Source organism: Archocentrus centrarchus, unplaced genomic scaffold (assembly GCF_007364275.1).
Source record: "Archocentrus centrarchus isolate MPI-CPG fArcCen1 unplaced genomic scaffold, fArcCen1 scaffold_33_ctg1, whole genome shotgun sequence".
NCBI lineage: Eukaryota > Metazoa > Chordata > Actinopteri > Cichliformes > Cichlidae > Archocentrus > Archocentrus centrarchus.
In genome coordinates, this window is record NW_022060261.1 from 2,988,058 (window position 1) to 3,059,847 (window position 71,790).

The following is a 71,790-nucleotide window of genomic DNA, read 5'->3' on the forward strand; positions in this document are numbered from 1 at the left end:
CCATTAAATCTGAACATCAGGTAAACCTCACCTGCTGAGACAATCACAAAGACAGCACAGCCAAGCAGAGTGACTCAGCTACAGCTGCCATTTCCGTGTTCTCGAGTTCTGCTGATTAAAGACTAAGATTGTTCTAAATGTCTGAGTCTGTTGGTGTTTTTAGTAAATAAGAACCTCAGTTTAAACTTGACTGCATGAGATTAGTTAAGGATTAAATAACGATGAAAGATTCATTTTTCAGCCGCTCGATCAAACTCTACTTACAATTGTTTGTCTGTTAACGAAGTCACATGACGGTGATGTTGGTATGCTGCGCTGTAGGACGATCACAAATAAGTGCGTCATAACTAAAGTGGAGACTCTGCAGCAGCTCTGAGAGTTTAGTTTTGGCCACAGCAGCTTTCGTGACAGTGGAGGGAGACAAGAAGTGGGTGTGAAAGATACAGGGGAGGACACGCGGGCAAATTGGCGAGGGTCGTGACGTGAACGCGCGGCATATGTATGTGGTTGCTGGCTTCACCACTAAGCCACTCAGGCGCCCAACAGGTCAGTTCTTGAATGATCTCCACAGAACAACACCAACATAACCTCTCTGATCATCATCATCAGCTACATACTAAAGAGCATCATCATCATCATCATCAAAGCACTTCAGAATGATTCCTGTATAAAAATGTAGATTGTACTATGGAGGAGGCAGCATTTAGCTGTAGCCTCCATCAAACCACAGCTATTCTGGAGAACTTTGTCCTCCTTTCAGGGGCGCAGCTATATACTTTCTGAGTGTATGCGGAACATTTAACCCCCCCCCCCCCCAAGGGGCGGGGGTGGTAATGCTAATTAGCAAGCTAATACTAACCGCTAAAAGCTGCTCCTGCTTGTTAATGAGTGACGGGGCCTACACATGTAACCAGAAAGCATCATTGCTCAGGTTCATGTCATTTTTTTTAAAGGCCTCCACAGCTCCACTGGTGCTGAAAATAATGTTTGACTATGGCTTTCTGAATACAAGTGGGGGCTGCAACTATCAATTATTTATTAATTGAGTTGTATCAATTATTCCATCAATTAATCAAGTAATCGGATAAGAAATCATTTTTCGTACTAACAATCATCTGCACATTTTAACTTCCGTACTGCAGTTTTTCTCTATGTCACGTGTGTCAGGCCACTTCCGGCCCACGATCTAATTTTATACGGCCAGCATGATGATTTCATATAGTTATTAATAATAGCCCGCGGGTAAATGGCGCTCCCACCACTTATATACAAATCCCACAATGCACTGCAACAGCTGCAGGCAGGCCAAGAACTGTGCGCTAACCCGTTTTCCGTGTTGCCGATTGATCAGTGATCAGCTGATAAAAACATCGGTCAGCACTTTTTACAGCAACATTTAAGCTGCCTGACCCCAAAAATGACCAAACGAAAAGTGGAAAACAGGGATTTTCCAATAGGTGGGAGGCAAAAGACCTGAACGCTGACATCGGATGTAAATCATCTGTCTCTTTTCCTCACTTGTGCTGCGGGGAAAAGAGCGGATTGGTGGGACAGATACGGAGAGAGAAGATGAAGAGGGAGACCTGCACAGGTGAGCTGACAGTGCGTCACTGCGTCACACAGCAGGAACGCTGCAGCAAAGTCCTGAAGACAGAACACGTCATAAACACTGAAACACAGGACAGCGAACTTTCTAAGAGGCAAAGCTTTAAGTCACCGGCAGTTTCAGTCTTTTCTGAGTAAATAGCTTCTTTGGTGACGCGCCTTATTACACAGGTGCGATGAGCTGCCTGAGGAAATCTGTCAGTTCATAGAAAGTGAAAGAAAACGGCACCAAACATCGCACAAACCAAACCACAATAGTGTGATTGCCACCAGATTGTGGTTATAGTGATGTTCTGGTGGCTACAGCTGATTGTAAGGAAAAAGTAACAGCTGACTTCTCTGCACAGCCAGTAAAACCACACAGACTGGAGGCGTTGGAAAAAACTGTCAGCCATGATCCACTCGTGTTAAATCATGCCTGGAACTTTAATTTGATCTTCGTTTTTCTTTTTACTTCTTCTCATTCATGCGGGTTGTCATTCGATTTCTGTAGCCGCGAAATCAAGTGCGCGCATGACCTTAGGGACATCAAACGTGCACACTGTGAATTTCCCTGCTGTGGTTAGATTGTAAATTGCAGTGAAATAATAGAGGCGCAAGCAGCAATAAAAGCGCCTCCTGTTTGCTAAATGCGGTGACAGCAGAGCTCCGAAAGTGAAGGTGAAATCCTCAGCCCGACTAGAGGGCGTCTCAGACCTACGGCGCCTTGCGATCAACCGCTAGCTAGAACACTACACACACCACACACACACACACACACACACACACACACACACACACACACACACACACCGCACCATCCGCATCCTCTGTACACTGTCTCAGTGTGCAGATCACGTATTCATGGACTTACAAAATACAAGACTTCTGTGACATCACTTACTGACTGTCTTTAAACGGGGACAGGAGGAGGGGAGGTGAAGGAGCGCAGGGGCGCCTAATCAGCGCCGCGCCTCTGTTATTGATCATGTCATATGCACAGTTAAATACAGAAAATGCAACTACAGAAATATTTTCCTACATCGTTTTGGCGCCCCCCCCCCACCCCCCCCCCCCCCCCCCCCCCCCCCCCCCCCCCCCCCCCCCCCCCCACCCCCCCCCCCCCCCCCCCCCCCCCCCCCCCCCCCCCCCCCCCCCCCCCTCTTATGAGGTGCCCCTATGCACTGCATATGGTGCATACTCCCTTTTTGTGCCACTGCCTCCTTTGATTCTCTTTAAGTCGTGTTGGAGCGACAGAGAGCAGATCTTTGTTCTTCATGGAGAACCAGTGAGGCTGTTTGGACTTTGCTCTGAAACATCAGAGAATCTCAGTACATTTACCTAAGAGACACCATAAGCTTCATGTGTAACAGAAAGCAGTAAAGTGAAGCTTCATTAACATGAACAATCTGTTAATCCACTGAAGCTCACAGACCTCAGTCAGATCAGCTAAGAGGCTGAAAGAGGTCATTTTAAACACTTACTGTTGATGTGAAGGAGCTCTGAGAGCCTCAAACTCTCTGCTGATCATCAGGAGGAAAATGATCCACTGACAGGAAAGTTTAAATCCATTTCTGAACTGTTGTCCTGCTGCAAATCAAAACGATGGCAGCAGTGAGGTGTAGAAGTGTCCTGGTGCTGTGTCTGATGACCCTTCTTCTTCATATGTCTGTGATAACATCACTTTTTTTTTGCTGTATCTGGCATCGTTCTATCTGCTCTGATCATACCTTGTGTGTGATTGCACAGCAACAGTGTTCCAAGATGAATCCATATTTAATGTTATAGTACTTTTATTACTGGGAGGGAACAGCATTCACAGTGTTGTGTAGCTGTGGACTGTGAGATGCACCAAACCAAGAGTGTCAAAGAGGTGGTGTGTTTGTTTTTCCCCTGAAGGTGGGTAATGTTAGGGAAACTATTTCAAACTGAAACACATCCATGCTGTCTCTTTAAGCCTACCTGCTTTAAGATCAGCTGACAGTAGCATCAGGTGATCTTATGAGAGAAGACCATCATACCTTCTCTGATAAAGATCAGAGAAGGTCTGGCGTCAGATAGGGCTGCATAAATCGATTATTTTAGTAATTGGGTATTCTATCGATTAATTGAGTAATCGGCTAAGAAATACTTTTTTTATTAACAGTTTATCTGCATACTTTAACTTCCGTACTGCAGTTTTTCGCCCGTGAACAAACAGCGGTGGATGGAGCAGCTACAAAGTTCTCGTCTTCAAGAAACAAAAAGAAGTCCAGTCGCCTTTTTCAAGCTCCAGAGACTACAAAGTTCTCTTTTCTTCACCTTAACACTTGCTGATCAGGTGCTTGATGAAGGACCTCCAGCTGTTTCCCAGTAAAGATTTTAATGGTGGTTACTAAAAGAAAAGCTGCTGTTTTGGACGCTGGAAAAACGTTTTCTTTTGCACTACTTGAGCTCACCGTCACAGCTTCGCCTCTTTGTTTGTTTTGTTCTGAAAAACTAGTGGCTGTGGGAGCCATGGTGAATGTGTGAGTAATGTTGTAACGCTTGTATTCACAAGCATTCTCGAAAATACGTTTGTACTGCAGGTCAATATTTAGTCACTAATAAGGGATTAAAGTATAAAAAATATTTTGACGGAGCCCCTCGGTCCCGGGGGGCGGGCCTTCCGGTACCGAACCATCGCTAGTGCTAATGGCCCGCACTCGCCAGTAGTGATGGGAATTCAGGCTCTTTTCAGAGAGCCGGCTCTTTAGGCTCGGCTCCCAAAGAAGAGCCGGCTCTTTAGGCTCCCAAATGGCTCCTTAGATTTTAATTAAAAAAAAAAAAGTGTAAATGAATTACTAATGTAAAAATATACTTTAGGCCTCTAGCAAACGTTTCTTTATGTACTCAACATATAATAGAGTGCTCCAAATAAAATTATAAAACAAAAGATTGGGAATCAGAAAAAACAAGGGCCTTTGAGGAGTTGATCCTGTTCCTCCTGTCGTTTGTTCTTCTAATTGCACTGAGGGATGAAAAATTTGTATATGCCTGTGTAGGTTGTTTTTGCATCCTGCTTGATATTAAATTTTAAATTTGCAGCGTACACTCTGTCTATCACATTAATCCTTTAATGTCATGCGATCGCTGCTGAATCGTAGGTTTCCTGACCTTACAAGCCACGAACAGTTGATTAAGACATGTCTCACTGCAGAGTCAGCTGGTCAAGGAACTTGATCAGCTGGCTTTTCACCATAACTCCGAGACCATTCGTGCTACTGAAAAAATTCAAACGGCTCCTGAAAGATCAGAAATTGCACTTCACAGTCATGTAGTGGTATTAAGGTATTCTTGAAGTACGCTGTGTCTCCTTCCACATGTTTGGAGGTATAAGGTTAAAATGTTTCCACTCTTTACTACGTTTTTCATCACTCATTTCCTCACCGTTCCAGCTAAACTTCCTTTAGCTCCTGTCTCAAAGCGAATTTTGCAGGAACCCCTCCCTCTCTGGTGTTTGTTCACTCACTGCACAGTGTGTCCACGGGCCCTCTCCTCCTGCTCAGTGTAGATGATCATATGCTACCATTAATCTTAACCAATCACGTGTGGCTTCCACCAAAAAAAAAAAACGAACGAACGACAAGAAAAAGAAAGGGCTCACTACCAGGAGCCGGCTCCCGTCGTTCACTTCAAAGAGCCGGCTCTTAGAACCGGATCGTTTGCCGACCGACCCATCAGTACTCGCTAGCAAACCAGTTCTGGTAGCTACAGCTGAAGTAAAGAGAAAAATAACAGCTGAAATTCTCAGCAAGCACAACACACACAGACACACAGAGATCAGTGGAGGCGTGGAAATGCAGGTCAGCGATAGTTTCCACCTGTCCCATAAAGTACGGAACCCCGCATGTTACAGAGCCATATCCACGGAGTCCCGTAACATACGGGGTTCTGGTGGCAACTCTCTGTGTTAAAGAATCCATCGCAGCGATGGAGAGCTTTTTAGAATCTGTGTGTGTGTGTGTGTGTGTGTGTGTGTGTGTGTGTGTGTGTGTGTGTGTGTGTGTGTGTGCGCGTTGCCTGATTCACACTCCAGTCCAGTAGGTGGCGGGTATGTAATGCAGTTTCTATGTTGGTTTGCCAGCCACCAATAAACCCACAAAAAGACGATGGAACACTAATGCTGCTAATGCTAGTGAGGAGCGCTGGTTACACCGAGACAGCTGAGCGCTGCGGAGTTTAAACGAAGCATCGACACAGTAAATTTGTGTCGATAATTTTTTAGAATCGATTTAATCGAGTTAATCGATGAATCGTTGAAGCCCTAGCTTCAGAGACGCTGTACTCCGACACAACAGAGTTGATATGAGGAGGAATGTGACTAACTACATTTCCTCATATTAAATCCTTCAAGTATTCTTTTATTTTAGTTGTGTTTTGTTTCATTTTACACTATAGTGACTTCACAAAATATTATTTTTTACAAAATAAACGTTGAAGAGCTCATAAATCATGATTTGTTCTAAACTTTGAAACTAAAGTCACAGACTTAAAATTCATCAGCAGCTACTTTGATTATAAAGTTATATGTTGGAGGTTTCTTCCTGTTAAAGGGAGTTTTTCCTTCCCACTGTCACCAAGTGCTGCTCATAGGGGGTCGTTTTGACTGCTGGGTTTTCTCTGTATTATTGTAGGGTCTTTACCCACAATACAAAGCGCCTTGAGGCGACTGTTGTTGTGATTTGGTGCTATATAAATAAAACTGAACTGAGTTGAAGAGACACCATTTGAGGTCAACAGGAATCATTTTCGAAAACTGAACAGAGTGAGGTAGGAAGAGTGTTGGATTCAGCTCTGAATTCCAGAAATTATGATCGTTATAAACAACAGTACCACATGAGACCAAACTGCCTCACAGACTCTTAACATAAAACCTCTAGAAAACAAGGATTTGACTGATTTTTTGAGATTATGTTTTTAATGCCAGAAAAATTTGTTACAGAAAAAAGAAAGTGGCGAAAAAGTCTGGATGAATTTCACAGCAACGGTACCTGAAGTGTATATGAGCAGGGAGTGCTGTTTTACAGCCAATGAGAGACAGAGATCATCAACCCACACAGAGATTGTGACTCTTTTGAGCTCCTTTTTTTAATATACCAAACAGTATGTGTCCCAGTGGCCTTTTTATAAGGAAAAACAAAGTTAAATGCAGTTCTAGAATATGATTTATGTGTTTCTTATTTTAATCCATAGTTGTAGTAAGATTGTTGTTTTAAATTAATCCAACCATTTTTTTCCCAGCCCACTGTCAGTGGGATAAAGTTGAATTGAATTGAATTTGTTTCTCTGTTAAATTAATGGGGGTCACACCTTTTAATAATACTGCCTGAGGGAAGCATGTATAATGTAAATTGAATGGGTCCAAGCATGGAACCCTGTGGAACTCCATAATAAACCCTAATTTGTGAAGAACCAGCCAACAATTTAAGGAGAACCTGTGGAAAATGGTCTGATTGTGGAGGAGAAGAAACTTCAGAATCCAACGTTACACACAGATTCAATATTAACGTGGTCTCTCTTTCTAGTCCCTGCAGCTAGAGTACTGACAGGGACTAGAAAGAGAGAGCAGATTTCTCCCATATTGGCTTCTCTTCATTGGCTCCCTGTTAAATCTAGAATAGAATTTAAAATTCTTCTCCTCACATACAAGGTCTTGAATAATCAGGCACCATCTTATCTCAAAGACCTCATAGTACCATATCACCCCAACAGAGCACTTCGCTCTCAGACTGCTGGCTTACTTGTGGTTCCTCGGATACTTAAGAGTAGAATGGGAGGCAGAGCCTTCAGCTTTCAGGCGCCTCTTCTGTGGAACCAGCTTCCAGCTTGGATTCGGGAGACAGACACCCTCTCTATTTTAAGATTAGGCTTAGAAGTATGGCGCTGGTGAGGTCAGCAGCCGTCGTACCTGCTCCTACGCTTTGTTTGTATATATTAGGTTTAGCTCTAATTTTGGACTTTATAATTCCGCCTGCTCTGTGTCATATCACGTATGACAGACAGACTCTTTTTAATATCAGAATACAGCACTCTGGCTGTATTCTGACACCTTTTTCTTCCGACCCGACTTGGCCTCGGCAGATCCAGCGTTTCCAGTGGGCCAGCTCAAACAAAGGACCCAGGTCACGGACAAGGCCCCGAGGGAAAAGAGCCGGCGTAAGAGAGAGGCTGAGGCGCAGAGCGCACCAAACGCCACTGCCGAGCATCCTGTTGGCTAATGTCCAGTCACTGGATAACAAGCTGGACGAACTCAGGGCCAGGATACAGTTTCAGAGGGACATAAGGGACTGCAACATCATCTGTCTCACGGAGACATGGCTGACTCCCCTCATACCGGACCACGCCGTACAGCCGTCGGAGTTCTTCAGTGTTCATCGCACGGACAGAACGAGTGAGTCTGGAAAATCAAGAGGAGGAGGTGTGTGCCTAATGATTAATAACAACTGGTGTGACAGTAGGAATGTTGTCCTTCTGAAACAATCATGTTCACCTAACCTGGAGCTCCTAACCCTGAAATGCCGTCCCCACTACCTGCCCCGCGAGTTCACTTCGGTCATCTTCAGCGCCGTCTATATTCCACCTCAGGCGGACACAAACACTGCACTATCCGAGCTACATGAGGCGATTTCCACCTATCAGGCTAACCAGCGTGATGCGGCTCTCATCGTAGCCGGGGACTTTAACAGTGCAAACTTGAAAAAGCTGATACCGGAATTGATTTCAACACATCGACTGCCCCACCAGAGGAGAGAGGACCCTAGACCACTGCTACTCTCCATTCAAAGATGGCTACAAAGCAAAGCCTCTTCCGCCTTTTGGGAAGTCTGACCACACCTCTGTGCTTCTCATGCCGAAATACAAACAACGGCTCAGGCAGGAACCCCCTGCTGTGAGAGAAGTGACACGGTGGTCTGATCAAACAGAGGCCGCTCTGCAGGGTGCGTTGGATTCAACCGACTGGGACATGTTTCGCAGCAGCGCGGGCGGAGACATCGAGGAGTTTACGGAAACTGTCGTGGGATTTATTGGGAAAGTTGTTGAAGACACTTCACTTAGGAGGACCATCAGGACTTTTCCCAACCAGAAGCCGTGGGTGGATAAATCTGTCCGCGCCGCCCTGAGGTCCCGCACCGTTGCCTACAACTCCGGCCTCGCCTCTGGGAACATGGAGGACTACAAGGTTGCATCATACAACGTCCGCAGAGCGGTGATGAAAGAAGTTAAACATCGCTACGGCCGCAGACTGGAACAGCAACTACAACAGTCTGACTCCAGGGGACTGTGGCAGGGACTACGCACCATCACGGACTACAAAGCACCACACACACACCCGGTGAGTGCCGACGCTTCTTGGCTGATGAACTCAACATCTTCTTTGCGCGCTTTGAGTCGGGAAGCCGACAGCCCGCTGCGCTCCCGGCCGGAGGGGCGGAGACACTCACTGTGACGGAGCGCGACGTGAGGAGGGCGTTTTAGACGTGTAAACACCAGGAAAGCGGCTGGACCAGACGGTATTAGCGGACGTGTCCTTAAGACCTGCGCTGACCAGCTGGCACCTGTGTTTACACTGATATTCAACCTCTCACTGAAACTGTGTGTGATTCCCACCTGCTTTAAAAAGTCCATCATAGTCCCTGTCCCAAAGAAACCACACCCCAGCAGCCCCAATGACTTCAGGCCCATAGCACTCACCTCTGTGGTGATGAAATGTTTTGAGAGACTCATCAAGACATTCATCACCTCCTCACTGCCCACCACCCTCGACCCACTACAGTTTGCCTACCGGCCAGACAGATCCACAGATGACGCCATATCCTTCCTCCTCCACAAGACCCTTTCACACATAGACACTGGTAAGGGGAACTATGTGAGAGTGCTGTTTGTAGATTACAGCTCAGCATTCAACACCATAGTTCCCTCCAGGCTGGTCTCTAAGCTGCTGGACCTGGGCCTGGGCCCATCACTGTGCAGGTGTGTCCACAGCTTCCTGACCAGCAGACCACAGGTGGTACGAGTGGGTCACCTCACCTCATCCTCCCTCACCCTCAACACTGGATCCCCCCAAGGCTGTGTGCTCAGCCCTCTGCTGTACTCACTGTACACCCATGACTGCGAGGCCACGTCAGAGGCCAACATCATCATCAAGTTTGCTGATGACACTGCTGTTGTGGGACTAATCTCTCACAATGAGGAGACAGCCTACAGGAGAGAGGTCTCCCGCCTGGAGAACTGGTGCCAGGAGAACCACCTCCTGCTCAACGTCAGCAAAACAAAGGAACTGATTGTGGACTTCAGCAGGAAGCAGCAGAGGGACTACCATCCACTTGTCATCAGTGGTGCTGAGGTGGAAAGAGTGGACACTTTCAAATACCTGGGAGTGACCATCTCACAGGACCTGTCCTGGACTCATCACATAAACATCACTGTGAAGAAGGCCAGACAGCGTCTCTACCTCCTCAGGCGGCTGAGAGACTTCAAGCTCCCACTCAAGGTGCTCAGGAACTTTTACACCTGCACCATCGAGAGCATCATGCGTGGGAGCATCACCACCTGGATGGGAAACCGCACCAAGCAGGACTTCATGGCCCTAAAAAGGGTGGTTCGTTCAGCTGAACGGACCATCAGAACCACCCTCCCCAACCTGCAGGACATTTACGCCAAGCAGTGCAGGCTGAGGGCCATGAAGATCCTAAAACAGCCCAGCCACCCCGGACACTCTCTCTTCTCCCTGCTCCCATCAGGCCGGCGTTACCGCTGCCTGAGGATTTAGACTGAAAGGTTGAAGAAGAGTTTTTACCCACAAGCCATCCGTCTGCTCAACTCTGAGCCCTAACTGGACCATTATTGCACAATGTAAATATTATAATTTAAAAAGTGTGTATAGTGTATAGTATATAGAGTATAGTGTATAGTGTGAATTACTTTTTTTTATTTTTATTCTTCTTATTTATATGTGTGTGTATATATGGTTGCAGGTACAAAATACATTTCACTGTGCATTGTACTGTGTATAACTGTGCATGTGACAAATAAACACTATCTTATCTTATCTTATCTTATCTTAAAACTTTCCTTTATGATAAAGCTTATAGTTAGAGCTGGATCAGGTGACCCTGAACCCTCCCTTAGTTATGCTGCTATAGGCCTAGGCTGCTGGGGGGTTCACATAATGCACTGTTTCTCATTCACCTTATTTACTTTGTTTATACTCCACTCTGCATTTAATCATTAATTGATATTAATCTCTGGCTCTCTTCCACAGCATGTCTTTCTCTCCCCTCAGCCCAACCGGTCGCGGCAGATGACTGCCGCTCCCTGAGCCTGGTTCTGCTGGAGGTTTCTTCCTGTTAAAAGGGAGTTTTTCCTTTCCACTGTCGCCAAGTGCTGCTCATAGGGGGTCGTTTTGACTGTTGGGTTTTCTCTGTATTATTGTAGGGTCTTTACCCACAATACAAAGCGCCTTGAGGCGACAATTTGTTGTGATTTGGCGCTATATAAATAAAATTTAATTGAATTGAATTGAATTGAATTAATCAGGTGTCATTACTGCCAATGTGATTTATTACTTTATGGTGTCTGTTTAGCCTCAGCCAGCTGTTTCAGGGTTCCTTCTGTCACCTGCTCTGGCCCCTGGAAGGCAACCATCAATGGTTTCAGTTTGAAATGTTAAAGGGTTGGTGGTGTAGAGGTGGTTTAGAGCTACGCCTCTTCCTCAACTGATAAAGAACTCTTCTAGAAGCAGTTTATGGTCTCATGTGATCCCAGATGATCAAATATCAACCTTTATGGCTTTAATGAGGGGCAGGCATACAATAAAAGCACAGATTATGAAGTTTTAAAAGCTGGTTCCAAGGTTCAAACTGTGCCTTTTCCTGCACTGTGTCTGAAACAGAGCCTGCTGTCCGCTCTGCTTGAACACATTCGCTGCTGTTGAATGTGAAATGGCTGTGAGAGAAAATGAGCAGGATCTGAAAGAGTTCTCTTGTTCCCTGTGTTTGGATCTACTGAAGGATCCGGTCACTATTCCCTGTGGACACAGCTACTGCATGAACTGTATTAAAGTCTTCTGGGCTGAAGACGAGGAGAAGAAGAGGAAAGTCCACAGCTGCTACCATTGCAGGAAAGCTTTCATACCGAAGCCTGTGCTGGAGACAAACACCAGGCTGGCAGAGTCAGTGGAGCAGCTGAAGAAGACTGGACTCCAAGCTGCTCCAGCTGATCACCGCTACGCTGCACCTGAAGATGTGGCCTGTGACATCTGCACTGGGAGGAAGCTGAAAGCCGCCAAGTCCTGTTTGGTGTGTTTAGTCTCTTACTGTGAGAAACACCTCCAACCTCACTATGTTGCAGCTCCATTACAAAAACACAAGCTGGTGGAGCCCTCCAAGAAGCTCCAGGAGAACATCTGCCCTCGTCACGATGAGGTGATGAAGATTTTCTGTCGCACTGATCAGCAGAGTATCTGTTACCTCTGTTTAATGGATGAACACAAGGGCCATGAAACAGTCTCAGCTGCAGCAGAAAGGACCGAGAGGCAGAGAGAGCTCGAGGGGAGTCGACTAGACATCCAGCAGAGAATCCAGGACAGAGAGAAAGATGTGAAGCTGCTTCAGCAGGAGGTGGAGGCCATCGATCAGTCTGCTGATCAGACAGTGGAGCACAGTGAGGAGATCTTCACTGAGCTGATCCATCTGATCCAGAAAAGAAGCTCTGATGTGAAGCAGCAGGTCAGATCCCAGCAGGAAGCCGAAGTGAGTCGAGTCAAAGAGCTTCAGGAGAAGCTGGAGCAGGAGATCACTGAGCTGAAGAGGAAAGACGCTGAGCTGAAGCAGCTCTCACACACAGAGGATCACATCCCGTTTCTACACAGCTACCCCTCACTGTCAGCACTCAGTGAGTCTACACACTCATCCAGCATCAGCATCCGTCCTCTGAGGTACTTCGAGGACGTGCCAGCAGCTGTGTCAGAGCTCAGAGAGAGACTGCAGGACGTCCTGGGAGAGGAATGGACAAAGATCATACAGGTGGTGAAGAAGGTGGATGTTCTACTGTCACAGCCGCAGCCCAAGACCAGAGCTGATCCCTCAAAGTATTCATGTGAACTCACACTGGATCCAAACACAGCCAATGAGCATCTGTTATTATCTGAGAAGAACAGAAAGGCAACGTTCATGAAACAGCAGCAGCCGTATTCCCGTCATCCACACAGATTCACTTCCTGTTGGCAGGTCCTGAGCAGGGAGAGCCTGAGTGGACGCTGTTACTGGGAGGTGGAGTGGAGGGGCCGGGGGGTTTATGTAGCTGTGGCATACAAGAACATCAGCAGAGCAGGGCCTCTGAGTCAGTGTGTTTTTGGGTTAAATGATCAGTCTTGGGCACTGAGCTGTGACAGCAGCAGTTATAAGTTTTTCCACAACAACAAAGTCCACCCCGTGCTCTCGGGTCCACGCTCCTCCAGAGTGGGAGTGTACCTGGATTACAGAGCAGGTATCCTGTCCTTCTACAGCGTCTCCAAAACCAGGACCCTCCTCCACAGAGTCCAGACCACATTCACCGAGCCGCTGTGCGCTGGACTGATGCTGTTTGAGCACGGAGACGCTGCAGAGATCATTAAACTGAAACAGAGACGAGGCTCTGCTGCTCCTCCTCCTCCTCTTTAAAGCAGCTCCTGGAGTTCAGAGGTTCCAGCATTTATTGTTGGAAGAACGTTTGAAGAACGCTGCAGATCAGAAGCAGTCGATGTAACGTGAGAGCAGAGTCCTGCATCATTATACTGCAGTAACTACCATACAATACCAACCTTTATTTATCAAGCACTTTGAAAGAGCCACAGCAAATACAGAGGGCTGTAATAATATGAATTTGTTATTATGGCCAAGAACTGTAGGGCTTTATGAAGCATCGTTTGGAGCTATATTAATAAAACTGAATAGAATATAATTCAACTGTGAGGTTAAATTATACTTTTATCCATGTTCAGCTTGTTTGATCAGTCATAAATGAATCAAATATACAAACACGCTGAAGCTTTATTGATTTTACATCCTGACATCATCTTCCATATCAGTTATTGTTTCTGTGTGATGTCATTTATTCTCTCAATCAATCACACATCAAGTTATTGTAATAAAGTGATAGAGGCCAATAATCAATGTTTATCACCACACTGTTTGAACACTTTCATCTGTTTATGATCAGAGTCGTGAACTTTGACCTCACCTGCTGCTGTAAATGACTTGTGTTTGTTGTATTGTAATTGAACACGATGTTAAATCAATAAACAATGTTATTATGGAATAAGTTCAGTGATACCAGAAGAATCATTTCCGTCTGAGGCACACATCATTATTACAGCCATTAATATAAAGCCAGGCTGAGAGGTTAAAGGTCAGTGGAAAAGGTTTCTGGGCTGCCTGGGTTCACTGACCTGTAAAATCTGGCTTTCTTCAAAACAATTTTAATTTCACTTTCAGTTTCTGAGCTTTTTCTGGGACTGAATCTTTCAGGTGCTGAAATGAGCTCGTTAGGAAGTACGAGGCCTCTGATCTGATCTGCAGAGTCGTGAACACCTCATCATCATTTCCCCTCATGAGTGGACACAGATGAGTGAACAAAGCACAGTCAGTCTATCTATGAGATAATAAAAGTCTTCTGCTGGGACAGCCTGTTTGTCACCAGCCCTTTGTCTTAATGACCTGCAGCCCTGAACCTGGTGGATCTGGATGTCAGGAGGTCAGCCTCTCCTGGGTTGGACTAACCTGCCCTCTCCCTCACACAAAGTTATCTCCAGTTGAGCTCTTGTGTTTCTGATTTCATGGAATATTTTTATTTTAGGCGCTTTTCAAATCACTCGAGGTCACCTTACACAGAAGAGTTACAAACAAAAATGTCTGAGAAGTCAGCAAAGTAAGTTTAGAACATGTAAAATCATTAATGAGGACTCGTGTGAGGGGTGGAAGACAATCAGAGGGAGTGTGCCACATTAAGGAGGCAGGATCTGACAGCAGAGTCTCAGTGTTACAGAGTTTATAAAAGATGAGGAGAAACTAAATCACTGCAGCGAGAACAAGAACAGGAGCCAATAAACACGAATAAAATATGAATAACACCGAAGTTACTGAGGACATAAGACTACTGGAGTCCAGTTAAGTAATCATCTGATTTCCAGTCAGTAATGTGGGTCATAACAGTCTAACATTTGTACACGTAGATGGTCTGTGAGGTGCTGGGGGAGCAGTCAGAGAGCAGCAGCTGGACGTCAGTGGTTGGACTGGTGGATACTTCAGTGAAGAGTAGACAACGTCTGGCTCTGGTTTAAAGTCTGAACACAAACACACACAGTTCAAACAACAGGAAACATGATTACAAGCTTTGGAGTTCAATCAAGACCTCCAACCTGCACCTCTCTGCATCACACAGTCCCAGTTCACACTGTACTGGAACCAGTTCACACTGTACTGGAACCAGTTCACACTGTACTGGGACCAGTTCACACTGCTCACACTGTAACAGCAGGTTGAAAGTAAGGAAACTCAAAGCTGTGGTGATCTTTAACTTCTAGTGTGGGTTTAGTGCTGCTTTCTTTATATATTTATTACTGCTGCTCGTCAGGATTTCTTCTCACTTGAAGGAAGTTAAGTGTGATCACTGTGTTGGCTACACATTGACAGAGAGGATAACCATGCAGCAGGAGGAGGATATGTCGCTGTTGCTCTGATGGTGTGCAAGTCTGAGTGAGCAAACAGCAGCAGTTACAAAATCCAGCTGTGATCATGGAAATACACCAGTCACACCTGGAGCAAAGCATTCAGGTCTTTTATTTTGGAAGTTGACTGGATTCTCCCTGCACTTCCTGTATCTGACTTCTTGTCCTCCTGTGCTCCGTGCAGCTCGGTGTGGCTGCAGTCAGAAACATACCTTCAGTACTGGAAGCTTCACGAGCTGCTTCAGGAACTCCTGCTGTAGCCTCAGGGTTATGATCACACTCACAGTTACATGCTGCACTTTTTGTGTGTGTGTTTGATGCACTATAACTTCAGTTTTCACAGTGTAAGATCGTCTTTGGTTAAATCTACAACAGGTTGTGAACCTTCATGACTGAAGTGAAGCTATTTGCACATTTTCAGCTCTGCAGCTTTACTCCTGGATTTTATTAGAGCAGCTCTGCTCCAGTCACAGCTTTCTTTCTTTCTCCGTTCATCTTTTAGCTCCGCCCTCTTTAAGCCAACGTTTTACTCATTGGCTGCTCCTCACCAATAGAAGGTTTGAATAACAGGTGGGTGGAGCTTATGTAACTGACCATATTGAGTGAGCGCCTGTCTATGATTATACAGAGCGGGAGCACAAACTGAGTATTTAGAGCAGCCTGATCTTTGACTTTTGGTGTTGAATATGCGCTGACCTTATTATTTGAAACTCCGTGTGTAATGAGAACAGCAGCTAATAAATAAAACCACAAAAGGTCCACTTTAACAATCCAAACTAGTATTTTAGCTCTTCAGCTGCTCCTGAATAAAGACAGACATGAAAATTTGATGTTCATGAGTCTGAGCTCGGACCTTGAGTCAGGATGTGGTTAGCTTAGCATGGTGGCTGGAAGCAGGGCTAGCAGCTTGCTGGTTTCTGTATCTGGAGCCTCCTTCTGATGGTTGTCGTTGCTCCATCACTGAGGTCTTCAGATCTCACTGCTGGATAGACTGCAGCTGAATCCGTGTCTGCAGAATAAACAGTTCAATGAATGCAGGTACAGCAACAGCACTGTGACTGTATTACACTGCAGCTGTGAGTGAGGGTGAGAGATGCTTTTAATAATCTGCAGCAGCTTTGCTCTCTGGTCTTATTTTAACTCCTGCGCTGTGATCAGAAATAACAGCTGTTTCTGTGAGAAACAACTGTGAACGACCACAAAGATGCTGCTGTTGATACAAACTCACACACTGCAGCACACAACACAAAGGAAACATGTATCTAATTTGAACACAATCATTAGCTGAAGTAGAACACTCTGCGGTGAGACGTCTCACCTGGTTCAGACTAACTGGACTCAGCAACAGGAAGTAGCTGCTGTGGTTTACATGCATTCACATGTCTGAGAGCACTCAGTTAATGATCTTTGCTCTGTTCAGGCTCTCTTCATATACACCTCATATTAATGACTTCTTCATCCTCTCTGTGTGCACAGACAGCACGCACAGCTGAGCTGTCTGTGCACACAGGCACAGCACACCTCACATCTGGGCCATACAGGGACAGCCTGCAGCTGAGGTAACATGTTATTGAAGGCCAAATGATACCCACAGAAAACACAGATGAGCCACATTTGGGTCAAAACTCTGAGATGTGTCATTGCTCCATCATTGCAGTGAGTCAGTAATGAACATATGAGCCAACTGGCTGAACAACACTGGAAGAAGTTCTGAATGTCAGTAATATTGATTTGAATGAACTGCAGCGTTCAGAGAAATGTTTCCAAATGATTCCCACATGTTCCTGCCTCCTTTCTAAATGAACTGCTGGAACAGGAAGCTGGACCACTGCAGGGCTGTTAGCTTCAGGAACCACAGACCACAAACACACAATCCAGCACACAGTCAGCAACACTCAGTGTGAAACACACACAGTTACATTCAAGGTTTCAGATAACAAGGAAATAACTGTGTAACTAAAGTGTGAAATATTTCAGGTTTTGACTTTAGTATCAAATTAGGATTATGATTGTGTTACTGTTACAACAAACCACATTTAACATTTTTGATCAACCTTCACATGCTCCATAATGTCCTCATAACCCATCATATTATCATATCATCTCCCTTTTAACAGGAAGAAACCTCCAGCAGAACCAGGCTGGGGGGGGGGGGGGGGGGGGGGGGGGGGGGGGGGGGCAGTCATCTGCTGTGAGGGGAGAGAGCCAGAGATTAATAATAACTAATGATTAAATGCAGAGTGGAGTATAAACAAAGTAAATAAGGCGAATCAAAGAAACAGTGCATCATGGGAACCCCCCAGCAGCCTAGGCCTATAGCAGCATAACTAAGGGATGGTTCAGGGTCACCTGATCCAGCTCTAACTATAAGCTTGATCATAAAGGAAAGTTTTAAGCCTAATCTTAAAAATAGAGAGGGTGTCTGTCTCCTGAATCCAAGCTGGGAGCTGGTTCCACAGAAGAGGGGCCTGAAAGCTGAAGGCTCTGCCTCCCATTCTACTCTTAAGTATCCTAGGAACTACAAGTAAGCCAGCAGGCCCAGGTAATGTCAGACCATTGGGCCTTAGCTTGGGCCTCTCAGGTGGAGCAGGACCCCTGGGCCACTTGGGCACCCAGAGGGTGATGCTGGAGGCTTGACACTCAGTCTTTGGACTGGCTGAACCATTAACAAGCTGAGGAGGCCTGGCACTTCCAGACATGGGCAAAAAACCTGTACAGGGTGAACCCTGCCTCTCGCCCTATGTCAGCTGGGGTAAGATCCAGCTCCCCTGTGACCCTGAACAGGATAAGCAGAAGAGAATGGATGGATGTTGGAATTGTGCACGTTGTCTCAGTAATTTGGAGGGAACAGCTGCTGATGCTGAAGACAGTGCAGGGATTGATGAGGACGCGCTGGTGCTGCAGACTCTGGAGGCTGAAATGGTGGTTGGGACACAGCCTCCGATGGCTGGGGCCACTCTGCAGGACACACTGGTACTCCTAGATGATGAAATCTTGGATGGATCTTGGCCATCTCCAACCAAGGAGCAGGTGTGGGTGCAGGGTGGTTAAGCACAAGGAAGATCTTAGGTGGGAATGTAGGGAGGGCTCTGGGGTCAGTCAACCATGGAGGAGGCTGGGGCCTGATGTCGACCAACCCAGGAGGAAAAACGGATGAGGTACTGGCTTAGATGCTCCTCTGCTGTGCTGTGTGGACAGTGAGCGGCATTGCTGAGGCCCTCACTTCCTCTTTGGGAATGAAGAAATGCTGAAGTGGCCTCGGGCAGCCATGGCTTCAGATCATTTGTCCTCTCTAGAACAGTAAGAGCCACTTGCTGCCACTCACAGAGATCCAAGTCTGCTGGGTCTATCTCTGGTCAGACAGTGCTGTCACGGACAACACACACCAACCATGTGGAGCGGGGGGGGGCAACTCCAGGCCTCGAGGGCCAGTTTTCTGCAGGTTTTAGATGTGTTCCTGATTAAACACACCTGAATCAAATGGCTGAATTACCTCCTCAGTATGCAGTCAAGTTCTCCAGAGTCCTGCTAATGACTTCTATATGTGATTCAGGTGTGTTTAATCAGGAACACATCTAAAACCTGCAGGACACCGGCCCTCGAGGCCTGGAGTTGCCCACCCCTGGTGTGGAGCGTGGAGGTTGTAAGGACCCAAATGCAGGATGGGTGGAGGCAAATAGGATTTAAACAGAAAGCGAGCCGTTTATTTGAAGGCTGATCCAAAGGAAAACATGAAAACCACAACAGACTGGAGGACTACAAAACAAAAGTAGAAGCAGGTGAACAGAATGATACAAACAAGACAAGGTGAAGCAAAGCAGGACACAAAGGCCACGGAAGACAAGACTGACAAAATAAAACAGGAAGTGAGAAGACAGGGAAACAGAAACGCAAACTAAACACCACATGGGGAGACAGCCACACCAAGGACACAAGAGACTCCACAGGAATTCTAAAGGAAACACATGCACAAGGCAAACACAGGAAACAATGTAAACAGGAAAACAAACCAGTGACTACAAAGACACAATAAGTGACTGCCAAAGTCCATTAAACTATTAAAAAGGGGGTGACAGACCCAGGACCATGACCCTGAGATATTTGAAAAGGAAAAAGGTAAAAAAAATGTCCTCATTATCCAAACTGTCACATGTTTCCAGCTGTTCTGGAATCAGATCTACCCATGTCGCAGCCATCTAAGGAATCCCTCTGGGCACAAAGTTGGGCAGTTATAGTTAACTCTTCAAACATCAACCTCAAAACCATGAAGGAAACACAGGACTACCTCTGCATCGTCTGATTGGCTGTTGTTGATGATCTGATGTTTGGATGTATACGACGTAAGTGATGATGTCATCCTCTCCAGCTTCTTCTTGACCTGCTGAAATGATCAGCAGAAAGGTGTTACTGGGATCAGAATGAATGTGAACTTTATTCTATTTAACAAAGTCATCATGAAAGATCAGGAAGTCTCACCTTCAGGCTTCCTGTGAACACACACCAGCAGAACCACAACACAGACTGATCCAACACATAGCATCACAGAGAGAGCAGGAGGAGAGAGTGATGGAGAAAGAGTGACGGAGATGGAACCGGGAGGAGATGTGGATGTAGGTGTAGGTGTGGTTGTAGTGGGTGGAGCTGTGGTGGTAGGTGGACCTGTGGTGGTAGGACGTGTGGAGGTGGTGGGTGGCGCTGTGGTTGTAGGTGGAGGTGTGGTGGTAGGACATGTGGTGGTGGGTGGAGGTCTGATTTTAGGTGGAGGTGTGGTGGTGTATATCCCTATAATAAAACAAACACAGTCATTAAGTTCTGGTCACATTGTGAATGTTGAAACCTGCAGAAACACAGACAGGTGAGTGTGTCACCTGTGACAGTGATCCAGCTGGATGGAGACTCTCCATGACCGCTGATGTCACACTTGTAGAGGCCTTCATCAGACCTGGAAACATGCTGGATGGTCATGTGACCTGTAGGCTGCTTCCTGATGAGGGAGCCATCTTTATAGAAAGCAGCTGGGAGGTTGGAGGGAGTGGTCTTTGTTTGACAGAGCAGAGTGACGTCATCTCCCTCCATCACAGGGAGGACAGGACTCTGCAGGATCACTGATCCACCTCAACACAGAGACAAACTACAGCATTTCATCCATTTACACACAGCTTCATCAACACTAACTCCACACACTCAGCTTACCAGAGACTGTGAGATTAACCATGTTACTGATGGCATCCTCTCTGGACTCACACCAGTAAACTCCACTGTCTGATGGGTAAGCGTAGCTGATGATACAAGGAGAACCAGACCATCTTCCCCACCCAGCTCCACACTGACTCCTCTGCTGTTTGCTTGTGTTCCTCCTCAGAGTCCATCCAGCAGAGCTGTCGTCCTCCTCACAGCTCAGAGACACAAAGTCTCGAAGAAAGAACTGAGAGCTGCTGGGACTCACAGTCAGACGAGCTGTGAGGGTTACAATGAAACACTGATGATCTGTTCACTTGGTAAAATGGTGAAAATGGTGTTCCATTCCTCCCTCCCTCCATCCATCCATCCATCCATCCATCCCTTTCTTCTAAGTTGTGGGGGCAGCAGCCTAAGCACAGAGTGTCCTGGGTCTGCCCTGGGGCCTCCTCCTGGTGGGACATGCCCAGAACACCTCAACCAAGAGGTACCAAAGAGGCATCCTAGATAGATGCCTGAGCCACCTCAATTGGCTCCTTTTGAGATGGAGGAGCAGCGGCTCTACTTTGAGCCCCTCCTGAATGGCTGCACTTCTTACCCCATCTCTAAGGGAGAGATCTTTTCTTCTGTCATTCATGAACAAGACCCTGAGATACTTTAACTCTTCCACCTGGGGCAGCAACTTGTCCCTGAGCCGGAATGGGCACTCCACCCTTTTCTGGCTGAGGACCATGGCCTCAGACTTAGAGGTGCTGATTTTTATGCCAGCTGCTTTACACTCGGCTGTGAACCGTTCCACTGCGAGGTGGAGGCCATCACCTGATGAAGCCAACAGGACCGCATCATCCGCAAAGAGCAGAGACGAGATTCTGAGGCCACCAAGGGGAAACCTTCCACCCCGTGGCTACGCCTAGAAATTCTGTCCATTATGAACAGAATTGTGACAAAGGGCAGCCCTGGTGAATTTCATCACCCACAGGAAACAAGTCCGACTAACTGCAGGCTATGAGGACCAAGCTCTCTGTGGTTGTACAGGGACTGAAAATGGTAGTTTTATGCTTTATGTTCTGAAAAACGAAGGCAAACAGGCACGGGCAGTTCTAGGGTCGGGGCCACAGGGGCCTTGGCCCCATCTGAAATCTGATTGGCCCCCTGAAGTGCCCCTGTCCTGTCACTCATCTGTCCTTTGTCCGAGAGCGAGGATCAAATTATAGGTGGATGCAATTCCATGCCGAAACACCAGTAGCGCTAATGAGCCAAATAGGAATGCTCAGCATGAATAAAGCTTACAGAAGAAAAACAAGATTTGAATGATCTTGTGGAGAAAGTTTTTTAACCGACAACCGATGCCAGACTACATTTTGAGTTTGTTCGTGAAGATAAGTCATAAATCCCTTTTTACTCACAGCTGTTATGTAGCGTAAGTCTGACAAACAATTTAAGAAGCAAAGTTAGTTAAGAGTAACGTTAACCGAGGCCCTACTTGTGTTTGGACATGAATGTTAGCATTTCACTAATTCATGTAATACTAATTAATATACTTCTTTGTAATTTGCATTTGTGTTTTAACATTAACTATAATGTTTAGCAGTGATAGAAAGAATATGAAAAGAAAGTTTCAGTCTCAGGTGGGAATTCAGCAGTTTTTGATTAAAAGAGTGAGTCTGCAGCTGAAGATGATCAGGGTGAGAGGAGGCAGAGAGCAGCAGGACACAGCAGACCAGAGGCTGGTCAGGAGCAGGACACCTCCAGTCCCTCTTCATCAGGTCAGAAATCATTTAGGGAGAGCAACAACAGTTAATGCTGTAAAGTATGAAATGTCTGATATTGTTATTTAGTGAAATGGCACATAAGTTCACTGAATTCTTACACCTCATGGTGATAAGATTTACCATAACTTTAATGTAATTGCTTTAATTTTTGTTAGTCCGTATATCACCACATCTACCACAAATACTTGGCCCCTCTATGAATACTGTGGCCCCTTGATGGCCCCTTACTCAGAAAAATCCTAGATCCGCCACTGCAAACAGGTCATATTAGTGAGCATTTATCAGGTTGAAGCTGTGACAGAAGGAGGTTACTGACCTTGGTTTGTTGTGCAGCTCAGCAGTGAGATCAGAACTAAAGAGAAATGACACTCAGGTTGGTTTGAGGTGAACAGCTGACAGACCTTAAACAGTTCAGAGTCCTCAGTTAACCTGAGAGGTTAACACACTCTAACACCATGTTTACTGGAAGCCTTTTATTTTACAGTTGTTACTGACATCAACATATTCACACAATCTGAACTCTCCATGATCCTCTATCCCAGGTTAAAAATGTATTTTGATTATGTGCATTAAATATTCATCAATCAATTTTCTTTCACTTCAGTTCAGTGTTGGGGGGTGGGGGGCCTGCCTTCACATCCAGGTTACACCCTAAATGGGGCCAACAGAGACAGACAGCCATCCACACCAGTTAACCTGAGCTCACTAACTGCGTGTCTTTGGACTGTGGAGGAACCTGCAAACTCCACACAGAGGCCCAGCCAGACAGTGGACTCAAACACAGGACCTTCTTGCTGTGAGGTAACAGTGCTAACCACTGTGCCGCTGTGCTAACCCTGATTATAATGAAGCTTAGATCAGTGAGGAACATCTGGATCCACTCCTGTGCCTGCTCTCCTGGTTTCTGGCTGCTGGTTTATTCTCCTCATCACTTCTGCTTTCCCACGCTGTCAAAGCTGACATCATCGCTCTCCTCCAATCATCTGCCTTCTTTAAGACAATCAGCCTCCATTCTGCATACTGCTTACCTGTCACTGTTCCCTGCAGACTCTTTCATGCAACCCACCTCCTCCCCTCAGTGCTCCATCCAGACCTCCATGTTTATCTACACCACCCCCAGAGTATGGACTCCAGTGGCTCCTGCCCTAATTTCTGTCACCGCTGGGACTCGATTCTGCTTCGATGGGCCATCAGTCTAACCTCCAAACAGCTTAGTGGAATTCTTCTTATCAATAAATGATCTTCAACTTGTTCTAACAAGCCCTCCTGATTGAACTGTTCTTCTACACGAAACCTCTCCTCCTCACTGTCACAGTACAGTCATGTGTCCTCTGTGCAGCTGTGTTCATGTAATCAGTGAATGATTTGAGCTTTTCACTGCCTGCTGTGTTTCCTGGACTCCTGAGCAAAGATAAAGAGTCAGTTCAGACCTGCAGTTGGTCCTCATGGTGTTTGAACTTGAATTCAGCCTGATTAGTTTTTCATGTCTTCTCCTCCATCATCAGTTATCAGGAGAGCAGACAGTCAAAGGTCAATAATTCCAACAAACACAGAGATTCTACTTACAGAGCAGACACAGCACAGATGTTTCCTTCATCGTCCTTCTCACTCATTTGAGCTTTTTTTCATTTCTCTCACTGACACCAAGTAAAGCCCCGCCCTCTTCCTCTGAGCACCAGCTTTACTATTGGTGCAGAGGCAGTGGTGTGTGTGTGTGTGTGTGTGTGTGTGTGTGTGTGTGTGTGTGTGTGTGTGTGTGTGTGTGTGTGTGTGTGTGTGGACGTCCCCCTCAGTGAGAGAGGCAGATATGAGCTGAAACACAGGAATCAAACCAGGGACGCTGCTGTTATGGAGCTGAACTGGAACCATTCACACACTGAGGCCCTCTGAACACATTTTAATGATAGCTGTGCAGAGACACACTGATGACTGACTGGAACACTATGATTCACATTTTAGATTAACACCATCCTCCCACAGGCTTTAGATATGGACACTAGAGGGAGCTGCTGGACTGGAAACTACTTTAATGCAAAAAGAGGTGTGACACACACACACACACACACACACACACACACACACACACACACACACACACACACACACACACACACACACACACAGAGGGAATACATACACTATGACAGGAGGAAGACTCTTTAAACTCTTTAAACGACTCAAACTTTCTGATCTTTACAGTTTCTGTGTGTAATAGAAAAGTTCTGATCTCTCTCTCACTGGAGATATAATAACACGTGATGATGATGACGGCCAATATGAAACATGAACAGGTGTGTGTGCATTGATAAATGCTGTGATATAAATCAATTCTCTCTTTTTTAAGGTTTATTTTTGGGGTAATTTTGGTGTAAATATCATTTCCTGTCAGAAGTTTCCTGTCAAAGCTGCACAGTGTAACATTATAAACCTGTGTATTAAATAATGAACGTAGGTGTTTATAATAAGCTACGAGTGTGACAGGAGAACATTCTTTGTTTAAAAACATAAAGTAGATATTAATACAATAAAAGCAGCCCCACAGTTAAACACACACAAGCACTCAGCAGCTGTGTGAGAGAAATGCTGCCGACATCTCGAGGGTCTCCACCATCGCCGGGAACGAGTTCAGTGTTCTTCCTGTTCGGAACAATCTGCTGATATTTTTGTTTCTCTGCTACAATCTGTCATATTTGTCCAAATCAGCACGAAAGCTGGATGAAAATAACATTTTCTTTATTCTTGTGACCAAGAATTTCATGTTGAAAAGTATTTACATGCTTTATGTTGCAGTATTATGAAATTCAGTTTGATGCTATTCTAATATTGATGTTCTCTCAAACTACAGACCAATATCTAAATTACCATTTTTATCCAAGATTCTTGAAAAAGTTGTTTTTCAGCAACTTCAGGCATTTTAAGGTGGATATGGAATGTGGGAAAAGTTTCAGTCAGGTTTTAGATTGCGTCACAGCACAGAGACGGCTCTTTTAAGAGTTTTTAACGATCTGCTTTTAATTGTTGACTCTGGTAGCCCTGCAGTTTTAGTACTTCTAGACCTGTCAGCTGCCTTTGACACTGTGGACCATGAGATCCTTCTATCCTGTCTAGAACATGAAATCAGAACCAAAGGTTCTGACTTGGTTCAGAACCTTTGTTATACCACAGCAAAGCTTTCTTGTATATGTTGCCTCGAGGGTCGATTTTTAGGAAACATAATATTTGTTTCCACTGTTGTGCTGATGACATCCAGCTGTATATGCCCATCAAACTGAACAGCAGAGATCCATGGGAGCCCCTGCTGAGCTGTCTCAGTGACATTAAGTCCTGGATGAGAAACAATCTCCTAAATCTTAATGAAAGCTAAACCGAGGTTTTATGCTTTGGTAAATTTGACCCCTCAAGCAACTCCTCTGGCACTCTGAGTCATTTGGCTCCTCACTGTCATGATGCTGTGAAAGATCTGGGTGATATTTTTGATAGCAGTTTTAAAATGGAGAAGCAAATAAGTGCTGTTACCAAAATCAGTTTTTAGAGTCATTGCTAAGGTAAAACCTTACCTCCTGCAGCAGGACCTGGAAAAGTTATTCATGCTTTTATTACTTTCTGGTTGGACTGCTGTAATTCCCTGAACTTTGACATAGATCAATCATCTGTGCGCCTCCTGCAGGTATTACAGAGTGCAGCAGCTCGTCTTTTAACTGGTATAAAAAAGCATGAACACATTACCCCGGTCCTGTCATCCCTTCACTGGCTCCCTGTCTGTTTAAGAATCGATTTTAAGATTTTATTGATTACTTTTAAAGCCTTAAACAGACTGGCACCTTTGTATCTGTCTGAGCTGCTTCACAGTCACACCCCTGTAAGAGCTCTGAGGTCATCGAACCAGCTGCTCTCACAGAGGCCTAAAACTAGACTAAAACAGAGGTGATGGAGCTTTAGCAGCAGCAAAGCTATGGAACCATCTACCTCTCCATATCCACACAGCTCAGACCATACACACATTTAAATCTTTATTAAAAACACATTTTTTTTCCTTGGCATTTGGCTGCAGTACTACCTCCTTTTACACGATTGCTTTTATGATATTTTAATTTATTTTATGTTATTTATTGTCTTTCAGTGTTTTTATTTGAGTTCTTGGGGCTATAGATGTTCTTGTGCAGCACTTTGTCAACATCGTCGTTTTAAATATGCTCTATAAATAAATTTGACTTGATATTTTCTGTTGTAATGTGGAGGTTTGTGTGTGCCTAAATTTATTTATATTTGAACTAGCCAATATTCAAATTACAGATCCTGATTCATGTTGATAAGACCATGAAGGATTTTATCATTATTTATTTATATATTTTAGATCTCCATGTTAAAACACTGCATCAGATTTCTTGGCACAGCAAAGGAGACAAAGGCTGTCTGTCTGTTGTTCACAGATAATGCAGTTCTGATGGTTTAACTAAGCCATGACCTCCAGTTCTGGGAGGCCCCTAGGCCGACCCCCACGATGCTGCAGGGAGGACATCTTCTGGCTGGCTCGGGGATGCCAGAGGAGCTGGAGGAGGAGGCTGAACTTAAAGATAATAAAAATTCAGGAGCTGGTTTTTCATTGATGGACATGTTTATTGAGACTTTCAAATGTCTGTTTTACTTCTAATACCTGGGTCCTATTCCAGGAAGCAGGTTCAACAAACTCTGAGATCAGCAACTCTGAGATCAGCAACTCTGAGTTTCCTGTTCTAGAACAGCTGATCAGAGTTGGTTCAATCAGTCATTTACACAACCTGAATCTCCATCAGATGAAGCTGAATCCTAATTTTACATTTAATTTATAAAATCTAAATATTGAGCCTGACGGACAAACTGCAGGAGACAGAAAGTGAAGATAAAACTGTGGAGAAACAGCTCAGAGTTTACTGACCGACCTGTGAGTTAGAGACTGAGACAGCAGCAGACCCCGGGGGGAGCTGACCTCAGGTCAGTTTATTTAATAAAAACTGTTTTTGATGCAGTTTATGACAGTTCAGTTTATGACCATTTAACTGTTTAAATAACCATACAGTAAAAATGGAATCTATTGATGGAATAGCAGCATCACTTTATTCATTCTTTTAATGGAGAATTCAGGTGGAATTGCCGATCTGTTATAGAGCCGATGATCACAGATTCTCAGCGGGAAATATGTCGAGATTCACATTCTGAATTTCAGACACCATAACTTTTAAAGTTATGACATCATTTCAGTCACTTTAAATCCATTTAGTTCAATTTTCAAGTCTTCAAATATTTCAGCCTCATCTTCACTCATTCCCATCATCTTCTGATCCGGACATGTTTCCATCCACAGTGAGTTCTGTGTCAGCAGCTTCATCCAGATCAGTGTGATGTAACAGTGATGCTACAATAACTACAGTAAATGTTTCAGAGGAACTGACTGACAGTCTGACAGCTGCAGCTGCCTCATTATAAATGCGTGACATCATCGCTGTCTCCGTCCTTACAGCCTGTTGACGAGTGAACGACTGTAAAAGCTTCATGTTACAAAATAACAAACTAACGTCTAACTGGGATTTCAGAGCTCGTAGAAACATAAACGTCTGCAGATGAATTCGCTCCTCTGACGCTCTGACAGCCACTTTATGAAGGAGGAAATCAATGGGAGGGTCAGACAGGTGGTTCAGGTGCAGCAGGAGGGGCGGAGTCAGAGAGACACTCAGAGGTTGTTGGATAAAACCTGCCAGGTTAGGGTCACAGAGTGACCCTAACCATGGTAACTGACTCAGAGTTAGTTAGCTCTCTTTCTGGAACAGAAACCTGAGTTTCCTCATTTTAGGTTAACAAACCAGAGCTGGAGCTGAACCTGCTTCCTGGAATAGAGCCCTGGACTGATTTTCCTAAACCTATGACTCTGGAAACCAACTGAAACCAAACAGAAATAAAAACAAAAAGAGGAAAAAAAAACCAACTATAATGACTCTGGTGCACAGATTACACTCAGAACCTACTCCAGAGGCGTAGCCAGAGGTGTAAATGCCCCCATGGGGGTTATTAAAATGAAAAAGGTTCATATATCAAACCAACACAAAAGAGCTCTGCATGTTTGAACTGAACCTTTAAACATGCATAAATCATGTCTGCTGGATGTTCAGGAGAGTTCATCACTGTCCTCAGATAGGCTGACTATCTCCTGGTGATGAGCCGCATTTGATCTTTGGGACTGGTTGGATTTTCTGTTGCTCAGAACAACAATAAGAACAATAAGAAGAAGCAGCAGCACAGCAGAAAGTGTCAGACCGACTATCAGTCCAACAGATCCACCCTCGTTCCCTCCACCCTCGTTACCTCCACCGTCTGCGTCTCCTCCTGGTGGATCTGCAGGTGAGAAACAGGTGTGAGGTGTCAGCTGTCAGGTAAAACAGGAATCATTCAAAATGTGGATGAACTGTGAAATATAGCATATAGGTAGATTTTTTGAGCTCTTCTGACTGAAGCTGTGGCTGCCATGTTATTAAAAACTGCTGCAATAAAAGAAAACCTGCATTCACAGTATTTCAGCAGTATAACCAGGGCCGTACACTGACTGATAACATAATTTATATTCATGGAAACAATTTACAGTCATGTTTTTGTTCCAAAAAAGAAGAAGAAGAAGAAAGAGGATCTTAAATTGTATCTGTACCCAGTGGGTTTTCCAGGACGTTCAGTTACTGGATACGTGGTTTACGTGCCAATCACCATTATTCACCTTATTCAGACCTTGTCTTGTCCAATCTGCAGTATTCTGAGCCTCATGGGCCGAGTTATATAAACCTGCTCACTTCTGCTGAGGCAGAGAGAGCGAGAGCAGATGACACTGTGGCTCTGTGACCTGAGCTGGGACAGTTCAAGAAAGCTGAACAAAAAGACACCCTGAACCACCCAAGACCTGTGGACAAGTGGGAGGGCAGGGACCAGCCTCTTCTGCTGGTTTTTAGCACTGGAAGCTTCTCAGTGAGGTGACTTGGGCTGGACTAGCTCTGAGAGCATGAAGAGCACTACATTTTGTTTTATTCTCATTGACTAATGTGTGCCATTATTATACACCCCTCAGTTATTTTGCAACTGTTCAGTACAATTCAATGTATCTGCTACCTGTGGCTCCATTCACTCTTTTGGATGTCACACCTGCCCATCAACTGTACAGTTAGCTGTTTCTGTCCTGTACAGGCTACAAACACATCTATACATATAAATCTTATCAGCTATTATATGCCCTGCTAATGTGGAAATACTGCCCCAAAGGCAAACATTTTTGAACTATATGGTGGACACAGTTTTGGTCACATCATGTGTGAAAAATCCACCAATGTTCAACTTTTCACACTTTATTCCCATTTTGAACCATTCTGGTGGAAAGAGCACAAATCTGCTGCTGTCAGATGTTATCTACTGATCACATCACTCAGTCTCATCAACACCTTTAGAAACATCAGCAACCAGGAAGCAGCTTCACCTATGATCACACACACACTGAACTCTGCTCACTCACCTGGAGGATCAACAACTCTCAGGTAGATGCTGCTGATGGGTTTGGTGTTCTTGTGGTTTGTTCCAATCATGAAGACATGACACTCGTATGTTCCAGTGTCATTAATCGTCACATGGTTCACATTCAAAGACACATCTCCATCCTTCATCTGTCTGTACCGCAGATCCACGCGGTTCTTAAAGGATGGATGCTGGTTATCTGGATCAAACCGCTCATCCCGGTAAACAAGGACGTATTCTGGCTGCAGGTCAGGTCTGATCCACTCTATAACATCGATGATGTTGTTGTTTGGAGCTCGACATGGCAGAGTGACGTTCTGTCCAGACTCAGCTGTGATGTTTTTATGGTCTGAAACAGAAAACACCACAGGACAGAGAGGTTAAAGGTCAACGTACATCTGTTCTTCTACAACAGCCAATCATAGAAGGACCACAATATACACTGCTCACAAAAATAAAGGGAATACTTAAACAACACAATATGACTCCAAGTAAATCAAACTTCTGTGAAATCAAACTGTCCACATGCTGTTGTGCAAATGGAATAGACAACAGGTGGAAATTATTGGCAATTAGCAAGACACACTCAATAAAGGAGTGGTTCTGCAGGTGGGGACCACAGACCACTTCTCAGTACCTATGCTTTCTGGCTGATGTTTTGGTCACTTTTGAATGTTGGTGGTGCTTTCACACTCGTGGTAGCATGAGACGGACTCTACAACCCACACAAGTGGCTCAGGTAGTGCAGCTCATCCAGGATGGCACATCAATGCGAGCTGTGGCAAGAAGGTTTGCTGTGTCTGTCAGCGTAGTGTCCAGAGGCTGGAGGTTCTACCAGGAGACAGGCCAGTACACCAGGAGACGTGGAGGAGGCCGTAGGAGGGCAACAACCCAGCAGCAGGACCGCTACCTCCGCCTTTGTGCAAGGAGGAACAGGAGGAGCACTGCCAGAGCCCTGCAAAATGACCTCCAGCAGGCCACAAATGTGCATTCGTCTGCACAAACTGTTAGAAACCGACTCCATGAGGATGTTATGAGGGCCCGACGTCCACAGATGGGGGTTGTGCTCAGAGCCCAACACCGTGCAGGACGCTTGGCATTTGCCAGAGAGCACCAGGATTGGCAAATTCACCACTGGCGCCCTGTGCTCTTCACAGATGAAAGCAGGTTCACACTGAGCACATGTGACAGACGTGACAGAGTCTGGAGACGCCATGGAGAGCGATCTGCTGCCTGCAACATCCTTCAGCATGACCGGTTTGGCAGTGATGTCAGTAATGGTGTGGGGTGGCATTTCTTTGGAGGGCCGCACAGCCCTCCATGTGCTCGCCAGAAGTAGCATGACTGCCATTAGGTACCGAGATGAGATCCTCAGACCCCTTGTGAGACCATATGCTGGTGCGGTTGGCCCTGGGTTCCTCCTAATGCAGGACAATGCTAGACCTCATGTGGCTGGAGTGTGTCAGCAGTTCCTGCAAGATGAAGGCATTGAAGCTATGGACTGGCCCGCCCGTTCCCCAGACCTGAATCCCATTGAGCACATCTGGGACATCGTGTTTCGCTCCACCCATCAACGTCATGTTGCACCACAGACTGTCCAGGAGTTGGCGGATGCTTTAGTCCAGGTCTGGGAGGAGATCCCTCAGGAGACCATCCGCCACCTCATCAGGAGCATGCCCAGGTGTTGTAGGGAGGTCATACAGGCACGTGGAGACCACACACAATACTGAGCCTCATTTTGACTTGTTTTAAGGACATTACATCAAAGTTGGATCAGCCTGTAGTGTGTTTTTCCACTTTAATTTTGTGTGTGACTCCAAATCCAGGCCTCCATTGGTTAATAAATTTGATTTCCATTGATGATTTTTGTGTGATTTTGTTGTCAGCACATTCAACTTTGTACAGAACAAAGTATTCAATGAGAATATTTCATTCATTCAGATCTAGGATGTGTTATTTGAGTGTTCCCTTTATTTCTTTGAGCAGTGTATATGACACCTGTATAAGGCAGTGTTTCTATTCAATAGTAAGCAACAACCATGCAGGAGGTGCACTACTCACACAAAAAGTTTAAATCTCTAAACTCTGATTTCAGATATGGTCAGATTATGGCTGTAAATATTCATTTTAAATGTTTATTTCCTTTGGAGAACATGAGTGGCAGGTTCAGTAAAACATGTCGACATAAATGTTCGATATTCCTGAAATCCTCACAGATCTTTAATATCAGCACAAGGTCATTTTGGAAAGACTACGCAGGTCATCCACACAACAAATGAAGAAACATCACCAACCAGGAAGCAGCTTCCTCTCTGACCACAGACACACTCAACTCACATGGAGGAACACTCAGGTTGATGATGCTGAGCTTCCATGACAGAGTTTCCTCCATGAAGACACGACACTGGTATGTTCCATCATCAGCAGCCGTCACATCCTTCAGAATCACAGACACGTCTCCATCCTTCATCTGTCCATCCTGCATATCCACCCGCTTCCTGAAAGATGGATGCTGATTTGCTGTAAGAAACTGTCCCTCCCGGTAAACAAGGACATATTCTGGCTCCAGGTCAGCTCTGCTCCAGTGTACAAATTTGATGTTGATGTTTGGAGCTCGACATGGCAGAGTGATGTTCTGTCCAGGATCAACTGTGAGGATTTTGTGGTCTGAATGAGGAAACAACAGAGAGCAGAGAGGTTAAAGGTCAAAGTACAATTCTGACCAGAATTACTAATTTTACATATGTTGCTTATTTCCTTTAACATTTGAGTTTTTAGTCATTTGGATATGTGGAATAAAATGGATGTCTGGCTGACTGTCACGTGTGGTGTGTGTCCGGGGAGGCTGGACCCAGAATACAGGTCTCAGCAGAATAGATTGAAACTTAACGTGTTTTTATTGAGAGAAAAGGGACCAGAAAATAAACACAACTACACTGGGCTGATGGGTGCTGACTTGATACACCACACAGGAAATAAACAACACAACAAAACACATGACAGAGGGACAGGACAGACACCAGAACACAGAGACAGGAACTAAGGGAACCAGGAAATCCATATGTAACTAACAATAACTAATAACAGGACAAACAAATATGAAAGATAATCAAATCCAAAACAAACTGGGAACATGACAGAAACTCAATGAAAACAGAACCTAAAAGAACAAAACAAGAAATGCTGGGCACACGACCCAGGACCATGAAATTAACATCCACCAGTGAACCATGAAGGGTGAGGTTGGATTTTAGCCTCAGCGTAAATGTGCAACATTGTAGAAACTTCAGCACAACAAAAACACACTTCTTTGTCTCTGTATCATCTGGATTACAGCTGAGCTGGGCATTATGGATTTCTTTCCCATATCAAAAATATCATGATGTGAATCAGATCACTACTTCTGTCAAGCCACAACCACAGGTCAGAGGGGAGATATCATCATCCCACACTCAGAGATTGTGTACCAAACCCCAAGAATAACTAGTCCTCTGAATACCAGAGAAGCTGAGCTGAAAGATAAGATCATGGCTAAGATGGAAACCCGGACCCCTCAAAGCCGACTACCAAGACTACATGAAGTACCCTCTGAAAGACTACAAGAAGATGTGAACACAGCACTATGGACAGTCCCTGCTTCAACAATCACTGAAACCAATCAGTCCATCAATTCCACAGCAGCAGTGATCTTCAAGGTGCTTGGCTATAAGATGAACAACCACAAGGAGCAGTACCCTCCATGGAAAAGATGGCTAGAGGCTAAAATCAACGAAGCACAGAGGGAATTTAGCCAGCTAGCAGAGTTGAAGAAAGGGGTACCTAAGAAATACAGCAGGCTTTCTATACCTGAGGCCTTAGAGACTGCCACGTAAAGACTCACAGCCTTGGCTATCCGGCCAAAGACGTACTGAAAAGGTATTCAAGCCAACTGCACAAGTCATCATCAAGTGTGGGATTTACCAAGGAGATGCTCTGTCCCCACTGCTGTTCTGCATAGGTCTGAATCCCCTCAGCAAGATCATCAACAAGACTGGATACAGATACCGACTACGAAATGGCAATGAGCCACCTCCTCTACATGCATGACATCAAACTGCATGCCAGGAGTGAATGAGGTATTGATTCACTGATTCATATCACAGGGATCTACAGCAATAACATTGGAATGTCATTTCAGACTGGAGAAGTGTAGTCGGCCGGTAACAAAGAGAGGGAAGGTAGTCTGAAAAGAGGGGATTGCACTACCAGAAGGCAACATTGCCAACATTGAAGACAGTTACCGGTACCTTGGAATCCCTCAGGCTAATGGGAAGCATGGAGAGTCAGCTGAATGGGAAGAACAAGATCCAGGCAATCAACACCTATGCCCTGCCAGTTGTCAGATACCCTGCTGGGATAATAAGCCAAAAGAGGAAATAGAAGCCACTGATGTCAAAAAAAGAAAGCTCCTTACCATGCATGGAGGGTTTCACCCCAAATCCAGCACCCTGAGACTGTACTCTAAGTGGAAGGAAGATGGCCACAAAGGATCAGGTGCTTAGTGAGTACCTCAGGCAGCAGAAACCCGAGAAAGAAGAGAAGGAAGAACAGGAACCATCATGGAAGGACAGGCCTCTGCACGGCATGTACCACCGGCAAATAGAAGAACTGGCTGATAAAGAAAGTCTACCAATGGCTGGACAAAGCTGGACTGACAGACAGCACAGAGGCACTAATCATGGCAGCACAGGAACAAGCTCTGAGCATAAGATTGATAGAGGCTGGGGTCTACCACACCAGGCAAGACCCCAGGTGCAGGCTGTGCAGAGATGCTCCTGAGACAATCCAGCACATAACAGCAGGGAATACAGCAGCAGGTGTACAGGTGCTGGTCATAAAATTAGAATATCATGAAAAAGTTGATTTTTTTCAGTAATTCCATTCAAAAAGTGAAACTTTTACATTATATTAATTCATTACACACAGACTGATATATTTCAAATGTTTCTTTTAATTTTGATGATTATAACTGACAACTAATGAAAATTGTAAATTCAGTATCAGAAAATTAGAATATTGTGAAAAGGTTCAATATTGAAGACACCTGGTGCCACACTCTAATCAGCTAATTAACTCCAAACACCTGCAAAGGCCTTTAAATGGTCTCTCAGTCTAGTTCTGTAGGCTACACAATCTTAAAGGTGACCTTTGACACCTCACACAAGGAGGGCAAGACACAAAGGTCATTGCTAAAGAGGCTGGCTGTTCACAGAGCTCTGTGTCCAAGCACATTAATGGAGAGGTGAAGGGAAGGAAAAGATGTGGTAGAAAAAAGTGTACAACAATAGTGATAACTGCACCCTGGAGAGGATTGTGGAGCAAAAGCCATTCAAAAATGTGGGGAGATTCACAGAGAGTGGACTGCAGCTGGAGTCAGTGCTTCAAGAACCACCACACACAGACGTATGCAGACATGGGTTTCAGCTGTCGCAGAGGAAGAGAGGAGAGGCACAGAGTCCACGCTGGCTGAGGTCCAGTGTGAAGTTTCCACAGTCAGTGATGGTTTGGGGTGCCATGTCATCTGCTGCTGTTGGTCCGCTGTGTTTGCTGAGGTCCAAGGTCAACGCGGCCGTCTACCAGGAAGTTTTTGCGCACTTCATGCTTCCTGCTGCTGACCAACTTTATGGAGATGCGGATTTCATCTTCCAACAGGACTGGGTACCTGCTTTAAGGACCATGGTATCCCTGTTCTTACTTGGCCAGCAAACTCACCTGACCTTAACCCCATAGAAAATCTATGGGCTATTGTGAAGAGGAAGATGTGATGTGCCAGACCCAACACTTTAGAAGAGCTGAAGGCCACTATCAGAGCAACCTGGGCTCTCATAACACCTGAGCAGTGCCACAGACTGATCAACTCCATGCCACGCCGCATTGCTGCAGTAATCCAGGCAAAAGGAGCCCCAACTAAGTACTGAGTGCTGTACATGCTCATACTTTTCATGTTCATACTTTTCAGTTGGCCAACATTTCTACAGATCCTTTTTTTGTATTGGTCTTAAGTAATATTCTAATTTTATGATAACACCTGTACAGGAACATCTGTGCTAAGTATGACCTGGAAGTCCCGAGGTCAAAATGGGACACAAGAAGCTTCATAAATACCAAGGGCTCAGAGAGGAGCTAGAAAAAAAAGTGAAGATGAAGGTAACAGTGGTCAATATTGGATACTGTGGCTCCTCTGAAAAGGAAAGCTTCAAATCAGAAGTGCCTGACTCCGTGGTATAATTGACAAACGCACAGCTTAAAGCAGATAACCCGAAAGCTGGAGAGGGAATGGCGTCTCACTAAATTAGAAGATGCTCATTTAGCCTGGAAAAAGAGTTTGTTGCTCTATAAAAAAGCCCTCCGTAAAGCTAGGACATCTTACTATTCATCATTAATTGAAGAAAATAAGAACAACCCCAGGTTTCTTTTCAGCACTGTAGCCAGGCTGACAAAGAGTCAGAGCTCTGTAGAGCCGAGTATTCCCTTCACTTTAACTAGTAGTGACTTCATGGATTTCTTTACAAATAAAATTTTAGACATTAGAGAAAAAATTATTCATAACCATCTCAAAGATTATTCTTCATGTTCGGCTGCTTTCAGCACTGCTGGTATTTGTTTAGACTCTTTTGCTCCAGTTGATCTTTCAGAGTTAACTTCAATAGTTACTTCCTCCAAACCAGCAACATGTTTGTTAGATCCCATTCCTACTAGACTGTTCAATGAAGTCTTTCCAATTATTGATGCTTCAATCTTAAAAATGATCAATCAGTCTTTATTAGTTGGCTATGTACCACAGACCTTCAAGGTGGCTGTAATTAAACCTCTACTTAAAAAGCCATCACTGACCCAGCTGTCTTAGCTAATTATAGGCCAATCTCCAACCTTCCTTTTCTCTCAAAGACTCTTGAAAGAGTAGTTGTAAAACAGCTAACTGATCATCTGCAGAGGAACGGTTTATTTGAAGAGTTTCAGTCAGGTTTCAGAATTCATCACAGTACAGAAACAGCATTAGTGAAGGTTACAAATGATCTTCTTAGAGCCTCTGACAGTGGACTCATCTCTGTTCTTGTCCTGTTGGACCTCAGTGCAGCTTTTGATACTGTTGACCATAACATTTTATTACAGAGATTAGAGCTTGCTATAGGTATTAAAGGTACTGCACTGCAGTGGTTTGAATCATATTTATCTCATAGACTCCAATTTGTTCATGTAAATGGGGAGTCTTCTTCAGACAGTAAGGTTAATTATGGAGTTCCACAGGGTTCTGTGCTAGGACCAATTTTATTTACATTATACATGCTTCCCTTAGGCAGTATTATTAGAAAGCACTGCATCAATTTTCATTGTTATGCAGATGATACTCAGCTTTACCTATCAATGAAGCCAGATGACACACATCAATTAGTTAAACTGCAGGAATGTCTTAAAGATATTAAGGCCTGGATGACCTCTAATTTCCTGCTTCTAAATTCAGATAAAACTGAAGTTCTTGTACTCGGCCCCACAAATCTTAGAAACATGGTGTCTAACCAGATACTTACTCTGGATGGCATTACTTTGGCCTCCAGTAACACTGTGAGAAATCTTGGAGTCATTTTTGACCAGGATATGTCCTTCAATGCACATATTAAACAAATATGTAGGACCGCTTTTTTGCATTTGCGCAATATTTCTAAAATTAGAAACATCCTTTCTCAGAGTGATGCTGAAAAGCTAATTCATGCATTTACTACTTCTAGGCTGGACTATTGTAATTCATTATTATCAGGCTGTCCTAAAAGCTCCCTGAAAAGCCTTCAGCTGATCCAAAATGCTGCAGCTAGAGTACTGACAGGGACTAGAAAGAGAGAGCAGATTTCTCCCATATTGGCTTCTCTTCATTGGCTCCCTGTTAAATCTAGAATAGAATTTAAAATCCTTCTCCTCACATACAAGGTCTTGAATAATCAGGCCCCATCTTATCTCAAAGACCTCATAGTACCATATCACCCCAACAGAGCACTTCGCTCTCAGACTGCTGGCTTACTTGTGGTTCCTAGGATACTTAAGAGTAGAATGGGAGGCAGAGCCTTCAGCTTTCAGGCGCCTCTTCTGTGGAACCAGCTCCCAGCTTGGATTCAGGAGACAGACACCCTCTCTATTTTTTTCTTCTTTATTTATCAATTTTAACATAGAGTTTGACATATCAGGCTCAACAGATACAAGTCAGCCCAAATCGAGCCATCAGTTTGAAACAACAGCTTACAACAATCCCACACAGAAATGTGACAAAACAAAAACCAAACCAAACCAAAAAAAACCCCATGATACTTACATTTAGTCTCTATTTTTAAGATTAGGCTTAAAACTTTCCTTTATGATAAAGCTTATAGTTAGGGCTGGATCAGGTGACCCTGAACCATCCCTTAGTTATGCTGCTATAGGCCTAGTCTGCTGGGGGGTTCACATAATGCACTGTTTCTCATTCACCTTATTTACTTTGTTTATACTCCACTCTGTATTTAATCATTAATTGATATTAATCTCTGGCTCTCTTCCACAGCATGTCTTTTCTCTCCCCTCAGCCCAACCGGTCGCGGCAGATGACTGCCCCTCCCTGAGCCTGGTTCTGCTGGAGGTTTCTTCCTGTTAAAAGGGAGTTTTTCCTTTCCACTGTCGCCAAGTGCTGCTCATAGGGGGTCGTTTTGACTGTTGGGTTTTCTCTGTATTATTGTAGGGTCTTTACCCACAATACAAAGCGCCTTGAGGCGACAGTTTGTTGTGATTTGGCGCTATATAAATAAAATTGAATTGAATTGAATTGAATTGAATTGGTCCCCGTGGTACTCGGAACACTCGGGGCAGTGACCCCCAACTTGGGAGAGTGGCTCCAGCAGATTCCTGGAATGACATCCAAGATCTCTGTACAGAAGAGCACAATACCAGTAAAAGCTAAGATACTGTGCAGGACCCCCAAGCTCCCAGGCCTGTGGTAGAGGACCCGAGCTTGGAGGACAATGATGTTCTTTAGTCAGTTTCCAATAAATAAAGTAGAAATACATACAAATAAAATTTCACAAAACCATATTGTCATGCAGGCTGTTTTTCCTCTGTTTCTCTGCTGCAAATGGATTAGTGGGTGGTTCTCGCCTTGTTTCCACCCGTGGGTTGAGCTTTTTTTTCTGGGCTTACATCATGGTTATGTATTTAAGACCAACTGTGACTGAAATCTTCACCTGTTTGTCCCAACCACTGTGTTGGTAAATCTGCTCACCATGTTGTTTCCTGCTCTCCATTGTTGGAATGTAGTAATTCCTGTTTCCTATGTTTTCCTCAGTTCTCCATTCCAATATCCAGTTAACCTACCTGCTCCATGTTAAGGAGATCACCAAATATCACTTGTCCACACAGACTCACTTTGGTAATCACCTCATTTGTATTCTAGCATGTCTTCCCCCTTTTCCCCGCTACCTCCAACCTACCTCCTGATAACAACCCACCCGGAGACAACCCCTCTTATGTACACACTCCTTTGACCACAAGTAGGAGATCCATGCTACATATACCCATCCATAAGGCCCTTTACGATGACTCGCTCTAGTTGTGTCTCTCCAACTCCACAGACCTTCCATGACTGCCAGTGTAGAGTCTAGTGCCCGCTCTGTTCACTTTGCATTATATAACCTTCCAAAAAGCCAGTACCTGGCTAAACATCTGTCCACCACAAACATCCAGCAGGTCATCCAAGGAAACATCAACAACCAGGAAGCAGCTTCACCTCTGATCATAGACACAATAAACTCTAATGACTCACCTGGAGTAACACTCAGGTAGATCATGCTGAGCTTCCATGAGCGAGTTTCCTCCATGAAGACACGACACTGGTATGTTCCATCATCAGCAGTCGTCACATCCTTCAGAATCAGAGACACGTCTCCATCCTTCATCTGTCTGTCCTGCAGATCCATTAGATTCTTCAAAGATGGATGCCGGTAATCTGGAAGAAACTGCCAATCCTGGTAAACAAGGAGATATTCTGGCTCCAGGTCAGCTCTGCTCCAATGTACAAATTTGATGTTGTCATTTGGAGCTCGACATGGCAGAGTGATGCTCTGTCCAGACTCAGCTGTGATGCTTTTGTTGTCTGAATGAGGAAACAACAGAGCAGACAGGTTAAAGGTCAAAGTACATATGTTTGCTTCTCCAACAGCCAATCAGAGTGAGGATCAGAGAGTGACCAGAATTTACAATGGATGGATGGATGGATGGATACCTCTTGATATCCAAAGGTGACAAACTGAGGGATTGGGTGAATCTTAGCCTTGTGCTAAACATCCAAATCTTCAGAAACTACAAGACACGAGCTTCACAGAACAGAAACATGTCCTGATCCATGATGATGATTTGTGGTGTTGGCTGCCTTTATGGAAATATGCTTTGACACAGTTTGCTGCTCCAAAACTCCCAAACTCCCTGTGCCCTTCATTACACCAGTGTGTTTGTCTTTTCTGCTGTTTGTGTTGGGCGTCATGTTCAGTAAGGCTGTCACTCAAGTTTTCGTTAACATTTTCTGTTGTCTTTTACTCGTTTATCTGGCTCACACTCCTATTGTACTGCAGTGCATAATTGGAGCTAAACATCTTTCTGCCTCTATAATCCACAATATCATCCATGAAATAAACTACAAAAAAAAAAATGACCCTCCAGGAACCTGTGCCTGAACTCTACTGACTCACCTGGATGAACACTCAGGTCAATGATGCTCAGCTTCCATGAGCGAGTTTCCTCCATGAAGACACGACACTGGTATGTTCCATTATCAGCAGTCGTCACATCCTTCAGAATCACAGACGCGTCTCCGTCCTTCATCTGTCCGTCCTGCAGATCCACCCGCTTCTTAAAATACAGATGCTGGTAATCTGGAACAATCTGCCCGTCCCGGTAAACAAGGAGGTTTTCTGGCTCCAGGTCAGCTCTGCTCCAATACAACAATGTGATGTTGTAGTTTGGAGCTCGACATGGCAGAGTGACATTCTGTCCAGACTCAGCTGTGATGATGATTTTCTGCTCTGAAAGAGGAAACAGCACAACAGAGAGGTTAAAGGTTAAAGTCCAGTCATGAACAGAATTATTTAATTCAGTTATGTTATTTGTTTCCTTTGACATTTGAGTTGTTTTTCCCTTTTATGCTACTCTGCTTCCTCGCTGGACTTTACATAATAAAAATATCTCCAAACTACAAAATCATAAGAACCTTCTTTTTAACAGTGTTAATTTCACTGATGAAATATTTTTGTCATAGTTTTCATCAACAACCCTTTTTTTCATGACTAAAACGAGACGATAACTAAATAAAAACTACCTAAAAGGATAAAAACGATGAAGAAATTAACTGACACTTTCATCAACGAATGAAAACGAAACAAAAATGCTTACCGGGGATGACATCCAATCAGAACTGATTTAATTTTGTGACAGGGCGGGACAAGTTAGGAAAACATCCAATCAAACGCACAGTTGCACAAATTTGCTCTAAACCCGGGAAGACCAAACTAGCCTGTGATTGGTCGTTCCTTCCGATAGAACTAAGTTATGTAACCAATGTCAGCAGGGAGAAAGAGAAGAGCTGATGTATGGACACATTTGTCCTTTGACTGTGACAAACTAAACGATGTGTAAACCATGTGGGGCGACTATCTCGGGTAAAAACACGACAAATCTTAAACGACATCTGCAAACCAGTCACCCAGATCTCCATGCAAAGGTCAGCATTTTAATGTCATGCAGGGTAAAGTGTTTTTCCCAGTTTGTGTTTAGAGAAAATCTCCACACCGCGGTGGATTAGCCTTTATAATCTTAGTCCTGAACACTGCCCTGTACCTTTCAGAGCGTCCTGCTGTAAAACGCTCAGATTATCTCAGTAAGGTGGTGTTAATGATCAGGTGTGTGGGAAGCAGGTGAAACCCTAACGGGTCCCGACTGTTGTTTGCGCTTATGCGCCGAATGACAGTTCAGAGTACTCACCCTTTTTGGAGTCGCTGGGCGGGGTGCTGGAGAGTGCTCCATCCAGTGACTCCATAGTCTTGCTGGGAGACTTCAACGCTCACGTGGGCAATGACAGTGAGACCTGGAGGGGTGTGATTGGGAGGAACGGCCTGCCCGATCTGAACCCGAATGGTGTTTTGTTATTGGACTTCTGTGCAAACCACAGTTGGTCCATAACGAACACCGTGTTCGAACACAAGGATGTCCATAAGTGCACATGGCACCAGGACACCCTAGGTCGCAGATTGATGACTGATTTTGTAATCATATCATCAGATCTGCGGCCGTATGTTCTGGACACTCGGGTGAAGAGAGGAGCTGAGCTGTCAACTGATCACCACCTGGTGGTGAGTTGGATGTTGGATCAGGTGGCGGGGGAAGATGCTGGACAGACCTGGCGCACTTACACCTATTGTGAGGGTGCGCTGGCAACGCCTGGCAGAAGCCCCAGTCTGTAAGAACTTCAACTCCCACCTCCGACAGAACTAGAACAGCATTCTGAGGGAGGCTGAGGACATTGAGTCTGAATGGATCATGTTCTGCACACCCATTGTTGAGGCTGCTGCTCAGAGCTGTGGCTGCAAGGTGGTTGGTGCCTGTCGTGGTGGTGACCCCCAAACTAGATGGTGGTCACCGGAGGTGAAGAGAGCCATCAAACTGAAGAAGGAGTCCTATCAGGCTTGGTTAGCCTTTGGGACTCCAGAGGCAGCTGACAGGTATCGGCAGGCCAAGCGGAATGCAGCTAATGTTAATATTATTAATAATATTCCATAACTTTTAATAAATGTTTAATTTTGTGTAAGTGTGTATAATGACTAATTCAAGGGAACTGAAGAAAAGCATTTACATTTTACACCCTTTATATTTTAGTTGACTAAATCGACTGTAGAGTTCGTCGACTATATTCTTACCATAATCAATCGACTAAAACTGAAACTATTCAGATGACTAAATTATGACTAAAACTAAACTACATCTTCGCCAGAAGACTATGACTAAAACTAAATCAAATTTGCTGTCAAATTAACACTGCTTTTCAACAGTTGGTCTTTTGAGCCTCGGCTGTGTTGGGGTGTCATGTTCGCTAACGCTGTCCCTCCAGTTTCCTGCTGTCCTTTCTCGGTTATGCTGCTCACTCTCCCATCGTACTGGTGTGTATGACTGCAGCGGCACAAACATCAGCACACGTACTGCTGCAGCTGCTCCTTCACTCAGCTTCAACCTATCCTGATGTGATGCCAGCTCTTATTCCAGTCATGTGATTGGCTCAGCACAACACTGTTTTCATTGTCATTAGGTGGAATGAATTCTATTGACTTTCTACTGCCCATAGCTCATTCTTCTATTGAGAAAGGCCTGTTAATCACCCAGCCCTAGATTACAGTGACAGTCATTAAATCCACCCAGCCTCACGTCACCTTCACACACACACAAACTGAATCAATATGAAAAAAAAAAATCTGCCATGATCCTGGGTTTTTGATCCGGGTCTTTGACTTCTGGATTTTCTTGTTAGTTTCACTCGTTACATATTTTGCTGTTTCCCCCTGATTTGTCTATTTAAAGCCTTAGTTTGTTATAAACGTGTGATAATACTGACTCACCTGGAGGAACACTCAGGTTGATGATGCTCAGCTTCCATGAGTGTGTTTCCTCCATGAAAATATGACACTTGTATGTTCCATTATCAGCAGTCGTCACGTTCTTCAGAATCACAGACGCGTCTCCATCCTTCATCTGTCTGTCCCGCAGATCCACCCGCTTCCTAAAATACGGATGCTGGTTATCTGGAACAATCTGCCCATCCCGGTAAACAAGGAGATGTTCTGGCTCCAGGTCAGCTCTGCTCCAGTATAAAACTGTGATGTTGTTTGGAGCTCGACATGGTAGAGTGACGCTCTGTCCAGTCTCAGCTGTGATGGTTTGCTTCTCTGAAAGAGGAAACAACACAGCAGAGAGGTTAAAGGTCAAAGTATAGTTATTAGCAGAAGTATCTGTAAGAGAAAGCAGCCTCTCATTATCAGACACTGTGAGTCTCTGCATGCTGCCTTTATGGAGCTACAGATACACTGAACACAAAGATACTGACTGCTGACAACACATCACATGTTTTGTTTCTGTCACTTCTGGGTTGCAGCTGAGCTATATGATTTTTTACTCTCTTTATCAGTTGATTGTGCCATATATATTCATATATATATATATAAATCCCAGGTCGCCCCTACGGGAGGTCTATTTTACCCTCCAAGAAGAAGAAGAAGAAGAAGAAGAAACAGCCTTTATTGTCCCACAGAGGGGAAATTTGGGTGTAACAGCAGCCGCAGTTATTATAAATATAAATAAAGATATAATAATTCACACTATTAAGAAAAGAATATGTATAAAATCAACAAACAAGATTAACCTTAATACTACTAATAATAACACTATATACAACGTACATGATGTGCCTGTGTGTTGAACCTTAACAGGCCGGACTATTTACAGTATATTATATATTATCCTACATTGTGTAGGCTATTGTGGTTTTTGTTGGGAGCAGTGATGGTTATAAAGTCTTACAGCTGCTGGGAGGAAGGATCTGCGGTAACGCTCCTTTGTGCATTTAGGATGCAGCAGTCTGTCACTGAAGGAGCTCTCCAGCTCAGCAACAGTTTCATGCATGGGGTGGGAGACTTTGTCCATCAGTGATGTTATTTTGGTCAGAGTCCTTCTGTCTCCCACCACCTGCACTGAGTCGAGAGGACATCCTAGGACAGAGCTGGCTTTCCTGATGAGCTTGTCTATCCTCTTCCTCTCAGCTGTAGACAAGCTGCTGCTCCAACATACTGCTGCATAGAAGATGGCTGATGCCACCACAGAGTCATAGAAGGTCTTCAGGAGTGTCCCCTGCACTCCAAAAGACCTCAGCCTTCTCAGCAGGTAGAGTCTGCTCTGACCCTTCCTGTAGAGCGCATCAGTGTTATGAGTCCAGTCCAGTTTATTGTTTAGGTGAACACCCAGGTACTTATAAGAGTCCACTATCTCAATGTCCACTCCCTGGATGTTCACCGGTGTCCGTGTGGTGGGTCTGCGCCTGCGGAAATCCACCACCAGCTCCTTGGTTTTAGCGGCGTTGATCAGGAGGTGGTTCCGCTGGCACCAGTCCACAAAGTCCTGAGTCCACTGTCTGTACTCTGAGTCATCCTCACCTGTGATGAGGCCAACTATGGCAGAGTCGTCAGAGAACTTCTGCAGATGGCAGCGTGGGGAGTTGATGGAGAAGTCTGCAGTGTAGAGGGTGAAGAGGAACGGTGCCAGCACAGTTCCCTGTGGGGCCCCCGTACTGCAGACCAGCCTGTCAGAGACACAGCCCTGTGTCCTCACGTACTGTGGGCGGTCAGTGAGGTAGTCCAGTATCCACTCGGAGATGTGGTGGTCCACTCCTGACAGTTCCAGCTTGTCTCTCAGAAGTCCTGGCTGGATGGTGTTAAAAGCACTGGAGAAATCAAAGAACATGATCCTCACAGTGCTTCCAGGCTTCTCCAGGTGGGTCAGAGCTCGGTGCAGGAGGTAGATGGTGGCGTCATCCACCCCGATGCCAGGCCGGTAGGCGAACTGCAGCGGGTCCAACGAAGACGACACCATGAGGCGTAGATGGTTGAGGACCAGCCTCTCGAGGGTCTTCATTAGATGCGATGTCAGGGCTACCGGCCTGTAGCTGCTAAGATCCTTTGGATGTTTGGTCTTTGGTACCGGTACCACACAGGAGGTCTTCCACAGTTGTGGTACTTTCCCCAGCTTCAAGCTCAGGTTGAACATGTATCCCATGATGCCACACAGCTGATCTGCGCAGCACCTCAGGAGCCTGGAGCTGATGCCGTCTGGACCAGCAGCCTTTCGCACCTTGATCTTACGTAGCTCCTTCCTCACATGATGAGTTGAGAGGGACAAGATGGAGGTGGGGGATGGGGGTTGTGAGATGGAGTCCTCAGAAGTGAAGGGGGTGGGTGATGGCTGAGAGCTGAGAGGTGTGAGGTCCCAAGAAGAAGAAAGGTTGGCAGTCATTAAAGATGGTGGGGCTGACAGCAGGGGGGACTGGGCTGGGGGAGGGGTGGGTGGCTGGTCAAACCTGTTAAAGAACTGGTTCAGGTTGTTAACCCACTCTAAGTCTCCCACAATCCTAGGGCTTGGTTTGTGGCCTGAAATTGAGTTCAAACTCCTCCAAACCCCACTGATGTTGCTCTGCTGTAGCTGGTCCTCCATCTTCTTCCTGTAGATGTTTTTTCCATCCCTGATTTTCCTTCTCAGATCCTTCTGCACGGCTCTCAGCTCCTCCTTATTTCCTGATCTAAAGGCTCTCTTCTTCTCCTTCAGGAGAGCCTTTATTTCAGTCGGGTCCTCTACCAGAGGCCTGGGAGCTTGAGGCTCCTGTGCAGTATCTTAGGTGTTCCCAGTATTGCGCTCTTCTGGACAGAGATCTCAGATGTTGTTCCAGGAACCTGCTGGAGCCACTCTCCCAGTTTGGGGGTCACTGCCCCGAGTGTTCAGATTACCACGGGGACCACTGTTACCTTTATCTTCCACATGCTCTCCAGCTCCTCTCTGAGCCCTTGGTATTTGTCAAGCTTCTTGTGTTCCTTCTTCTTGATGTTGACGTCACTTGGTAATGCAACATCTATTATTTTCTTCATGTACTTGCACAGCCTGCACCTGGGGTCCTGCCTGGTGTGGTAGACCCCAGCCTCTATTGATCTTGTACTTAGAGCTTGCTCTTGTGCTGCCATGATTAGTGTCTCTGTGCTGTCTGTCAGTCCAGCTTTGTCCTTTCATTGGTAGAATTTCTCTATCAGCCTCTTCTTCTATCTGCTGGTGGTACATGCCGTGCAGAGGCCTGTCCTTCCATGATGGTTCCTGTTCTTGCTCCTCTTCTTTCTCAGGTTTCTGCTGCCTGAGGTTCTCACTAAGCACCTGATCCTTTGTGGCCATCTTCTTGGTGTATTCATGGATCTTCATTGTTTCATCTAGGACAGTGGTTCTGACACTCACTAGTTATGATGGCAGTAGCCCAAATATTAGCACATTATATTGACTTTGTACTGAACCATGTCTTATAGTTGTATAGAGGAAAGGTATTTCATGATAATCATTCTCATAGTTTTATCAAACAGCCCTATTTTACTGTGATGTCATGATGCTGTGGCAGGCAGGCAAAGGTTGGACCCCAAATGCAGGACTCAGGTGAAGAACTGAACTTAATGTAGTTTATGATAATGATGACTATACAAACAAATAAACAGGACTGGACAGATGCCAGACCTAAAACTAAGGGACACTAAGAACAGAGAGACGCACAGCAGGTACATAGACAATGATGCGACAATGAACAGAAGAAAACTGAGGGCTTAAATACGCATCAGGTAATCAGGGCAAGAGGAAACAGCAGGTAGAACAAATAAGACTAATAACACACAGGAAACAAGACTAAACACAAAGTACAGGGAACACGAGACTTTCAAAATTAAACAGGAAGTAACCTAACAAGGTACACACAGACTTAACACAGAGGACTGGAAAACCACAACTGATATCAAAACCAGAACTAAGGTGAACAATGAAAGAATGAAGGAAACAGCATTTGGTTTCTAACAGATAAATCTGACAAGCAGAGATAAAAATGAAGACTATGAAAAGAAAGTGAGCAGATTGATGCAGTTACAGCAGACGTTTCTGTTGTTGAAGGATTTCTGCACAGCAACAAAAATGTGAGCTCTCTCCTCCATCAGTCATCACGTGTTCACATTTATGTCACAGAGGATTTGTGTGTGCACTGAGTCAAAGCCAAGAGCTGCTAAACATCTGTGTGCCTCCAACATCCACCAGGTCACCAACACAGCAAAAGACATCACCAACCAGGAAGCACTGAACTCTGCTCACTCACCTGGAGGAACAGTCAGGGTGAATCTGCAGATGGACTCCCAGGAGCGTTTTTCCTCCATGAAGACACGACAGTTGTATGTTCCAGTGTCAGCAGTCATCACGTTCTTCAGAATCAGAGACACGTCTCCATCCTTCATCTGTCTGTCCCGCAGATCCACCCGGTTCTTAAAAGACACAAACTGATCACCTGGAAGAAACTGCCCATCCCGGTAAAGGAGGAGGTATTCTGGCTCCAGGTCAGCTCTGCTCCAATGGATGAACTTGGGGTTGTTGTTTGGAGCTCGACATGTCAGAGTGACGTCCTGTCCAGGATCAGCTGTGAGGAATTTATCGTCTGAAAGAAAAAAACAACACAGAGCAGAGAGGTTAAAGGTCAAAGTTTATGTATTTGATTTTATTAACCTTTTTACTTCTAAAACACACACACACACACGCGCACACACACACACGCGCGCGCGCACACACGCGCACACACACACACAGACACACACACAGAGACACACACACACACACACACACACACACACACACACACACACACACACACACACGATCAGAATGTGTGTTTTCTGCTGCAGGAAATGTGGCAAACCTCATGAATGCTGATATTCTCGCTTTTCTTCTTTGCTGGTGTCTCATGCTCCTTTAAAGGCTCACAGACACACATACTCACTCATTCACTAACACACTTCAACACACAGATATGCAGAGATATGTACACAAACACAGTTCTTTCATTACTGCTTTTGCCTCCTGCTCATGTTAGAAAGCTTTCCCAGAAGAGGAAAGGCTGCCCTGTTTTACCTGACTGGACTGTTCCTGTGGTTTTAGTTCTGCATTTAAGAAAATAATTTAATATGACATGGAAACATGAAAGTTTGTCTCTCACAGATGATGTACACAGCAGAGAGCAGTTCATTTTAACAGAACTGTGTTTTCTCTCTTTAATTTTTATTATTGCTCATTAAGAAGAGAAAAACATTTATGATCAGATTATTCAGCAGAATACTAAAATAATTGAAACCCATCATCACAGCTGCATCAGTGCAGCTCTGAGACTCTAAACCCTGATGACCAGTCTACAGGAACCAAAAGACAACAGTGACTTTATCATTTCATTGGTAACTAGACTCTATTTAACAGACACAGGCACAGTGAATCAACATTAAATTAATTCTACTATAGTCTTCGTCTCAGTCTCAGAGGGAAACTCTGATGAGTTTGTAAAAGTTAAACCTCACCTGCAGAGATGAACACGAAGACGCTGACAAACAGCAGAGTCCAGCAGAGCGAGGCAGACATTTCTGCTGATCCAACACTCAGTTTGTTCTAGATCTCTGACTCTGTCACTGTTTCCTGTGTGTAACAGAACCTGAGCTTAAACCTGCTGCATGGGATTACATTTAAGCTTTAAATAAAACTGAAAGACTGTGAGAACTGATGTATGGTACAGCCGCTCATTCAAACTCCTCACTTTCGTTTCACTGTCTCTTGAAAGTCATTGAGTGGTGTTTGTAGGCGGGGCTGCAGGACAGGTCCATACCTGTCAAGTTTTGTATTTAAAAATACGGGAAATTTTCCGCTGCTGAAAATAGAGGTCACTATATGACGTCATCGCCTAATTTGCATAATTGTTCATTAGAAGAAGAAGAAGAAAGAGCTTTATTTGTCACATACATTTACATGCAGTGAAATTCATTCTCTGCATTTAACCCATCACACACATGGAGTATGTAGTACACACAGCACAGCATGGAGCAGGGGGCAGCCAAAGGGCGCCCGGGGAGCAACCTGGGGGGGTGGGCTTGCTCAGGGACCCACAGTGATGCCAGCCCGAGGATGTACTGTAGTTGCAATCGAGGCTGCAGGAGAGGAAAAACCTCTTTGGAGAGACAAAAAGTGAAGAAAAAAAAACACCATAAATATGTTTAGAACTACAAATGAACTTTATGAAATAACTTAATAACTTTAATGCTTTGCCTAGACCCACATTACATAGATCAGTTTTGTCCCGTATTGTTTAATGTTAGAATATCATATTTAATGAAAACACTGTGGGGTGAGACTGTTAGCTACGTTCATCCCTCCTCCTTTATCTTGGCCGCTGTTGCCAACTTGTGTAAGAAACCTCACTGTCGGCTGTCTCAGAGGTTGATAAAGGCCGAAGCGAGGATCGAGGATGGGAGCGGAGGGAGCAGGTGGGCAGGCTCGGTGTTTAAGTGAGGTTTGGGGGTTGGAGGGTGGAGACAAAGTGAGGTCTGGGCGATGCCAAAGTGTACGAAGGGACGCAGTAAGAAGGCTTTATGTACACAGAACATGGTGACAGCGGAGGATTTCACTATCGCTATATCGCTTTATGGGGCAAAAAAAAAAACCAAAAAACGCTAATTTGGCAACACTGAGCCCTAGCGTGGATTTGTTTACGCTGCTAAACCGGAATCACGTCACCAAACTGTGAAAAGGGCGCACTGAGGTCCAGTTGTTTTTACGGGGTTGTTCTGGCTGTCGGCACTAACCTAGTGATAGTGACAGTTCAGTTTGGAGTGGCACAGGAATGCTTTAAAAAATTGAAAATAAAAATACAGGATGTCGCTGGGACAGAGGGGTAAAATACGGGAATTTCCCGGCCAAAACGGGAGACTTGACAGGTATGGACAGGTGGAATCTGCAGCAGGTCTGAGTGTTTAACATCCACCAATCATCAGCTACATACTAAAGAGCATCATCATCATCAGCCAAAGGGCTTCAAAATGATTTCACTGTATGAAAATGTAGATTGTGCTGTGGAGGAGGCAGCATTCAGCTGGAGTTTCATACAAGCAGATAATTATGTTGCTTCCTCATGGAGCAAGAACAGGCTGATCAGAATCAGCAGCACAAAACACTAAACTCACACGAATCCAGAAACATGAAATGTGAACATAGACACGAAAATACAGACACACAGAAGAGGAAACCAACAGGGACAACAGGTGGAGCTCACAGCTGACCATAATCACAGAAATGAGACACGTTAGTAACCACAGAGTCACACAGAGACAAGAACACAGACTTGGTCCAGGAGGCAGGCCTGAGAATGAAGAAGAACAAGAACACAGACACATGCAGCAGCACAGAAACACAACTGAAACACCAGCAAACTGACTTCAGTGAAAACAAAAGCATAAGAAGCAAACCCAGGGACCACAGAAAGACACTGGGGCATAGACCCAGGACCATGACGGATCCAGCCGGTCCCAAGCCAGGATAAAATGAGGAGGGTTCAATGTGGGGTTAGCAACTCAACAGCATAAAAAAAAGAAAACATTTGCTACAGAAACCAGACTGAAACCACCATATCAGAGAGACTTTGGAGGGAAGATCCCTCCTCATGACACAGACCAGTGAAAGCCCTCTGGAACCAGTTCACCTATTAAGGTAAAAATCAGGAGAGGCACCTGGAACGTCAGAACATGTATGAAAGTGATAAGGAGGCTCACATCATCAGCAACATGAACAGATATGATATTAGGGTCTTAGGCCAGATGGAATGGAAGTGGCTACATCAGACTGACATTGGGACAGACCAGCATATATTCTTGACACAAAAACCCTGAACACAGGCACACCAAAGGAGTTGCAATACTAATGCAATCAGAGGCCATTAAGGCATTGATTACATGGGAACTCCTCTCTCTATGACTTATGTCAGCCAGATTAAAGACCAAAGGCAGAAACATTATCATTCAGTGCTGTGCACCAACCAGTGCAGCCAAAGAAGATGAGAAAGAAGACTTCTACAACTCCCTACAACCAATTTTAGACCGTTTGCCAAGAAGAGACATCAAGATTGTCATGGGCAATATAAACCCCAAGGTAGGAGATGACAACATGGGCAGAGAACTCACAATGGGAAAGCATGGTGTGGGAGGCTGCAATGAAACAGAACTACTTACAGACTTCTGCTCATCCAACCACATGGTCACCATCACAGAAAACAAAACAGGGATCAAGTGGATGTTGACCAAGCAATTTGAAGATCTTGACTTTGCAGACATCAGCCTTTTGTCTCATAAGCACCATCACGCACAGCAAAAACTTGCATGACTCAAAGTAGCAGAGAAAACTGGACTGAAGATCAACACAAAGACCAAGGTAATGCAGATAAACAACAGGAAGAAACCCCACTCCAGCTGTGGGGAGAGAATGTCATTGAGACAGAACACTTCACATATATTAGGAGTGTGGTCAGCAATGACAGCGGTGCAGAAGATGTTAGAAGCACCACCAGTAAAGTTAGACTAGAATTCAAAGCCCTGTGACCTGTCGGGAGCTCCAAAGTACTGTCCATAGATAAGATCTGCATTTTCAACACAATGTGAAAACAGTCCTCTTGTATTGCTCGGAGACATGTCGAGTGACACACAACATCACCAGGAAATTGCAGACATTTACCAAATGATTTTTACGACGTATTCTTGGCATCAAGTGGCCTTAAAAGATCTCCAGTGCTGAGAGAACCAACCAGACAGCCATTAGCCAGAGCATTAAGTAATGCAAATGGGTTTGGATTGACCAAACTCTATGCAAACCAGCTGAAGACCTCACAAGGCAAGCTCTGGAGTGGAACCCACAGGGAAAGAGAAAGGTGGGAAGACCAAGACAGACCTGGTGGAGATCGGTGGAGGAGGCGGCTTAAGACGCCAGGTGATGTTAGCTCAATGCCAGGCGACCGCGCTCACTGCAGTGACGGTGACGTGGCCGCTGACTGTGACCCTGACTGGAGCTCTGACTGTGGTTGCTTGGAGACTGCTGCAGCGGGCTGTGGCAGACAGTAGTGGTGACTTGAAATCCAAAAACTCTGAGTCCAGAGGAACAGCTGTCTGTGACGGTGGAGAGGAGTGTCCATGCCAGATGCCGCTTTCTCCAAGAAGCGGATCCCCTAGATATGGCAGCAGCTGGTTCCTCTTCTTCAGCCCACATTAGGGCCAAAAACATGGCTGGGCCACCTCGCGGCAGTGAAGACCTGGGCTTGGACGTGGCTGAGCAAGTAAGTAGCGGAGATGATGGCGGGTCTTGAAAGCGAGGGGATGACAGTGAAGATGAGCCACAGCTGAGTGGAGGAGAAGGCAGTGAAGAGATGACAGGATGAAGGAGAGGTAATGTAGCAATAGCGTGGAGGAATGAAGCAGAATCCTTCCCCCGAACTGGGAGGCCAATGTGGTACAATTCGTACTGCAGGGTTTTCCGAAGCATGATGGCAGAGTGTGCCAGTGAAGCCGTGACAGGATTGGTGAGGAGCCAAGAGGAGGAAGAAATCAGTCCACAGCAGAATGCCAGTTGCATTAGCCTTTTATGCTCATCTGAGGCCTGAATGATCTGCTAAGCAAAGTCCATTAGGTCTGAGAGTTTCTCCTCTTGCTTCTTGGCAGTCCCGTCACCAGATCTCAGTCTTAAGGGGGGCTTATGAAATCCAAAAGGGGGGCACCACTACTATTAGCTTGATTAGTGATCTGGCTTGGGTGGGCGGGCCAGGGCGGGCCCAAGCGTATCAGTGGGTGGGCACAGCCCCCTAGGGCCCGCCCATAGCGACGGATCTGCTCCTTGGAGGGAATCTTTGAGTCTGACGGGTCCATGTGATGGTCGCGTCATTCTGTCACGTCAGGTGTTGTGAGAGGCGGAGATGGACCCATATGCAGGACCAAACGAAGCGCATACGTCAAAACCAAGCGAGGCAACACACAGACTCACCAACAAAACAAAAGTAACAATGCAACAACAAGCAGAGAAAACACAGGATTTAAAGTGGAAACAGCAGGTAACACAGCTGAACACAATGACACTGAGACAAGGGGAAGCAAAACTAAACACACTGCACAAGAAACAAGACACTACCAAAATAAAACAGGAAGTGAAACAAGGAAACAGATAGAGACTTGACACAGAACACAAGGAACTAGAAATAACAAACTGAGGACCAAAAACAACCACGACACTCTCTCCTGTCAGCCCCCCCTCAGCAGATGCCCCCCCCTCCCTGAGCCTGGTTCTGATGGAGGTTTCTTCCTGTTAAAGGGAGTTTTTCCTTCCCACTGTCACCAAGTGCTGCTCACAGGGGGTCGTTTTGACTGTTGGGTTTTCTCTGTATTATCGTAGGGTCTTTACCCACAATACAAAGGGCCCTGAGGCGACTGTTGTGATTTGGTGCTACATAAATATAATTGAAATGAATTACAACTACATGAATCTTTATTTTCATATAAATCTCATAATACTTTGTAAGCTGTAACATTTGATAAGCTGGATTCAGTAAAGATCATGTGAACTTGTTGACAAAAAAGTAACATCAACTAAAGGGAGGATTGAAACACAAACTTGTGACTGAAACTTTTTTCAGTGTTGAAAGAGTCACACAAACTTCAGAGATTACTGACCGTCTGTGATCCACAGAACTTCATCACAGACAGTGTTTGTGTTATCAGGTCAGACACTGAGAGACAGTCTGAACATGTCTGACGTCTACATTCATCAGCTGGATCTTCAGGATGTCGTTCAGCTCTTAATGATCTCTCACTGATGGGACAAAGTGTACGACCCTCTGCTAGTACATTCTTGGCACATCACAACAACACCAACACAAACACCAACAACAACAGTCACAGCAACACTAACAACAACAAGCACAGCAGAGACTATCAGAAAAACTAATGGACCAATGAGCAGCCCAGCAGATCCATCCTCCTTCCCTGCATCCTCCTTCCCTGCATCCTCCTTTCCTGCATCCTCCTTCCCAGCATCCTCTCTGGGTCTGTGTCCTATTGTTTGATCTGCAGGTGAGAAACAGGTGTGAGGTGTCAGCTGCCAGTTACAGAACAATTTTTAATTTTAAAATTAAAAAAAGAAATCAGATCACACCATTTTGCATGTGTATTTATTACTCTTGGAGTGAAGCTAGTGCAGCATGGCAGAGCTAGAGCAGGTCTGCATGCAGCCTCATGCTAACGATCTGTATATATATGGTTAGCATATATACCCTGGCATTGTTGGAATACTGCAAATGTAGTTTTTTTTTATCGTTTTGTTTTTTTATAGCAACCATTTTTACAAACAACATGACGACTGCAGTTTTGGTGACATGGTGTGTTTCCTGTTTTTAATTTAAAGAGCACAGAAAAATCCACCAATGTGCAAATGTTCAGATTTTATTTTGAATGATTATCTACTGCACTCTGATCACATCACTCAGACCAGCTGCTTTCTACAAAGTCTCATCAACAACATCTTTAGAAACAAACATCAACAACCAGGAAGCAGCTTCACCTCTGATCACAGACACACTGAACTCTGCTCACTCACCTGGAGGAGGAGCAACGCTCAGGTAGATGATGCTGAGGAGCCTAAAGGGTTCTCTCATGTAAACACGACACTCATATCTTCCAGTATCAGCGGTGTTCACATCCTTCAGAATCACAGACACGTCTCCATCCTTCATCTGTCTGTCCTTCAGCTCCACCCTGTTCTTGAAGGATGAATGCTCCGTCATATAATGCTGCACTACAAATTGGTACACAAGGACATTTTTTCCATCTCTGCTTCCAGCTTTGCTCCACACAACTGCTCTAATGTTGTATTTGTTTGGAGCTCGACATGGCAGAGTGACTCTGTTTCCAGACTCAGCTGTGATGGTTTTCTGCTCTGAAAGAGGACACAGAGCCAATCAGAGCCAGGTGCGCGCGCACACACACACACACACACACACAAACAAACTGCATGAGTACAACAATCATTCTACTTCTTGGTTTAGTTTCTGACTCACCTGCAGAGACAAACAGCAGCAGACTGACCAACAGCAGAGCTGAGCAGAGGGACGCAGCTCCAGCAGACATGTCCATGTTCTCCACGTCTGATGATCTTAGTTTGCTCCAAATATCTGAGTCTGGTGGGACTCTGAGAATAACAGAAGCTGAGTTTAAAGCCTGAACAGAGGAGCTCAAATTCAGGCTTTAAATAAAGCTGCAGGTCGGTTTTCCATAGGAATGATTCCAAACTGCCGCTGCAGCTTCAGGATAATCAGCTTTAAAGCTTTTAAAAAATGAGACAGAACTGGATCGTCAGCAGCTCTGTGGGTGGGACAGAGGCGTGTTGGTGCCAGCTTTCTGGTCAAACTGGTTCAGACTGTGTGTGTGTGTGTGTGTGTGTGTGTGTGTGTGTGTGTGTGTGTGTGTGTGTGTGTGTGCTTACACAGAGAAACTACCTTCGTTTACCCTTAAAACCCCTCTTCTCTTTCTGCTCGTTTTGTTGTGACGATCTGACTGAAGTGACTTCAGAGCTTCCTTTGAGCGCTAACACAGCTCTGGTTAGCTTAGCCTGTCTAACAGTGACAGTGAGCAGTCCAGATTCAGCACTTCTTTATGTGTACAGGAGCTGGTGCACAGCGGGGCTTCACAGAGGAACATTTCTGGAGCTGACACCGGGCTCTGGGCAGGATTCAGTGGGAGAGGAGAGTGTAGTTATTATAAGTGAGACGGTGGGAAATGATCAGAGTTCAAGTGTCTGAGCTGAATGAAGGAACTGACTTGTATTTGTGGCTGAAGCGTCTCAGGGAGGGGGGACTGGTTTAGTCACTGTGGGTGCTGAAGGTCACAGGAAGGAGGGCAGGTGGTGTTCAGTGGAGGTTCCTACTTCCCAGCTTGGCTTTGGCAGGTGAGTAGGAGCAGGAGTTGGGAGAGCTCTTCAGCCACGCAGAATAAAAGAGATAAAGGTTGTTGGAAAAAGTACACAAAGAAAGGAACGTAGCCATCCAACAGGAACGGGAGCAGGAGCTGGTCGTTAAGTACCGGTGAGGTGATGAAGCAAATGAGCAGCAGGTGTGTGGACCAAGGAGCAGAAGATAGCAGCTCCACCCAAAGGTCGGACGATGCCAGCCTCACCCAGCAGAGACCTGGGGCCTATTCCAGGAAGTTTTAAACTCCTGCTCCTCCTCCTCTCACTCCTGTGCTCCTTCTCCCTGCTTGTTGTATTCAGTAACACACTCTGTGTTTCAGAGGCAGGTCTCCTGGTGCTCCTGGGCTGATCACTGCAGCTGTGAGTGGTTGATGACTGAACCAGGATTGGCTCTCCTGTGTCTATGAAGGCGTGTCGTCCCAGCTAAGAATCCGTCACTAACCTCCACCTTGTTTGTGCAGGGCAGTGGGACCCCGGGTGTGTGGACCTGCGTCCTGTGACCATGTATGAAGGCAGTCTGAGGAGCTGTCCTGTCTCATGGCTGCAGTTTGTGCTGCTGCTGGGTTCACAGCTGACTCCTGCTGTTGTGAATGAACACACTGACTGAGTGTCTGTGCTGTGAGTCCATCTGAAATCCCCGTTGTGACCGCAGCAGTCTGGGTGACCTTTAACAAAGAAGAACCAGACACACAAATGTTCTCCCCGTGATGGTCACAGAGTACAGTCAGCACCTGGTGGGGTTTGGAGGTATGGACACATCAGAGCATACTGCACACAGGTCCACCACACCTGACCGCTCTGCCTGGAGCTGACCGATGGCTGGCGCTCAGCAGGTGAGCAGAGCTCAGTTAGTTAAAGGTCAAAGGTCAAGGTGTTCCTCAATCACCGCTGAAGCAACAAAGCTGAGGTGAGGTGTTCCTCCCTCACCCACGAGTACCTGGCTACAGGTAAAAGGGCCCCCGCCATACCTCAACTCTATTCCAGACCTCCACAGGAAGTCATCGTTCTCTGCAGGAAGTCACGTGACCTTTATGTCTGAAGTGGGTCTTCTTCGTGTGCTTATTACACGTACTGTACTCCGTCAGGGCTGCCCTTTGTCACCGATTCTGTTCATAATTTTTATGGACAGAATTTCTAGGCGTAGCCAGGTGGCAGAAGGCTTCTTCCTTGGTGGCCTCAGAGTCACATCTCTGCTTTTTGCAGATGATGCGGTTCTGTTGGCTTCATCACGGGGGGGCCTCCAGCTCGCAGTGGAACGGTTCGCAGCCGAGTGTGAAGCGGCTGGCATGAGAATCAGCACCTCTAAGTCTGAGGCCATGGTCCTCAGCCGGAAAAGGGTGGAGTGCCATCTCCGGCTCAGGAACGAGTTCTTGCCTCAAGTGGAGGAGTTTAAGTATCTCGGGGTCTTGTTCACGAGTGATGGGAGAAGGGAACAGGAGATCGACAGGCGGATCGGGGCTGCTTCTGCAGTGATGCGGACGCTGCACCGGTCCGTCGTGGTGAAGAGGGAGCTTAGCGTAAAAGCGAGGCTCTCGATTTACCGGTCGATCTACGTTCCTACCCTCACCTATGGTCACGAGCTTTGGGTAGTGACCGAAAGAATAAGATCGCGAATACAAGCGGCAGAAATGAGTTTCCTTCGAAGGGTGGCTGGCCTCTCCCTTAGAGATAAGGTGAGGAGTGCGGCCATCTGGGAGGGGCTCGGAGTAGAGCCGCTGCTCCTCCACATCGAAAGGAGCCAGTTGAGGTGGCTCGGGCATCTGATTAGGATGCCTCCTGGGTGAGGTGTTCCGGGCATGTCCCACCGGGAGGAGGCCCCGTGGTAGACCCAGGACACGCTGGAGAGATTGTGTATCTCGGCTGGCCTGGGAACGCCTTGGGGTCCCTCCGGATGGGCTGGAGGAGGTGGCTGGGGAGAGGGAAGCTTGGGCTTCTCTGCTTAGGCTTCTGCCCCCGCGACCCGGCTCCGGATAAGCGGAAGAAAATGGATGGATGGATGGATGGATGTAGCCGGCAGATTTAAAACAATTTAACCTCCTTTGGAAGACACATACTGCTTGGATGGGTGTTGACTGAGTGCCCTCTGAATGCCAGCAGCCTTTCAACACTATGTTCAAACTTTACAGAGTAGTTGCAGTTGCTCAGACCACTAATCCCACATTCTCCTAATAGCTGGTCTCTCTTATTTCTTTTAGCTCCTGACTCTTATCAAATCTCATTATGCTGGAAAAAAAAAAAACAATTCTCCACACAGTGGCACAGAATAAAGCCCTGCCCGTCTTTCCATCCCATATGTTGACTGTTGATTCATCCTGTCATAAACCCCAGCCAAGATAAGTCCCCTCAATTATGCATGCAAATGTATTTTATCCAGCTCGTTACACTTATCCTCCTAAACACACCTTCCTTCCTTATTAGTCATTTCAAAGTTGGACATGACCCACTGCTACTGCAGTAGACCCTGCTACTGTCTTCATGATGCTTTCTGCAGGCAGTTGTTCCTGACATACATGCTGTTAAAGTATTCACTCACCCTCTCAGGAGCTCAGTGAACTCCAGCACTGAAACACTATAGAACATTTTTTTTTCTAAAGTTAAATCAAATTCCTTTAATTTAGTATTTCAAATATTTTAAAATTAAAGTTATTACAGTGTGAAATCAAAGTAACTGTGCAGTCCTGTGAACAGCTGATTACAAACACCACAGCACTTTGCTTCTGTCATGTTAGGGCTGCAACATTATGAGATTTTCACGTATGATAATCGTCTCAGAAAATATCGCCATATCAGCACATTTCATATATATTATTATAAGTTACACTTAAAGAAATGACAACAGAGGTTTTTGTTTAACAAATTATTTTATTGTACTTGGAACCATTTTTAATGACAGTTTTGTTTAAAATGTCTCCTTTAAAAAAAAAAAGAAAAAAAAAGACACCTCCTGTTTTTATCTGCAAAAATTGCAATATTAGAATGAGGAAAAAGACAAATCTTTAAATAAAAATGAATCTGTCACTTTAGAAAGAAAAAATTCTTTGTCTTTATATATATATATACACATATATATATACATATATATATATATACACATACACACACACACACACACACACACACACCACACACACTTTATATGTACTCTTAGAATGTACACACACACACACACACACACACACACACACACACACTTTATATGTACTCTTAGAATGTACACACACACACACCACACACACCACACACACACACACACACTTACACACACACACACACACACACACCACACCACCACTTTATATGTACTCTTAGAATGTACACACACACACACACACACACACACACACACTTTATATGTACTCTTAGAATTAAACATCCTGCATTTAAAATGTTCAGTAAAATTATGTATCACCATAAAAACATATTTAATACCTGGGAAACTGATCCTGGGTCAGTGTCTGATCAACTGCTTTATAACAGGTGTTTGTGCTGCTACGTTAGTGGGAAATAACCAGATACGATTATTTCTGACATGATCCTCATAATACAGATTTCACTCTTAAGGCTTTCATGCTGAGCCTGATTTTAAGGGATGAAAAATAGACGCGCCAAAGTTTTAAAATAAACACACGTAAATATGCCGTCTTTCAAAAGGCCCTTATTAACACGGACATGCGCCTCCAGCACAGCACGCGATTCACGGCCACGGGGACCGGCGTGTTCAAAGTTCGGATGACTCAGCACTTTTGCTGGTGGTTAGCGTGTGGACCGAGCATGAGGAAACATTGACGGGTCTATAATTAACATTTTACACATTTTTGTTAGAGACAGGTATTAATGAGACAGCTACTTTAATCTGCACAGAGGGATGGTGTTGTAGTAGATGTGGGAACCAGTTTGAAGGATTCCCTCCGTTAGCGGCCACTTTTATTCCACCCTGTTTGCAAACGGATACCCGTTTGGTGTGTGTCTGAAGTAGTCCCACACAGCTGATTTTAGTTTAGCTTTTCTTTTTTTAGGAGGATGGAGACTGCTTAAATCTGTCGCCATTTTCACCGCTGTGTGCCTGAGAGCGGCGCCACTGACAAAGGGGCCACCGAGATGGAGCTGCGCATGCGTGTGCGAGATTCTCAGCCGGCTTACCTTTTTCCCTTATTACCGGTAATAAGCAAACACCCACGGTTCGATAACCGTGTATTTTAATACCATGGTGTACCATGAAACCGGTTACCGCTGCAACCCTAGTCATGACATTATTTCAGCTGCTGCATTAAATGCTCTTTTGTGCACTTTGAGACGCCAAAAACAGAAGGATAACAGTCACATGGTCCTGTATAATAATCCACAGTATTCTATCTCCTTGATTCATGATCTCATATTCAAATGTCAGACATCTTTAATTGTATATGCGCCTCTGAGCCACAGCTGTGACGTGTCCTGTTCTTGATGATTGATAAATAGTGTTGCTTCATTCTAATTGTTTATTTCTGGATTACATAACAAACTGAAACTAAAGACTGAACAAGAAACCACAGCAAACAGTTAAACCGACCTCGCTGCAGCCGGGTCAGACCTCACACTGCCAAGAGTTTGATGATGACCTGAAAAATAATTAAATGATCCAGTCATGCCTTGTGGCACTCACCACTTCACTTTCATAATCCCTAAAGGGACATTTGCTGTGCAGCCAAGCAAGAACAAACACATCCAGAAAACGGAGACATGGACTCAGAGGAAGTCCTGGTCTGATTTAGTGCAGCAGAAAGCTTCTTCTGATCGGACTTATAAACAGCCTCGGTATGGACAGACTCCATGTTTTTTAAAATAAATAAATAAATTCCAAGAGAACGGAAAGACGAATAGTGTTGTGATCAGAAGACCCCATGGACGGCAGCAAGAAAAATCCCCCAAATTTCCAAGCCCACGAGACTGACCATCTTACCTCTGGGAGCATTACAAAAATCCAGGAAGTCGGTCTCTCCTCTCTCGAGCCCGTCACCAGTACCTGTGGATTCCTCAGTCACACGCATGAGCTCAATAATGAGGAAAAACAAAAGCCAATCAAAATGGGTTTTAGTTCTTATGTATACTCACACAGACAGTGGGGCAAAACAGTATTAAGTCAGACACTGATTGTTTATTATTTACAAATAAATTCTTTAATAATCCTACATCCTGATTTCCTGGATTGTTTTTCCATTTTGCCTCTCATAGTGTACCTCTGATGGGAATCACAGACCTCTCTCATCTCTCTGTGTAGGAGCACTTGCACCATCAGTGGCTGACTTTTACCTTTTGGCCCCACTGTATGGCAGATTAACCATTTACCTGCAGAATTCAGGTGCTGTTTAAGCCTCAGTGAGGTAGATGGGTTCTGCCACAGGTACATCCGGTTAGAGCGGCTCCTCCCACTGATCAGATCAATGTGTAAGCTCTGAAGCCAAAGAGTAAAGGGTGAACATCGAGTAAATGATGAAAAATACTAATAATCACTAATAGCACAATATAAATACGTACCTTCATCTGATCTTTTGAAATCTGAATTCCTTCTTGTAAGAATACATTTTTCTAAAGACAGCTATGGCAGTAGACTCTTTTACTGAGTGCACTAAAATGTCCACAACAGTAAACTTAGTCAATAACCTGAAACAATCAATAATCAATGAAGGATAACAAATACTCACACATATCTGGAAATGCCCGGGTGTCCATAGAGGGATGAAAATGTCATCTTTCTGATGAGCTTGATTCTTCATAAAGGACATTCACAATCACTCATTAATAGGAATGTGTTAACATTTGGCTTTGCAGCATATTTAGTACACACAGCACTCACACCTACAGGTACACTTACCATCGGGTCATTTTGGATAGGTGGCAGCCAGGTGGGACAGATGTCCTTTCAATAAGCATGCCGTGAAGCAATTCAGTATATTCAAAATGTGTATGTAACCATATACTCTTCTTGAGTATGTTGTACAAAAAAGGGTTTGTTTGTACAACAATACAGGCCATTAATTTGGTCAACACACACTTTAAGATGTGATGCTGCCGTCATTCTTTTGTGTTGCTCTTTGTGTTTTCTTTGAATGTGAAAGCCAAATGTTTTTAATAGAGCACGATGGAGCAGTGAGGGCACTTTGAATGAGTTGATGAGAGTTCAGCTTCTTTTCTCTGGACTGCAGTAGCGACTACATCGGTTGGTGACGTGGGACACTGAAAGAGAGATGGTCTGGTCTGCTCGAGAATAAGAACGTTCAGCGGTCACCTGCTGTGGAAACCCTGGACCCACAGACATGCACGGTTCCACTGATACACCATCTGTGTCTCTGTACAGCTGAGGAGATGCATTTCTGGACAGTGGAAATGGCCACCATCACAGCATGGCTGATTACACCTGCAGATTATTTTAAATAATGGAGTTTATCTTTCAAAGCACAGACAGAAATGTACTTCTAACAGGGAGGACTGCTTGAATTGATGAAACAACTCTACAAAGTGCCAGAAATGAGGATCAGTTGGAAGTAACGTGCTTTCCTGCCCAGGAGATCCACAGAACCCAAAGGTGTCCGATTCAACACACTGGTTAACATGTGACCAACTTATACATGGAAACAGACAAAGACAATACAATAAATACTTCAAATGAACAGAGCCTGGAAGTGCACTCCTTTAGATACGTGGTTCTCCATGTGGCTGTGAGTTGCACCACTTCTTGTTTTGAATCTGGGGCATAATGGACACCCACGCTCAGAGGATGTGGTTATGCTCTCCAGACTGCCTCCTTCACAAATAATAGATGGGTTAAAAAAAAAGAAAAGTTAATACATTCATGTAATAATACATTCAAACATTCATATCTTGAAAACTTTACTGCCTGTTTGGAAGATGGGATTGTGTAACAAACTTAACATCTATGAGATTCGGGGCAGAACTGTATTATGGAATAAAGTATATTCATCTCCCACTGCTGACATGCTGTCATATCGGTCATATTGTTCTGAAATAAGGTCCCAGGAAAGGTCGGCATTAAAACGATACATGTAGCCACATTTCATGTATTGAAAACTGAAAATGCAACAGTATCTACAGGGACTGTGTTGGCAAATAAATATGATGAAATCAGGTAAATAATAAACTGACAGGCCAGCGCGGCTCTCGACTTCTACGCTGTTACATTTATGAAACATTCGTTTAGAGCAGGTTCATTTCCCCTTACACAATCATCTTTATGTTCAATGTCTTTTACGCTCATATCAAACCAAAATCCAGATCAAAAAATACACTAGTGTGTGAGACTATTTCACATATTCCCTCTGAGCCATGAAATACATAATCAAAACTATTCCAACCATTACAGATTTACAGAGGTGGGAAGTAACGAAGTACAAATACTTCGTTACTGTACTTAAGTAGATTTTTCAGGTATCTGTACTTTACTTAAGTATTTATTTTTCTGAGTACTTTTTACTTTTACTCCCTACATTTTTACACAAGTATCTAAACTTTCTACTTCTTACATTTTCAAACAGACTCGTTACTTTTTAACACGTCAGAGAGAAGTTTGTATTTCCATCAAACATCAAACAATCTGAGCCTAAACGCAAGAATAATAAGAGACAATCATACTGGATTATCCTCCATCATCGGGCTTATCCTGTACAAAGGGATTAAATACACAAACCCATATAATTTATGTATCATTTATAGCGCTATAATCAGGGGTCACAGCGGGCCGGACCGAGTCCGTAAATTGCGCTGCGGCACATAAACAGCTTAGCTAGCGCTACTGAAGAGGAGCGAGCACGAAGGGAGTAACGTGTGGCAGGTAAATGCAACGTTTCTAAATGCTCAACAAATATCAGCAAACACACAAAGTGTGTGCAGTTTGTCACACAGTGTGTCTGCTAGCTAAAAGAAGAGCTGCTGTATTTCAGGGAGAGCAAAGAGAGAGAAGTTCACTCAGAGATGGAGAAAGAGGACAGGAGAGGAAGAAGAGAGGTTAGATTTAAAGGTAAGGACTGGAAAATAAACTTAAGTATGCTGACGTTGTGTAATTCAAAGATTCTATGAAAATACTGCAGTTTAGGATAGCTTGTTGTACTGTATTTAGAGTAAAGCTCTGTGTTGGTGCACAGAGACTGTGTTGATGGTCAGAGTTACAGGTTACATCAGTGCAGCAGAGATGAGTTTGAATCAAAGCTGCTGATGCTGAGATTCATTCACTGAATCCAACATTTCTACAGCCTGTATGCTGTCAGTGTAGGGGATGGAGATCAGCTCAGAGAGCTGTGAAATACTGGGTTACATCTTTGTGAGTTCACTTCATCCACACAGAGCAGTAAACCTCAGAGCAGCAGCAGCAGGTCAGCTGATCACAGCCTGCACACCAACATCATTTACTGCAGCTCACAATAGAAAGCTGTGATTCTTCTCCCCATGCAGAGCCACTACAGCTGATCTTAGGGCTCCTCCACCTTCTGAATCCCACTGTAACCCCTGAGTATCCTCATGTTTGTGTTTAGGTGGAGGCACAGTCACCCTCTACTATGGAGGACACAGAGAATAGAGCTGTGTTTAAATTCCCTTTCACAGTTTGTGTCCTACATAACAGTTTCAAGCTGAGTGCATTCATTAGGATTAAAATTTAGATTGGAATAACGTTTGTATTCTCATGTAATATTATTTTATATTATTACAATAATATATAATGAGGTTCGGTTAGTTTTACACAAAAATAGCAGGTAGAAACATCCTCCAAAGAACTACTTTTACTTTCTTACTTTGAGTACATTTCAGAGCCTGTACTTTTTTACTTTTACTTAAGTAGAGAAGTTGAACCAGTACTTCGACTTTTACTAAAGTATTTTTTAACATAAGTACTTGTACTTCTACTTAAGTACAGAATGTCAGTACTTTTGCCACCTCTGCAGATTTATAGCCATCAAACGGGGAGAAAGTGTTACAAAATCTGCACTAATCAGAACACCTGTCTTCTCTGCTTTTGCCCCCAGCAAGGTTAATTGGCTAATTAGGCAAAGGTGTAACTTTGGGGCCAACATTGGGGGGGTTAAGCTCTCTGCCTATTTATTTATTTATTAAATCTTTTACTTTTCTAACCATATTAGAAATACATTGTAATGCTTTTACTATGTATTTATTTAACTTTCTTGTATTTACTCTGCACCTTCAACAGTTAAGTAAAGGCTTAATTTTTCACATTTCTTCCAACAGTAACAAATATTTGACACTTTTATCATCTATGATATGACACACCTAAATATAACGAGTCTCATCCTGGACCGTTCTGGGACTCATCCTCAGTCCTGTTATCAGTACTAACATAACATAACGTGATAGCTTGTTCATTACTTCAACTTACTTTTTAAAAGTGCGCATTCTTTCATTGGGTCCAATAAGACCTTCTTCTTCTTGTGGTTTTAATAGCGGTTGGCAAACCAGCACAGAGGTGCATTACTGCCACCTACTGGACTGGAATTTGGCTCAGGAAGTGACTCCGGCAATTTCCCAGTGATAAACTCCTGAAGAAGACCAACTTCCTGTGGAGTTGAGGTGTGGCGGCGCCCTCTTGCCTGCAGCTGGGCCCCTCTCCGCTGACCTGCTGCTGGGGCCAGCAGAGCGCTGCAGCTCGTCCATCTGCTGTGTTTGGTTATCAGGTTGAGCTTCATCCTTCACCTGCCTGTGAATCTGAGATAACCCCACGCCATCAAAATGTCCAGAAAGGCTCAGCTTTTCTGTTCCAAACTTTGGCTCAGGAGGTGTGAGCAGGTGTGTGTGAGTGATGTTTTTATGGAGGGCGGTGGTCCAGCCTGGTGCCACGGTGACAGTCTGGCTACAGAGCTGCTGGATCATTTAAAACCAGCTCATGTTTGAGCATCAGATCAGGAGAAATCCATGAACACGTCCCTCTCCCTGATTTCCACAGTGATTCCTGATGATCAGCTGCTTTTCTTGTTTCCTCTCTTCTTCTGCTCATCTTCATCACTTTGGTCCTGCTGTCAGTTCAATGAGCTGTGAGCTCACAAACAGCAACACGAGGAACGCTCTGCTTTCAGGCCAGAGCATCAAATATGTCTGTTTGCTGTAAACTGACATGAAAACAGTCAAATACAGTTATAGTGTTGAACTTTAGTGTCTTTGAGTGAATTTATTGAGTTACTGATAATAATTTATTCTATTTTGCTGGATTGTGGACGCAGGATCTCAGAGTTACATTATTATATGCTAGATTTTATTTTTCTGTGTATATTAGCTCTCATATGAAGCTCTGAAATCACTGCACACACACACACACACACACACACACATACACACACACACACACACACACACACACACACACACACACACACACACACACACACACAGTCTGAACCATTTTGACCAGAAAGCTGGCACCAACACGCCTCTGTCCCACCCACAGAGCTGCTGACGATCCAGTTCTGTCTCTGATTTAAAAGCTTTAAAGCTGATTATCCTGAAGCTGCAGCGGCAGTTTGGAATCATTCCTATGGAAAACCGACCTGCAGCTTTATTTAAAGCCTGAATTTGAGCTCCTCTGTTCAGGATTTAAACTCAGCTTCTGTTATTCTCAGAGTCCCATCAGACTCAGATATTTGGAGCAAACTAAGATCATCAGACGTGGAGAACATGGACATGTCTGCTGGAGCTGCGTCCCTCTGCTCAGCTCTGCTGTTGGTCAGTCTGCTGCTGTTTGTCTCTGCAGGTGAGTCAGAAACTAAACCAAGAAGTAGAATGATTGTTGTACTCATGCAGTTTGTTTGTGTGTCTGTGTGTGTCAGTGTGCAGCTTCAGTGTTCAGTGTTGGAGGTTCAGTAACTAGGACTGAAGTATTTGCTGCTTCTGACTGATTGCTCAGGAATCCATTAAATGTGACGCAGGTCTGATTTTACAGGTTTTAACCAGTCAAAAACATCATTAAATGCTGTCATACTGTTTTCATATTGTTTTCATATTATTGTCATATTGTGTCATGGTCCTGGGCCATGTGCCAGCGTGTTGTGTTTAGTCTTGTTGTTTCCTGGTCTGGTTTGATGTGTTCTCTTTGTCCTGCGTCTGTGGTCTTGTGTCTGTTCTGTCCTTTCGTCTTCACTCTGACCTCCTGTGTTTTTGTATTGAGTTTTATTCTTAGTGTTGTGAGTCTGCGTCTCTGTCCTGTGTCTGTGTTCCAGCCCTCTGTGTTTAGTCCGCATGTACCTTGTTCAGTCACTTCCTGTTTTATTTTGACAGTCTTGTGTTCCCTGTGCTTTGTGTTTAGTTTTGCTTCCCCTGTTATTAGTTTCATTTGCTTCAGCTGCTGTGTCCTGCTGTTTCCTCCTGCTGTGTATTTAAGCCCTCCGTTTTCTTCTGTTCATTGTCATGTTGTCATCATTGCTCCCTATGTTGTGTGTCTTCCTGTTCCCAGCGCTCCTCCTCTTTTTAGTTCTGGCACCCGTCCAGTCTCAGTTTGGGTTCATTTTTGTCTTTTGTTGACATACTCAAATGAACCACTTTAAGTTCACCCTCTCCCTGAGTCCGGTACTTTGGGTCTAACCTCTCCAACCACACAGCCCAACATGACACATTGTTGTGATATTGTTGTGATATTGTTGTAGTTTGCTGAGCACTGCCCTAATAAAAACACCTGCATGTTTATGTTTCCTACAGTAGTTACTGTACAGTCAATGGATTCTGTGATGACTGATGTTATTGAAAAGTGTGTGTGTGTGTGTGTGTGTGTGTCTACTCATCGCTGATTGGAGACAGTTGGACTTTGACCTTTAACCTCTCTGCTCTCTGTTGTTTCCTCTTTCAGAGCAGAAAACCATCTCAGCTGATCCTGGACAGAACGTCACTCTGACATGTCGAGCTCCAAGCAACAACACCATCATTGTAGAGTGGAGCAGAGCTGATCTGGGGTCAGAATATGTCCTTTTGTACCAGGATGGTCAGTTTGTTCCAGATAACCAGCATCCATCCTTCAAGAAGCGGGTGGATCTGCAGGACAGACAGATGAAGGATGGAGACGTGTCTGTGATCCTGAAGGACGTGACAGTTAATGATGAGGGAACATATGAGTGTCGTGTTTACATGAGAGAACGTCTGAGGCTCATCAGCATCATCTACCTGAGAGTTCATCCTCCAGGTGAGTGATTGTGTCTGTGATTAGAGGTCAAGTTATACACACACACACACACACACACACACACACACACACACACACACACACACACACACACACACACACACACACACACACACACACAGTGCAGGTGTAGATCAGTGCTGAAGCCTGACTGTGACTGACTGCTGGAGTGGAGCATCCACCCCCACTCAGATGGACTGCAGCAGGTTTCTCTAGCACAGGTGTGTCCTGCTGGCTTTGCTGCTCTGCTCTGATCATGTTCTCCATCCTCACCTGTGATGATGCAAAGGTGCACCTGAGCTGGAGAGTAACCTTTATTTATTGTCTGAGATCGTTAGCATGAGGCTGCATGCAGACCTCCTTTAGCTCTGCCATGCTGCACTAGCTTCACCCCCCCCCGATGGCTGCATGTTTCAGGTGTTGCTGTTACAGAGAGAGGACGGCTGCTGTCAGCTGATCACAGCAAACTAAGCTAGCAGTTTGTTTGGATCTGTGTGATCAGCATGACTGAAGCTCTCCACAGGTACAGCTCACAGGTACAGGTGTGTTTCAGCCTCATGCTGAAGAAGCACACTGCAGGGTTTGACCTCACACGTGGATTTTAACCCATTAACGTTCCGCGGCCCGGGATCAGGCCGCGGAACGTTAATGTGAGTCACAGGGGTAAAAAGTCTCTTTGTGAGTCACAGGGGTAAAAAGTCTCTTTGTGAGTCACAGGGGTAAAAAGTCTCTTTGTGAGTCACAGGGGTAAAAAGTCTCTTTGTGAGTCACAGGGGTAAAAAGTCTCTTTGTGAGTCACAGGGGTAAAAAGTCTGGATGAACCAAACTCTAAGCTTAACCATCGGGGACATTAAATGGTCATTTTTAGACACTTTGTAACAAATATGATTCTAAAAATATAAATCCTCCTATCAGCCAGCATTCAAATGCTGCAAACTTAGGGTTAGTTTGGCAGCCATTCCTGTTTCTGACTGAACGAGGACAGAAAACTCTGCTCTGTACCCGACACCTCACACCTGTTTCTCACCTGCAGGTCAAACAAGAGGACTCACACTCAGAGAGGATGGAGGAGAGGAGGATGCAGGGAAGGAGGATGCAGGGAAGGAGGATGGATCTGCTGGGCTGCTCATTGGTCCATTAGTTTTTCTGATAGTCTCTGCTGTGCTTGTTGTTGTTAGTTGTGCTGTGACTGTTGTTGTTGGTGTTTGTGTTGGTGTTGTTGTGATGTGCAGAGGCGGTACTAGCAGAGGGTCGTACAGGTTTACCAATCAGTGAGAGATCATTAAGAGCTCAACCACATCCTGAAGATCCAGCTGATGAATGTAGACGTCAGACATGTTCAAATCTCAGTGTCTCACCTGAGACACTGTGTGTGTGTGTGTGTGTGTGTGTGTGGCTCCTAGAGAGTCAGTAACCTCCTTGTTCACTGATCAGCTGTAACTGTATCCACTGTAACTGTATCCACTGTAACTGAGGTTTGGGAGCGTTGGGCATGTGTAGTAAAATTGCACCCACATATGATAGAGCAATAATTCATTTTGCATATGAAACCAGAGGATTCACACTTAGATATCACACATTCAGCCTGTCCCAGAGATCTGCATCCTTCCTCTAACAGGGTCACAGGAATACTGCAGAAAGCACTACAACAGAAGTACTCTGTGTACTTTAGTTCAGTGAAGTGTTGATGTGGGTCTAAAATATGAACTTTGACCTTTCCTCCCTATGTGCAGCACACTGAATGTTGAACTTAATCCTTTAAGTCCCGTTCATTAAAATTTTAATCTGCGTCATTTCTTTTGTGTCAGCGTTTCTGTGTGTGTGTGTGTGTGTGTGTGTGTGTTTCTGGCCTGATTTCAAAGGTTTTGTTATTTGATTGTTCCTGTAATAACAGAATGGAGGGCCGTGATTGGCTGTAGACCACATGACCTCAGCCCTGTTAGTTCCTGATTGGTGGAAATGTACAGCTGTGTGTGTGTGTGTGTGTGTGTGTGTGTGTGTGTGTGTGTGTGTGTGTGTGTGTGTGTGTGTGTTTCTGGCCTGATTTCAAAGGTTTTGTTATTTAATAACAGAATGGAGGGCCGTGATTGGCTGTAGACCACATGACCTCAGCCCTGTTAGTTTCTGATTGGTGGAAATGTTCAGCTGTGTGTGTGGAACAGGTTCTGTAATGACTCTGATGAAGCTACAAGCTCAAACAGGTCTGTTTCAGCACAGTGACTCAGCCACCATCATCCTTCTGTTATTCATGGTTTACTTCAGTCACAACCTGCTGTATCAATATGACAAATATAGATATGATAGCTTTGGTAAATTGTTATATGCTGGTGTATGCAGCTCATACCTGAGCCGGGATCATGGTGTAACCCTGACACGAGCAGGTGAGCAGCAGGTCAGGACTGCAGCACCTGTTTAATAAACACAACTTTATCTTTAAACCTTTGCTTTATGATGAAGTTATAATCAATGACTTCAGTTTGCCTTCAGTGTCCTGCAGAGGTTCATTTTTCATAAACTTCAGTATTATGTTTGTTTTTGCCTCCTGATGTTAAAGGTCAGAGGTCAGACTGAAACCCTTCAGGGTTCTTAGACAAACTGAAGCTCCTCTGCTGCCACCTGCTGGATCCTTACACACAGTACCTGCCCGCCCATAATAACTCCTCTCATTCTGCAATGATACACCAGCTTCTGTTTTTCTGATGATTAACTATAATATAAAAGTGTGACTGCAGTCAGTGTGAATGATATCATGTACAGGTGTGTCTGTAGCAGGTATTCATCCTGTGTACCCACCTCCTCTGTAGAGGACAGAGGCCTGACCAGGATGACCCTCTTCAGCGGGCTGTGGGGTCACTTCAGCCCCTCTCTGAGCTGCCTCACGTGAGGCTGCAGCTCCATCGGGGAGAGCTCTGATATGGACTATGATAACATAAATGGAACCGTCTGTTCTGTGGGGCTCTCCGGTCTCTGTGTGCAGAGGACCAGCAGCTCTTCCTGAGTGGAGTGGAGCTGTGGCTGAACGGGTTATAAAGTGTACATGTGCTGTATAAGTCTGGGCCCCAGTGAATGTAAGGACCCACACCACGTTCCACACTTTGGCTTGTTGAGAAGCGAGTCAGTGTGGTGATGAAACAGGTATTAGTGGAGCTGGAGTCCAAATTAGACGGGCTGAA

General features: G+C 44.8%; 4 protein-coding genes across 4 annotated transcripts; 2 read left to right on the plus strand and 2 right to left on the minus strand.

Annotated features, from left to right (window-relative positions):
* The first annotated feature begins 11,651 nt into the window (after positions 1–11,651).
* Positions 11,652–13,265, plus strand: LOC115776544 (tripartite motif-containing protein 16-like). Its single transcript, XM_030724260.1, has one exon. The coding sequence runs from the start codon at positions 11,652–11,654 to the stop codon at positions 13,263–13,265; it is 1,614 nt and encodes a 537-aa protein (XP_030580120.1).
* A 6,288-nt stretch (positions 13,266–19,553) lies between these two features.
* LOC115776545 (uncharacterized) lies at positions 19,554–23,359 on the minus strand. Its single transcript, XM_030724261.1, has 6 exons — positions 23,354–23,359; positions 20,504–20,699; positions 20,198–20,424; positions 19,893–20,058; positions 19,787–19,797; positions 19,554–19,691 (listed from the first exon to the last, which is right to left on the minus strand). Exons 1-6 carry the CDS (start codon positions 23,357–23,359, stop codon positions 19,554–19,556), a joined length of 744 nt encoding a protein of 247 aa, XP_030580121.1.
* A 4,626-nt stretch (positions 23,360–27,985) lies between these two features.
* On the minus strand, positions 27,986–55,790 carry LOC115776561 (hemicentin-2-like). The gene is made up of 9 exons (XM_030724284.1): positions 55,547–55,790; positions 55,087–55,425; positions 47,753–48,085; positions 43,437–43,763; positions 40,524–40,856; positions 39,602–39,931; positions 32,119–32,448; positions 29,783–30,130; positions 27,986–28,626 (listed from the first exon to the last, which is right to left on the minus strand). The coding sequence occupies exons 1-9, from the start codon at positions 55,620–55,622 to the stop codon at positions 28,400–28,402; spliced, it is 2,643 nt and encodes an 880-aa protein (XP_030580144.1). The 5' UTR covers positions 55,623–55,790; the 3' UTR covers positions 27,986–28,399.
* An 11,103-nt stretch (positions 55,791–66,893) lies between these two features.
* Positions 66,894–70,349, plus strand: LOC115776577 (uncharacterized). The gene is made up of 3 exons (XM_030724301.1): positions 66,894–67,198; positions 68,288–68,617; positions 69,651–70,349. The coding sequence occupies exons 1-3, from the start codon at positions 67,123–67,125 to the stop codon at positions 69,890–69,892; spliced, it is 648 nt and encodes a 215-aa protein (XP_030580161.1). The 5' UTR covers positions 66,894–67,122; the 3' UTR covers positions 69,893–70,349.
* The last annotated feature ends 1,441 nt before the right edge of the window (positions 70,350–71,790 follow it).

Bases quoted from the DNA above. Each gene is read 5' to 3' on its own strand.
- LOC115776561 (XM_030724284.1), bottom strand. From the start codon at position 55,622: ATGGACATGTCTGCTGGAGCTGCGTCCCTCTGCTCAGCTCTGCTGTTG. The intron at 43,764-47,752 runs GTGAGTGAGCAG...TTCCTCTTTCAG, and splicing joins CACCCTGACTGTTCCTCCAG to AGAAGCAAACCATCACAGCT. The intron at 28,627-29,782 runs GTGAGTGAGCAG...TCTCACCTGCAG, and splicing joins GAGAGTTGTTGATCCTCCAG to ATCCACCAGGAGGAGACGCA.
- LOC115776577 (XM_030724301.1), top strand. From the start codon at position 67,123: ATGGACATGTCTGCTGGAGCTGCGTCCCTCTGCTCAGCTCTGCTGTTG. The intron at 67,199-68,287 runs GTGAGTCAGAAA...TTCCTCTTTCAG, and splicing joins GCTGCTGTTTGTCTCTGCAG to AGCAGAAAACCATCTCAGCT. The intron at 68,618-69,650 runs GTGAGTGATTGT...TCTCACCTGCAG, and splicing joins CCTGAGAGTTCATCCTCCAG to GTCAAACAAGAGGACTCACA.
- LOC115776545 (XM_030724261.1), bottom strand. The intron at 20,425-20,503 runs GTAAGCTGAGTG...CTCTGTGTTGAG, and splicing joins GGTTAATCTCACAGTCTCTG to GTGGATCAGTGATCCTGCAG. The intron at 20,059-20,197 runs AGCTGGATCACT...ACCTAAAATCAG, and splicing joins GTCATGGAGAGTCTCCATCC to ACCTCCACCCACCACCACAT.
- LOC115776544 (XM_030724260.1), top strand. From the start codon at position 11,652: ATGAACTGTATTAAAGTCTTCTGGGCTGAAGACGAGGAGAAGAAGAGG.